This window comes from Phalaenopsis equestris, unplaced genomic scaffold, assembly GCF_001263595.1.
Source record: "Phalaenopsis equestris unplaced genomic scaffold, ASM126359v1 Scaffold000002, whole genome shotgun sequence".
In the NCBI taxonomy this organism is placed as follows: domain Eukaryota; kingdom Viridiplantae; phylum Streptophyta; class Magnoliopsida; order Asparagales; family Orchidaceae; genus Phalaenopsis; species Phalaenopsis equestris.
The window spans coordinates 51877537-51941665 of record NW_018164444.1 but is presented as its reverse complement, the minus strand read 5'-3'; the positions used below and the strand labels follow the sequence as shown (position 1 = coordinate 51941665).

Genomic DNA, 64129 nt, shown 5'->3' with positions numbered 1-64129 from the left:
TACATTGTGCTCTCAGTCGTGGTCCGTTAGTAGAGCAGTCTCTTTGAAGGTTGTAAGTCCCGTGAATTCCCCTCAGTTCACGGGTTCGATCCCCCTCTGGTCCGTTAGTAGAGCAGTCTCTTTGAAAGTTGTAAGTCCCGTGAATTCCCCTCAGTTCACGGGTTTGATCCCCCTCTGGCTAGGTAGTGAGGGCAGTCCTAGAATATTTAGACACATGAGTATATATATATATATATATACATATATACAACATGTGTGTGTGTGTGTGTGTGCACGCGGGGGCGTGTGCGTGCGTGTGTGTGCCGCATACCTGGGTCTGTTAGTTGGCTTCCTCAATGTAAGAACTTAGGTCGTTGAATCCCCTCAGGCACAGTTGGCCTTAAGGAGGTAGTAGTCGAATTGTTAAGTGCATTAGAAGTGACTGAAAGCTCGTATAATGGCATCTGACCATTTCTTTTTTAAAAAAAATATGTGTTTGTTTGCCTATATTTGTCTTTGTAAAAATTGAATTATGTAAATTATCTTATTTGGTTATCTGGTCAAATTACTATGGTGAATTGTCCTGACCACATTCTCTCACAAGCTTAATGATTTGAATGACTTCTTCCCTTGAACCAATTCTAACAACCATTCGTCATACAAGCCACTTAAAAGTGTCCTTTTCTTGAGCTTGTGAAAAGTGAACACTGCAAATCTATAACACTAACAAAATGATTTGTCCACAACCCAAATATGCTAGATCCAAGTCCTAATGTAATGCTAAATATGCTTCCTTATTATGAAACTTAAAGATTATATATATATTACAAAAATATAAATTGAAGTAGCGTAAAGAATGCTCAAGTTCTCAAAATATTAATGACTTCAGGTGTTTCTCACCTATCCATATAAATCATATTATCAGAGTATTCAATTATTAGAATATCAATATGCATATATTGCACTTTTATCTTATCTTAAGGGATTTATTAAATAGTTCTAACATTCAAGATTTGAATTAAAATAGTTGTTCCTCTTCAAATGGGTAAGGAGAATGAATGGTGCATAGATCTATATGTTTGTACATCTTCAATAAAAGATCTATGAAATGCTTGTTGAAATACTACAATCGTCTTGCACCCTTTTTCTTTTGACTATACCAATAGGACATCACTTTTTTAAGAGTAATAAGAGATGGACTAGCATCATCTACCTTCTTAATTTCTTGGTCTATAGGTTTAATGGTAAAGGTATGGTCCTTTGTCCTCCACTTTTCCTTACACTTCATGCTCCTTTCATACCTTATCTTTAACTTATTTTTTTGGATGGCTTGATCAATAATAAGCACTACCATGCTCTCCTCATTACCCACCTAGTTCTCCCTTTTTAAAAAATTATGAATAAATAGGTCAAAAGCATTCAATCTTTCCTCTAATCTTATTTAAATGTTCTATAGCCTAATTTAGCCACTCCTCATTTCATATACATTAACCAAATATTAGTCTAACCCTTTATAAGAGAGTATAATTAACTTATAACTAAATATGTTTTTATAATCTTCCCCACTTTCATTTTAAAAATGGTGGTGCTTGCTTACCAGTGTAACTCTAGCTAGGATAAACATAATAAAACTTCATACAATGAGCTAACAAAAGTCTTCCTCATTAAATTTATAGATCAACATAAATGATGAACAATCATCTATAACAAACAAATTAAGAGTTATTGATCAAAAAAATAAGTTAACTATTTTGCATAATTTGAAATAATGCAGACACCTATATCCTTATGTGTTATTAAACACAAATAATATTTGGTCGTGCACACTTTATTACTCTTTAATTCATCATCCTTGGACATTTTTCCCATTGAATCTCACATTTCTCCTCCCTAGCTCTATATAGCATCATAATGTCAGTATTAAAGTAATGTTGCATATCAAGTAACAGTGTACTAGATTAGAGCATTATTTCCAAGGAATTGACCTCTTGGTATATTAAATATTTCTTCAGCACAATTAATATTTTCTTTCATGCCAGTCTATATCATAGGTATCCAAAAAATGTCTCCTCATCTTCAATGTAGTATAGATTCTTAGCAAAAATATCATTCTATTTATCATGATTAAGAAGAAAAACATTTATAAGGAAATACAATCTATAGAGAAATCTAGCCCAATATTTTACACATCATTTACATTGTGCTCTCCATAAAACCTTTCTATATATCAATATTTTTTAGGTTCCTTGCCCAATTTATGCAACTCTTGTGCATCCCACTGCTTTTACCTAAACTTCTCAAATCAAATTTCTTTAAATCATAAGTTAGTGGTCAAGGAAAATTTAATAACGCCTAAGATGATATTCTTCCCTCTAATATTAAACCCAATGGACCATCTCTGGTTCTTACCATCATTAAAAATTCTTAAAAATATTTGATGATTCAAAGTCCCAAAGAATAATATTTTAAGAGTTTTAAGGAAATTATCAAATGAAATCTCTTAGGATTACAAGTGAGATCATAAGTCTCAAATTATTAAATCATTTTTATATCACAGATTCACAGCATCAATGTATGTGAATTAAGCACTAAAATGCTTCTCTTTTAATATAATTATAGTGAACATCTCAATATATATAGCCAAAAAAATGAAGTAAAATAAAATATGACATCTTGATTAAACCATGACCAACTAATGATTGAAACAACTTCGATCATCTTTAAATTATGATCAAATCATCTTCAAATCATCCTCAAATTATAATCAAATCATGATTAGAAAAACCATCAATCAACATTCAAAGCGCATATGGACCATGATCAAATAACCTCCAAATCATATTTGAATACGCTTTATACAATGAGCATAACTTGATTAAACCACAATTAAAAGTGATCAAATAATCATTACACTGTTTTATATTAATGATTGAATCATGAACATTCATCTCATACATTTTTTATCACGATTGAATAATGGTTCAGTCATGGTTTTGATCAAAATTCAAATATTGTTCTAATCTTGATCAAAGATATTTTGAACATCATTTGATCATGATACAATCATTTTTAAAAAAATTATACAAATATACTTAAAGATTATTTAAACATGTTTTAATAATGATTCAAAGATGAAGGCAGTTCAAAAATAATTTTAATATGTTTGCATCAAATAGTTTAATATTTAGTGGTACTTAATCACATTGGTATTGACTGGTCATAGAAATCTCAAACCCTTGACTTCAACTCTCTACGCTTAAGGATCTATGGTCGTCTATCTCCAACATAACACTCTTCCCCACCCAAACTTTTCATCTTATCCTCCTAACCTTCTTTGGTCATCCAACTGTATTTTCCTATCCAAAATTTCATCATTTTCTTAGCTTAATCAGCATTAATTTTCCTTAAATAGCTAAGTCTAAACCTAAATTTCAACATTCTATTAGAAATGAAATAATAAAGGGCAATGATGTAGTTCCAGCAAACTATTTTTTAGAATTCATACATGTCATGCATGTGAAGAAGGTGAGCCCAATTTGGCAAAAATGGCAAGTTTATTAAATACAAGAATTCGGTGGTATGTATATAAATGCCCCAAAACAACATTTCCTGGTAAAAGGCTGAATGAATATCCAATTAAGTATGTATGATTAGACTAAATGCTAAAGCCAAAAGCTTACTTTGTTCAGAAATTTTAAAATACGGCAATTTCATTGCACTTGGAGATGATGAACTAATAAAGAAAAGATGAGACAGTAATCAAAGTAGCAGTGTACCGCTGCGCAATTCCACTGGCCCTGTTATAGTGGTGTTGCGAATCCTACAAAAATGAAAGAAAATAATTAAATCTCAATCAATAAAAAGCTCCAAAAATACGAAATTAATTTTTTTTTTCTACCTTACCAAATGGAGTAACAAAAAACAAATAAAGCCTTTCGAGGGGAAAAAATTGGCATGAATAAATGTTCATATGTTTGATTTATTATGATTCTTCCCTCTTAACTTTCAAATATAAATAACTAAAGCACTATAAATCAAACTTTCTTCTTGGACATTAGAGCGAATTTAATCACAAAATATATTCAAGGACTTAAAACCGAGATCTCCTGGTTGAAAGAAAAAACTCTAGATTGGAAAAGCAAACTGAAAACTCATGAATTTAATCACATGAGCAGTCAGAGTGAGGAGAATAAAACAGAGAACTCGTGAATTTTTTTAATGCAGAATCCACTTTTTCTAGATTAGATAAGCAAGTTATATGGAATGGCCGATTGATGCAGCCAAGTGCCACCAGAGGTTCTTTTGGAAGGGGTTTAGAACTGAGATAAGGAAAATCAAGCGCATGTGTGATTCCAGTAGAAGACCCAACATGTTTCATGATAGTATATGAGCCATAGTATCAACATCAAAGCTTGGCATATGATTGTTGGCGTCAAGGTCTGATGGTTGGATCTCCCGGCTCATATTGAATGTCCTGACAAAGTTTTCCGCTACAAATTTTCGTTTAAATTTTGGTTATATATCAGGTTTGGTGGAGAGCTCAAAAGGTATTATTGTGGTCCTGTAAGAGTGTGTCCAATGCTCCACCGTGGACTAGTTACTTCTGCCTGTCAGTTGGTCTCAAATGAGGAACAATGCTGTATTGGAGCTTAGTCTCCATTGCTTTGAATAATTCTTTCCAAAATAGATTGAGAAAGGTACAATCCCGGTCAAAGATGATGGTCATTAGTGGGACTTGTAGTTTGCATACCTCTGTGATTAAAAATATCAACTTTCGAGGCGCGATGTGCTCACAAGTAGCAAAATCTGTCTATTTAGCAAGTCAATCGATAACAACCATGATTGTTAGGTGACCGTGAAATTTGGGTAGGTGGATGATGAAATCCACTAACCATCAAAATGTCATCCCCGTGCTTCTTCAGAGATTGGGAAAAGTTAAATAAGACCTATTGGTGCTAGAGGTTGATACTCAGTGATTTGGCAGACTAGAAATCATTGGAAAGATTGCTGAACATCTTGTTGGATTTTTGGCCAATAAATATGAGTAGAAATCATTTTCAGCATTCAACGACATCCAGTATGAATGCCAAGAAGGTTGGAATGGAAATCACATAGGATTTGTTGGCGTAGAGCTGTAGTAGGCAGTCTTGAATGCGACAAGCTCTATATGTATCCAACAATGCTAGTATATTTTGCTGGAGCAAAATGATCATAGGGTCTAATGTTAATTTTGCTTGGAATTGGTTTAGGAGACTAAAAAGAGGTGGAAAATTAGCAGCATTAATATAATAGACGTGTACTTTGTGGTTTCAATGGTCTGAATTTTAATTTTGTTCAAAAAAGGTGTCATCTCCTTAGGCTATCGAAAGGCTTTTTTTTTTTTTTTTTTTTTTTTTGGTGTAGGAGATTAGTTACTGGTGCATCAATATGAATAAAGTATAATATCATACAAACATGCAGTAATATTTGAAGAGCCTAAGGAAGTTATAGTGTTGCCTTTGAGATATTAGCGTTGGTGTAGGTGTAGGCCAATGCTGCACAACTTCGTGTTTGGGCTTAATGAAAGTATAGCAATCACAATGTGTTGTAAAGTAGTTGATCTTGAGACGACCAAACAAGCATGTTGATCGTTTGAGGTAGATGTCATTGTAGAGTAAGCGATAGACGTTGACAAGCACGTGGATGAGAAGGGTAGACAACGAAATGTTAAATGATAGTATGTCATCAAAGAAAACAATCACAAATTTACATAATTAAGGTTCAAGCATATTATTCACAGCACTTGGGAATGTAATGGCGGCATTTGAGAATCCAAAGAGAATGATAAGTTCAGTAGTCATTTGTGCAAAACGATTTTCAAAAGGCTAGTATCAGCCATCCGAATTTGGTAATATCCAAAATTAAGGTCCAATTTTGTGGTGGGTTGTGCTGTGGAGCTCATTGAAAAGTTCATCCACAATTGGGCTAAGAAAGTGGTTAGGAATAGTTTCCTATTTCAAGGCACTATGATAGATACAAAAATGCAACATATCATCCTTATTTATAAGTAATATTAAAGAAGAGAGAGTTTAAAGTTGGGCAACAAAGTTGTAAGAAGATACAGTGATCTTCCGGCCTTAGAGGTGGTAAGCTTTTCGGTTGTTGAAAGAGTTTAGTGAAATCTTGAAGCAAAGTTGTGAGGGCTAACAGAGTGGCATATAACTAAGGGGATGGAACCAAGCTGCGTGTGGGTAATGCAATTTAGTTCAAAAGGGAATGAAATTGGGCCAAAAGCTTGTAGTTTGATTTAATTCAATTGGACACTTCTACGGGTTAGGAATTCATACATTGTAATTCAACAAGATTATTGTTCTAGAGGATCATGGATAAAGTGTTATAGTTGTTTGGATGTGATGCTGCCAAAGAGTAGGAACCCCTTGACTCCAAACACCACATAGCAGCATGAATGAGAAGGACATAGAGGCCAAAAATCATGTCATGATTATAACCAACTTTGCCTGGTTTGCATTAGGTTTCCTAAGAGCACACAAGTATTATAGTGTCATGTTGCAAAACAAAGAAAAAAACCAGTAAGGTAACAAATTGTAATGCCAAAATTAGTTTAGTGGCACCAATATCATGAGGGTTGGACGACTAGAAAAAACCCAAGATCATAAGTAGGATAGTATTTCTTAGCCTTATTAAAATTTTCACAAAAAAAAAAGGTGGGATGGTTTTCTAGGCTAAGAAAGCCACCAACGCCAACTGTAGAGGTTTCACGAGTTATTTTAATTAGTTTGGAAAAAAAAGATAGGTGAAAGACACGAGCATTGGTTATTTTCAATAATATTAGTCTAAAGACAAATTCAATTAAATATGACAAGTAGAATGTATCTTTCTGACATCAATCAATAAAGCCTAGATCACAGGATAAGTGATATAAAATGACTTGAATTTGGCAAATGTAAGAGAAACTTCTTTAGTTGAAATGATGAACCCAGGAAAGGGAATAATAAGTTAAATAAAAGTGCACTTCCTTATATGTTTATATGGTTTTTAAAAGCATAGGGTGTCCTAAATTAGATACACAAGGATCAAATGATCAATCTTAGTGGTTTTGTAGCTCTAAGATGATATAAAAGTAGCGCAAGAAATTTGCTGAGGACAAGGGACTTAGTTCATGACTCACATAAAGATGCTTGGTGTATTGCCAAATACTTATCCAATCATTCATAATTTTTAAAAGCAATTTTCCACTAATCCTTGGTATAAATCATGATCAAGTGGTAGCTAATTTGTAAATTAAATTTACTAAAAAAAGTGGATCGGTTAGCTTGTACAACATATCAGAAAAGTATAGCATAATAGAATAACACTTCATTGAGATCTTGCTAATGGTCCCGTCTATTGATACATACATAACCAGCTCTCATACATCTTAAGAGTATGGAGGGCAAGGACGAACTTGGGGAAAATAACTTCCCTATCGACCCTTTAATAAGGCGATTCACAAACTTTTTTCTTACGTTCAAAATGCCCCTGAGGTTCTTTCTATAGCGAGAAAGGTTTGTTAACTATACATCAGAGAATAAATCAATAACATGTAGGATGTGTTGCATTAGAGGGGGATTGTTCTTCTTGATTTAAATCAAAGAAACATGCTAATAAATAAATATTAGAAGCCCATGACGAGTGTCCTTAAAGGTAAGTTGAACTTCATGGGACAACAAGGAAATAATTAAGCCAGATTAATAGAAGCTAAGAAAAAATGGCCTCAAAGAACAAAGTTTTGCCTAAGGTGTGAATCGAATAATGTTCAACATGCTCAGTTTCCTATCAATGAGATGGAAGGTAAAATATGAATGGTAAAGTTTTTGTGTTTGAAAATATTATGTGTTATGATGCCTCTAATGGGTGACATCCAAATAAAAAACTATGAACATCCTATTAGATACTAGCTACATACATAGAACATTACAATAAATGTGATCACAATAGCTGCCTAACTAGTTCAAGACAAAAAAAAATGTTTGGTGTTAAGAATGATGATTTTACTGACACAAGGGACCTTATAGAATTAGGAATATAATTCATTTGTCATTTGAGGATATGCTAATATCAAGAATGAATATAGCATTCATGGAGCTCCACCATTATATACTATTCCATAACAGGTGGCATAAGTGTGAAGATAGGCATTCGTTGCCAATCTTACCTAATATCTGAGGTGGATCATTACCAGATAAAATTTAATTAGGTGCTCGTTACCTGAATAAGGATCAATGTGCCCAATTTATAGTTTCATAATTTCAAAGACAAGGATATAGTGGGAAAGCAATGAGATAGGTGTTCTGGCTTATGAAATTTGAAGCAAAAATAGATGCTTGTTGGTTTGCATTGTATGTGCGCCAACAGGACCAAATGTACATTGTTCTGTGATGATCAGAGAAGCATTGGTAACCTTTTTAAGTGCAAGAGAAGAATTAAGTCTAGAACCCCTAAGGGTAGAAGCGTCAATTGTCTCAAAAATTATTCGATTTCCTAAAATAGTAGCCAAGTTTATCTCTCTCAACCAAAGTTGTTTTGAGGATCGCCAACTTCAAAAGCTATATTTCTAATCTGAGAATTGTTAAAGGTATCTCGGAAGTGTGAATCACCAAAGAAGAAACTGGCTCATTTAGTTTTTCCCATATGAATGCTTTGTTAACTCTTCTCTCAGGCTCAACTAGAAAAAAATTCTTCAACTTGACGACCTTAATTAATTCTTCAATTAAATTTAAAGGTGCCAACAATTCTTATTATCATGCGCATGATCTTTATAAAACACACAATAGTTTGCGAGATGCTAGGCATGAGCACCGACGAAGGCTATTAAAATTCCAACCAACAACACTCACAAATGTGAATGTGTGATATTAGCAAAATGGAGATAGTCTCGCCCCTTGTGCTACTTCAAAATACCTCACATTTTGTTCGTGCATCTCAAGGTGATAATCTCAATTTTATGGTTATTGACCATCCTACTATTGTTGTTGATGCTAGTGGTGCGGCTTCTTGATCAACTTTAGGTTTTAGGGAAGATCTAATAGTCATTAAAAAATTGCTGAAAAATTCGCATCAAATTGAAGTCTCCTAGGCGGCTTGAAGTTGAAGCGACTAGTTCACTATTTTATGTCTCAAGATTAATCAGATTGTTATTGAGTTAAAGCAACTCTATCAAATCCCACAATTGCTGCAAATGGAGTGCATAAATATTCTCACCATTAGGCCTTGAGTGAACTAGGCTTGTGCCACAACCAACTCCAACATTTACTCCTAAAATCTCACAACAAAAATTCTCGAAGACTGGTCATCCTTCTGCCTCTTTTTAATAAAGCTATTTTAAAGGCTTAACTGCACTTGAAAATTAAGTACCAAACTTCCTCTTGTGATCAAATAAGATTATACTTCAAAGCAAAAAAATGGGAGTACTGCCAAGCGGAGATGCCTTAAAGATTACAAAAAAAAAACAGCATATTTTAATATCATTGATTTTCTTCAGTGAAGTTGTAATCTAAAATCAAGTAATATAATCAGTTAAATCAATCCAATATAAAATTTTGAAATGTAAATTCATCAGTTGCAGCTAGTGCTTCTCACCCCTTTTAGATGGAGTTGTTTATGGTCTACTTTATGAAAAAAATGAGTTTATTTATTATGGGAGTTGATATCAATACTTGCGAAGTTTTATCTCGGATGATAAAATTTGAGCATTTGTCATCAAGAATTTATATCAGTGACCTTGGGAATACACACCAAAACTACTTAATCGTCTTGGTTAATCTTTCTTCCATTTGACTAAGCTACATATTGGTGAGAAAAATCTGAGTTCACCATTTCAACTGGTTTCTATTGTATTGTCATTCCAAAGTTAGCTTCAGGTCCTTACCATCTGTCCACGCTTAACACAGCTGAAAAGCTATTATATCCAAATTATTTGTGGGTAACTCTACCAGCTTCCAAAAAAGAATGGCAAGAAAATTAAGATAAAAAATAAGAGAAAAGGAATTCAGAGCGATAAGCTTTGAGATCTCACTAAATTGTTAAAAAGTAGTAGACTTTAGCGAATGATCAAATGCTTCAGGCTCACTCTACTCCCTACTTATAGAAATGAGTCAACAAAAAAATATTCTAAGAAAAGCTATATTTGAGCAATATAAATAAAATTACAAAACAAGACTTAGCAAGTGCTTGTTATAAAATGAATGAAATTAGCTAGCTAATACCTATCTGATTACATAGAGAATGCATATTAATTTCCAAGTAAAAGAGTGAAATCAAATGAAGTTGTAAGTGGATTTCAGGGAGGCTTATTGAGTTCAAGCAAGTAGCATTGGAGAGTTGGGCTAGTTTTTTTTTTTTTTAAAGCGTGGGTGACTAGCTTTGAAACTAGAAGTAGCTCAAATGTCAGCCCTTAAGCAGAGTTCATGCATCTAAAAAGCTTCAGATGATTCAAAAATTCATTATGTTTCTAGCAATTCCCATGAGTTGATCTTTCTTATCAGTCTAACTAGCCTTAAACCCAATCCAGGTTGTATTTGGGTGTTCAACATCGGTACTTAGTACTTACTATCTATATAAAGAATTACTTCAAAATAAAAAAGGGCAAAAAGTACAGCAAGAAAACTCGGTTGAGTTAGTCTTAATTTGAAATCCCAAGTCATTATAGTTCCCTCAAAAGAGTTCCTATAGCCTTCTTCTAACCATTTAACCCTTCATTGAGCGTTTATGCAAAAATAGCGAGAGAATGAATACTGATCAGCGGTAATCTAAGAATCTTTGTTGTTCCTCCATGCGAAGAGAACAAGTCAAATTTCTTCTAAAATTTTTTACATCAAAACTTAGCACGGGGGCAGCACAGACATAGGAGAATGAAAAGGAGACAAAATGAAAGCTAATGTAGGAATCACAACCCAACATGTGAACTAGCAATCCAAGAATATGGCTTGTCCCCATGCTTTTTTTTTTTCACTTGAAGCATAAATATCAACCCTACATGTGAACTAGCAAGAAAAGAAAATCAAATGTAAGTAAGGGTTCAAATTTTGCAGGCCAGTAGGCAATGTGACATGGCTTTGTGTATCAACACGGTAGGCATGTTGTTGCAAGTTCATGAGGTACTGAGATGCAAAGCAAGCATGCGCAATGGAGTTAACAAGACATGGGTTACAGCAATTGTGCGAAGAGCAACCTGTTATGAGATTGCATTTAAGAGATATGGAAGTAATTTAGTTCACAAACAAAAAGCACAATACAAAGTGTGAGACAATACGGTAGCTTTGCAAGGCTTGACCACGAGGTGGGAGTGGTATTCAAAAGCAAATATGCACATTGATTGAGCTTGCTAACACATGACGTTTGGCTAGGAAGACGATCAATATGCAAGAGCTTCAACTTTGATACCATTTGATGTGATCTAGAGATCAAGAAAAATGGGTACATAAAATCAAAAAATAGAGAGATAAGGCGAGATAAAGGGAGTAAAAGTTCCTTATAATTATTTCAATATTCACAAGATATCTTTTAAACATATAAGCATCTTCTTTTTACGAGGACAAATCAACTAAAGGAAGCACAAAAGAGAAAACTAAGAAAAGAGAAATCAAGTGGGAATCAATTTGATCTTTTATAAGGCTACACCGGTATGAAAGAGACAACTAAAATAAGAAAACTTCTTTCGAGAAGTATTTTTAGTGAAGTGTTTAGGGTTGAAGTAGTGCTTTACATAGATGGTGTGCTACATCACTTGTGATTATAAATATCAACAAAGACGTTTTAGGAGATAGGATACTAATAAATGCAGCTAAGACATAACAAATTAATTCTTAATGAAAATGATACTTTTTGGAAATGAAAACACAACATGATAGAAAAAGGAGAGGAGTTAAGGTACAAAACCCTTGATGCGGGATAGAGAATGGTAGCGCATCCCAAGGAGTCTGAGAAAAAGAGACAATGTCTCAAGCAATCATGCTTTGATTTCACTATTCTTCGTTTGATCCTAAGGAATATCTTTTCTACATATAATGGTCCTCTTTCATAAAGATTATAAGATGAAATGGGACTTAAAAAACTATCAATAAACATGAAGTAAAAGGCACAAGCATAAAATACCTATGACACAAAACCAAACGCATAAGACATACACCATGAACATTGATTTAAAGATTGGAATAAAAAAAAAAGTCAGTACATCAATACTTAGCATTTTTCCCTTAGGACACAAAAAACACTTCTCCAATGAGTTTGCAGTAGGCGACTAAGTAAAAAGAAGCGCCACGGTTGAATCAAAATAGTTTGAAGAATTGTAGATAAAGTTCAAGTAGGATCAAATGATCAGAAGGCTTTGGTTTATAGCAATATAATCATCAGAAGTATATGATAGCTCAACAAACAAGACTAATAATGGGCAAAAAGATGATTTTGGCAACACAATACAAACTTAATAAACTATAAGGTTGTTTAAAATAAACTATATCAAGGAATTAAATAAGGTACTAAAGAACATAATCATTGTGTGTTGAAATCACTGTAAAAGGAATCGCTTCCAAGGTAATTAAAAGACATAAATATTGTCGAAGAAACCTTTGCCAAAAATTCAACTAAAAGACTGTCAAAAAATATTTGTTGGCAAGTTTATTTCGGGCTCAAGTATCACAATACTATCAGACTTTGGCACGCGATGAATCTCGAGTGACATTATCAAACTCAAATATCCCATAAGAAGTAGACTCTTGATCAATCTCTAGCAATGTAGCAAACTCAAGTTATGGTGCTTCAAAATCATACTTAAAATCCAAATCATCAATAGAGGTTGGCTTGTCGTTATAGTAGAAATCATAAGACCGCTAAAAAGGGGGAATGATCATAAATTCTATCACATGCTTTTATATTTGAGGAGATCCTTAAGTGTTGGAACTTGAAAATCTGAATATTTTGATTTATGTATTATTGGTAGAAATTAATTACAACTAATTACTAGCTGCCTCATTCACTCAGGAGAATCCAGTCAGCAATGTCGCTATATTAAAGCTAATGATCATATATATTAATCAAGGTTTAAAATTACGCAAGTGAATATTGAGGTAGTTTTTTGTTCATGAGATGACGCGTAACCTCAACGACTTTTAAGTCATAAGCCTTAAATTTAAAAAATTACATTAATTAAGAACTATTATATAAACAATACTGTATAAAGTAAGAAAATAACATATTAATATTCAGACTTATAAACACATTAAAAAATAATATAGCATTCTAACTAAGTTAAAAAATAATAAATTACATAATGTTAGAAATAACACATTAAATTATCAAATAAGATAGGTTATACAAATATTAAACTATCAAAGTTAAGATGGTTAAAATAAATTATTTATATATGAAAACATAAGAATCAAAATAAATTAAATATAAGTCTTTCTCTCTCGCTGATGCTACCCCCATTTAAATAAGAATATGTCAGCCAATAACATCTGAATTTTAAATTTAAAAGTCCGTAATACTGTCACTATTAGAATCATCAGCATAATGAATTGTTTATCTTGTGCCTTATACCCAATCATACTAATATTTTCTCATTTCTCATCTTTAATCTCAATTATCAACTTTTTAATGAATAATCATAAAAAAATTATTAATTAAAATAATAACTATGTTAATAGTTCAAACTTCAACTATATGAATTTTTATTGATACATTCTTCTTTTATTTCTTGTTATTTGGTATGTGAAATGTGAGAGTTAATAGATGATGTATATTGATATTATTTTTAATTTTGTTAAAAAAAATTGTGAATAGCCTAAAAAAATGGAGGTGTTTTTTGAGGCTAGGTGAGCCTCGGCCTGGGTGAAGAGTACGCCTCACTCTAGGATAATGAGGCATAAGCCTCACTGTGATTTTTTTGTGAAAAGAATTGAGGAGGGCCACAAGACGCGCTCATATTGCATAATTTTAAGCATGGGTATTAATAGAACATGCTAAAGAGTTTGAATACCATTGAGTACAAAGACAACATACCAAAATAATTCATAGTCATAAATATATTATGAGAAAATAGATACATATTAGAAAGGAATGATAGAAAGAAGAAATAAAGCACAAACCATCCTTTTACATAAAGACCACACATTATATAGGACTAAAACAAAGAAGCTAGACATTTATAATTAAATGGTACAATGATAAAAAAAGACTCGAAAGAAAAGATATATGACATAAACTACAAAAACAAACCCAATATGAACTAAGGATAAGTTGGCCTACCAATGTTTTGCATCAAAGAGAATGCTTTATCACTATTACAAACCAATTCTCTTAGCCCAACTCACAAGAGATTTCTAGATGTTATGTGATATTTTATACTACAATTGCTAGTAATTCAACAAACCTGCATAGAAGGATGGGCTCTGTACAATCCCTACCATGAACGATTTAATTAAACGTTTTTTAAACAAACAAATCACAACTATCAATATTTCAGAAGTTAGACCATTTTGAAAAAACTAATAAAAAATACTTCAAAGCTTACACTAGATATTAAAATCTATATCAACAAATAGTAATTTTCATTGTTGCGTTCCTAATATAAATTTATAAGGAATGGAAGATAGGTAATTGAAGCAAATGATATTTAATTACATATGTTAAAAATTGCTGCAAGATAATTAAATTGTGCTACAAAATGAAAACCAAACTCGTTGTCCTGAGACAAATCCTTGCTACGAATACATTAGATCAAATGTCTCCTCTTTTTATCATTGTTCTATTGCACTCCTATCAAAAATTTGTATAAGCAGCTCCTAGCCAAAGTTCTTTTGTTTTTCAAAGGGGGCACTAATTCATATAAAATTCATTCACAATAATCAAAAGCTTTTACGAAGGCCATGTAGATGAAGGCCATGTAGATGTCACAGAAAAATAAAATCATCTCATAATTAAACCAATTTCACAATTTTAATCTAGAACTGCATTAAAATAATTAAACCAATTTCACAAGTTTAAATCTAGAACTGCATTAAATCTAGAAAAATAAAATCATCTCATAAAAAAATGAAGGATCACCTTCTGATAGCGACGCCCAGCCCCCAGGCCTCATAGAGAGCTTCGAAGTGAGCAAAGCCGAAGCAGTGGCGCTGTAAAATGGCATCAAGGACTGCATAAGACTCAGCTCCCCAGCAACCCTACACAAAACAATAAACCAAAGCTCTCAATCAAACAAACGAAACAAATACAACCCAACTTAAAATTCGCAAAGAACCTATAAAACATCAAATAAATAATTAAAACCCAAAACCCTAATCTTTTTCTTAAACTCTGCGACAAGCATATCATCAGGCAATAATATCTGAAGCAGATAATAATACAAAAAACACCATTATCATTCGTTGCCCATTGGAATTCTTAAAGGAATAAAAGTTCCATCTAGGCGTTGAGCAAATCACATCAGGAACCAAAAATAAAGAACAGCAACGTGATTTCACGATGAAGCAAAAGGCCACCTTAAAATACTTGATGGCGGTTTCCGGCGGGGTTGGCGGGCGAACGCGGAGGCCGGAATGGATGTACTAGTACGGATGCTACCCCTAGAGACGGTGGAGCAGCGGAGAAGAGTTCGACGTGCAGCGCAGGCCGCCGTCGCCGCCATCTCCTCACTCCGCCTTGTGTTAAGCAGTGGAAGAGAGACGGCGGCTACACGGAGCTCAGGGGTAACCGTATTTCCTGTCAAATGTACGGAATGGGTTTAGCGATGGTAAAAAAATAAATGAAGGACATGATACAAGCTCCTAGTCACCCTTATGTGATACAAGCTTCTAGTCACCCTTATGTGTCTAATAACTCGATCTAATACTTCAAAGCAGAGTCACTCAGGCGGGATAGAACCCATAATTTCAGGGGACTTAAGTTAGGCTACACTACCGAAGAGTCATGGCAAGCCGCACACACGTGCATATATGTTTATACAAAAATTAGTTTTACAAATGATTAATTAATTAGTAATTAAGATGTTGAGTATTTTTTATAGTCTTAATTGAGCTTTTATGGAAGTCATTTATAAATTTTAAATGATACTAGTCATGATCATAAGCAAATCAAATAATAAACTATTGAGTTTATTTGTTTATCAATCAAGTATTAATGAAATGCTCAAACATTTTTTTATAAATTAATAAGAAGTTCATGAATAAGCTCTATTGTGTTGAACAGCTGAGAACTTAGATGGATTATTAGTTCATTTATAGCCCTAGAGACTAGTTTCCAATGAATTTTGATTATAGCCATACATAAATGAATGTAATAGGAACAAAATGAATGCCTAGAAAGAAATCAAATGTTTTTTGAGTAAAAATTAATAATAAAATAAGACTAGTTATAAGAGATTCAATCAAATAGAGATGATTTATTATGAGGAAACTATTGCAATAATCCTCTAAAATGATTTATTATAAGGAAAATGGTTGACTAAATTGGAGCTACAAATAATTTAATGCGTTGATAATCCTATAAAATGATGGGTCATTAATTTGAAATGAGAATGATTGAGGAGCTAACATATTTTTAGGTTTGCAAATAAAGAGGAATACGAAACCTTTCTTTTTCAGACAAAATATATTAAACAATACACATTAAGAAATTTAACATGAATATATATGAGAGTATAAATATCCTAATGACACAATCATGATTATTTTTAATGTATAATTATATACATACTTTTAAGTATATTCGAAAGAATCTCATATGACATTAATAAGTCTCATTTTTAGATATTTAATTAGTACCCCTAAGCTTAAGAATATGGTATCATAAGAATAGCACAATCTTATAACATTATTCTAATTTAATGTAACGTAAGATTGATAAATATATATATATATATAGATATGGAATAAGACTCTTGATGGGACCCTCTTTATTTTCATGATTAAGTAAAAGCTAAACTCCATTTCTAAGCAACAATAATAACGATGGGTAACTATGTCGTTATTAGTAAGTGTAAATTCAGTAATAATTTTTGTCCCTGAAGTTATGACTATGTGTTTGTTTTTTAGATTTCTTTGCTTATTCTATGCTACTTAAAAAGGAATTTTTATGTATAATTCAAATATGTTTGTTACCTTCAACATAGAAACATTATTAACCCAATGAGCTTCAACTTATATTAAAGTATTTTGATAATCATAAACAAAAACAAATTTTAGTTAACAATATTTGGAATATTTTTTTTGCATGTTAGAGTACTATCATTTCAAAAACAAATTAGATGAGAAATTTTAATGTTAGGAACACTAGACAATTTATTGTGAATCAAAAGAAGCTTGTAGTTTAAAATTTTTAAACTAGCATGTGATTAGAAGAATTAAAGTGAAGCTAGCTTGAGGTATTTCTAGAGAGAAGATTCAAGATCTTAGATATGCCTTCTAATTGCTTTAGACATGTCTTATTACATGTTTTAGGTGTACATTAAATCAGAACGAACGTAAAATCAAGTATAAAAATGATCATGAACAACCATACCAAACAATCTCCAAAACTAAATTTCATCAAGTTTAGATCGGCTATACAATCATGAATGGTAAGGTCTGATCAATTATGATTTCAAATTATTTCGATTAATTTTTTCAAGATTGAGAGATTAAACAATGATACTTGACCTTAGAATTATATTATAGGACACTTGTTGGAATGTACATTGCAATGGATCAACTTGTATTACATAAGATAATTAAAAAGTTAAACTAATCATACTATAAAATGCATTTCATACAACGTTATTAACATGTACGTCCTAAGCCAACTAATAGTATTAAATTACCTTAATTATAAAAATCTGATCTTAATATTGTATTATATAACATGTATTGTATTATATGTTCCATTTTATATTGGTACAATAGCAACATGATTAATTTATACTCGAGAATGAAACTAATCGTACAACACATTGATTACGATAATTCAAAATTCGAACTAATCATACTATATAACATGTATTATATTTTACAAATCAATTTCAACCGATTGTATTGCACCATCTTGATCATATTATACCGAAATATATTTAAAATTTTATTTGAATATGCACTTTGATATATAAGCAATTTGAAACACCAAGTATAGAGAGGATTCTTGCTAGAAGCTCAAATGGTCACACATCCAATGCCTTGAGAAAGGGATTTTAAAGAGATCATTTTCGATCTTCTCCACTCATATTCCTCGTGGAATAAATATATGGATGTTCGAGAGCTAATGTTATGTGTGTTTGTGGGGGATCTCTAATCTCTGAAATAGTTGGGATCCTAGTTGTAATTAGCCATGGTTAGAGTACTTTCAATTTATTTTCAAAAGCACACCAATTCACTGTCCTCTTAGGTGACATATCTTTCAAAATCAAGGCATATGATAAACTCATATATTTCTTACCATTTGATGTTGATAACTACAAGGAACATGCTAAATAATAACCAAAAACTCATCATGAAAACTATAAATAGGTATTTACTTTAACTCACTTGACATTTTCCACTCTTGGAAAAAAAATAACTCTTAAAGTATTTCACACTACAACCAAAACTCCTCCCCCAAGCACAATTTTCATATCACCAAAAAATGGTACTAGACCATTAGCTACAATGATGACAATAGCATTTCCCATCAACATCTAGAGACTAAATGGTGTCCTCTGAATAGGGCCAGTCTGTGAGTTAGTCTGTGAATTTAGCTTGAAGATCATTAATGGCTCAAAAACTTCTTTGAATTTTAGCTCAAATCGACATAAACAAGCCGAGCTATGAGCCAAAACTTTGGATCAAATTTTTCTCAAGCTAATTTCGAGCCATGCACAGATCGACTCAAACTAGCTCGAGATAGGAAGATTATTTTTTATTTATAAAAATTATATATAATGCTATATAAATCAAATATAATAACCTACTAGCCAATTTTGATCTGAAACAGAACAAGTAACTCAATTTGAGGCATCTTGTTTCAATTTCTAGTTGGATCAAGCCGAGCTCGATTCGATTTCGAGCCGAGCTGGCTTGAAATCAAACATAATGATCCACACGCCTATTTCGAACCGAACTCAATCGATTCAAGCCGATTTTAAGCCAACCGGCTCTACCTCCGACTATCTTTATCTGCAATAGCGCATAAAATTTGTTAGCAACTATGAAATTTAAGCAGTTTATTATCATAGTAGAGATAAAATTAAGCTCCTTTCACATCCATGGCTGTTCTACCATCACATTACCTACTAATATCCAAAAATTTGACAAAACTACTGATTTAATTATCAACAAATGCTTTGATTCCCCGTCTTCTTAGGTGTGTCATGTCTTTCAGTTATCAAGTTCCATCTTATCATTCCAAGCTAAACAGAAATGACTAAAAAAACAAGCAGCAGCTCAATTCAAACCTGCAAATACAGTTTGCATATTATTCAAAATCATAAACCAGCATTAATTCTGCACATTATAAAACAAAAACTCCAATAAGAATTTACATGTACAAACCAGCTCTACAAATTGCACTTCTGAACACACAAGTCTTAGAAAACATGCTTAAAATATGTTAAAACTTTCTTCAATTCAGCATATGGACTGATGTTAAACTCTACAAATCCCCTCAATACAATGATTTTATTTTCAGATCCCAAAAACAGGTAAAAACAAGGTTAGAATCCTCTAAGACATATTTTTCTATGTTCTAGCAACCAAATGAGTAACTTACAAGGCCGGCATTTAGATGGAACGGTTGAAGAGGTTGTAAGCAGAGATGAGGGAGCTGACTGCAAAAGCAACAAATGCTAAAAAAGATACTGCAACCGAACCAGAGATCATATTAGGAAAGGGATCAGTCCCCCAATTTGTAACCCAGTAGTTCGTTCGTGCGGTAGCAGATGACGATGCGGAGATTAGAAGGTAAGCCAGTATCTGTCATAAAATTAAACATTTAAGGCAGATCTTTGCATCTGTTAATATAACAAAGTTTATAAAAGGTTTTAGCAAGCTTCAGCCAAGGCCCAGGTTTTTTAGTACAATCTAAAAGAAAAGGGAATAACAAACAGAAAGAATATACTTAACCTACTAAGGTTTGCTAGTATAAAAAAAATTAAGGATGCAGTAGTCTAAAGTTTATGTAGATGTGATGATAACGACATGACATTGCAATAACCTTCAAGTTTATGAGGTAACCCACCCTAGTGATACTCCAAACTTATCCTCATTACAGAAATCTTTTTAGTTCTCATTTCTTTGAATAGTTTTAATAAGGAATTTTATCCGAAAAAAACAATTACAATTCTATCTGAAAGTTTTGATTAATGATAAAAATGCATGAAGTCGGATATCAAACTATATATCGTACTGAAAAAGGAAGATCGAGATTAGGATGATTAAAAGGTTGCAGAGATTAGAAGGTAAGCGAGTATCTATCATAAAATTAAGCATTTCAAGCAGACTTTTGCCTCTGTTAATAATAATAAAGTTTCTAAAGGGTTTAAAAAAGCTTCTGCAAAGACAAAAGTTTCGATCATAAGCCAAAAAAAAGGAGAAAACAAACGGAAATAATCTCCTTTTACCTACTAAGGCCTGCCAGTATTAAAAGGCACAGTATGCCTGCAAGTTTTTGTTGTTGGGATGATATAGAGGTGGAATTGCAGTAACGTTCAAGCTTATATGGTAACCCACCAGCATCCCCTAATTATACTCCAAACCTGTCCTCATCACATAAAACTTTTTTTTTTTTTCCTTTGAATAGTTTTAATAAAGAAATTCATCTTAAAACAACTATTACACTTTGATCTAACACTTTTGAACTATAATAAAAATGCAAGATATGGGATATGAAACGATAGACCATACTGAAAAAACAGATCCAGATTAGGATGAAAGAGAATATGGAAATTTAAAGGTCATTGTTATTCAAATAGATTCTGTGATGTCAGAAATGTCAAATATGACCTCCACAAGTAAATAGATTGCAAACGGTGATAATCAAGGGTTTTAACGGGGAACAATGAGGCAAGAGTACTGAATTGGACGAATATTTTCATTTTTAAGTTAATAAAGCAATTGCATGTGAAAGCAATTTGGTGGGATATATCCTTAGTGTACAGTTCAAGGCCAGTGATCGGGGTTTGCGAGAGGGAAAGGAACGGGATGCTCAGGCTGCTATGGAGTTGGAAACCTATGGAGTTGGAAACCCAAGTAATCGCACGGGAAAGCCCCCATGCCTCTAAAGTGGATGGGGCGGTAATATGACCAGCATGGGTCAAGTTATGATGAATGTTGTTCAAGAAAAAGAAAAGGTAGTTGCTTCTTCTGCAGGTGTGCAAAATCCCCACTCTTTCGAGGATCACAAGGCTAATGTGCAGAATTGCACGCAAGGAGTTCGTGGTGTTGTTCCTGACAGTGCCAAGGCCTCCACTGAAGGTACTGCAACTCGAAGCTCCATCCCTAGTTCCAGGATAGCCCTAGTACCCTGACAAGTGTTGGGGGACCATAAGAGCATGCTGGCAAAATGATTGAAGATTCCGCTCAAGCTTCCAACAATAGGTTGGCCAATAGACGTTGGGAAAAAGGCACGGGAGCATGGCAACAACATGATCATATACCTATCAGTGACGAGTATGACTTGAAGAAAATCTCAGCGGATGGTGTTACAGTCACACTGAATGATGTTGCTATTGACAGAAATGTGAGAAAGTTAGAAAAAGCCATTGTGGTTAAACTTCTGGGGAGAAGGTGCCCTATGCCACCTTAATGAGCGAGCTTGAGCGTAAATGGGCTCAATTTGGAGAGTTTCAGCTGGCCTTAATTAGAATGGATTCTTTCTTCAGCAATTTTCTTGTAAAGAAACGGGGACGTAGTCTTGAGAGGTGGGCCTTGGACTGCTTTGGGGAGTATCTTGGCCCTTGATAAGCGGTCGCCAATTTTTTTTCAAATTCCCTAGATGGCCTATCCCCTCCAGTTTGGATATGCTTACCGCAACTTCTATTATTATATTGGGACAATGAAAATATTGTTCGCATTGCCGTGATTGTCAGAAAGCCTTTATGACTTGATGCTCAATCTTCTAACTGGAAATGCGGCATGTATGCACGTGCTTGCATCAAATTGGATTTGTCGAAAAAACTATCAACCGGGGTCTGGGTAAATGGTGGGAACGGGAAACTCTTCCAGTAGGTTGAGAACGAAAGAATTGGACAGTTTTGCTTTAACTGTGGCTTAGAGGGACATAAGCATGACAAATGCCAAACCAAATTGAATTGCCAACCTCCTCGGTGTGGAGGAAACCACGACCCCAGCTGCGCATAATGCAACCACATTGATGACAAATGTGCTTGGAGAGAGGCCCGGGAAGGGTGCCCAGCAGAAAATGCCGTTCAGTAGACTGAATGGGATCAGTTCAGCCAACCAACTGTCGGCAGTGGGGAAGGAAAGGAAGCAACAATCCCCGGTTGAGAAAACAAGCCCGAGGAATAAGGATACAGTGTGTGGATCCTGGTGACTAACCAAAAACCGAAAACCGAAACCCATAAAAGGTAATCCTGCCGCAAACACCAATTCCAACGGTCCCAAAAAAATCTTTCCGAAATAAGCAGTAGGGAGGGGAACTCTTCCCCTCCAATAGAGAAAGCGGCAATCTGCTTCGTCGGGTAATAATCCCAGCAATTCTAAAGGCAGCCACCCCAATGGGCATCCACCAAATCCCCCCTCCGCATCTCCAGAAGACATCTCGACGGCCAAATTCTAAGAGACTTGAAAAGCAAACACAAAAGGAACGCTGATGGAGTTTCTAGACCTCACTTCGACAAAGAAATTTGGCAGCTGAGCCAGATTAAACCCATTCCTCGGAAAAGGAAAATCAACCCACAAACCTTGTCGACATGTCCCCTTTGGTGTAAAAATGAGCCTGGTCCTTGCTTCGAATTGCAGGGTTGCTCGCAAAGCAACCGTGGGCAACTACCTCCAACACCTTATGACTGCTAATGATATTCATCTCGTGGGACTTCTTGAAACCAAGGTGGATAGTATGAGACGTAGTGATGTTGATAAAATTTTGGTTATCGGATGGGACTTCTTCCATCAACCTGCGGTTAACTGCTCTGGTAATATTCTTGTCTTATGTTGCAGGAATTTTGTCCAATTTCGGTTGCTTCTTGCCAACCAACAGCTCATTTTGGGGTAAACCAGCCTACCCGACAACAAAGTGTGGAACATTGCCTTTGTCTATGCAATTTTGCCTTCTAGTTGAGTAAATTTCAAGCAATTATTAAACAAAACTTGGAGTTTTGAATATAATTTTACACATCTATACCTATATTTACATGGATCAACCTATTAATTCATCATCAGAACCTAAACTGAGTTCAGCAAATCGTTGAGCATAAACTGACTTGAATTGCCTATAAGTTTCCGGTCATGAAGAAATGCCCTTGGTTGGCATCCAATTCGCAAAACATGAGTTGAATATGGCCAAGGTGGTATGGATCACCCATGAGACCAGTAGCTGTTGTCAAGGTTGCCATAACCTTTTTGGTGAAATAAAATTTTCAAGAGCCAAAAGTTGTTGAATGGGTTAGAATCTATTTAACTCGTTAGCTCAAGCAATTCATATGTGGCTTATTATTCATTTGATGATTGCAAATCAAAAATAGTGTGGCGCCTAATGTGGTTTGCCAAGTTTTCTTACATGCTACAGGTTAGTTGTAAAGTAGTAAGGATGGCGACAATCATTTATGTGCTCAACTAGCTCAAAAATATATCAACTTGGAAATAAAGCACCTTGGAGCTTTGTATAATTGGCAATGGAATAGCAAGAAGACTATAATGACAAATCAATGAATAAGTGTAAATTATAATGTAAGTGTCTGATGACTAATCTTATGATAAAGATGTTAAAAATCATATTTAAAAAACATTATCAACAAGAGATGAACACGATAAAAAAAAATATATGTTAAAATATATTTATTGTATAGAAGTTACCTTTTAGTACCAACTGTATGATATAAATAAATAAAATTATCTGACAATATTGTTAAATATTATAATTAGGCTAGTAAAATTTATTTAGAATCATGAAAACATACTTTCACATGCTATAGCCTCTAATAAATTGTAAAATAATATTTAGATCATAAAATATGATAGATATATATCATGCGTTATTAGACAGATTGTATGATACTATTAGGATCATATAGCACAACTGACAATAGTACACTAAGATTTGGGTCGAAATAGTTATTATAATGTTCAAAATTAAAATATTAAGATATATAAATAGTATAGCATGATATAAATTGTAAAATATGATATAAAAACTATAGCAAGATGCACTATGATTTGCCAAAATATATTAATTATGAATGTTTTCAAAAGTGTAATAGCTATAATACTTAACTAAGGTAATCGTAATTACTATATGTTAATTGAGCACATTTTTAACAGTGATAATGGCTACATAACCAAAAGCTTCATAGAAAATAATTAATGCAAAAATCATGAAAAAAATAAGTTTATATTATGGGATCTTTTACAGAAACCTTGAAGAAAGATTTAAAGTTTACATCAACATCTCAAAGCTACGCTTAGTTCTTTGAACGTGCTATTTATCATTCTTAGTTTATATTGTAATTAATTGCTCATATTATGTTTATCTTATTACAATCAAGGGTTATAAGGGATTGTGCAAAACATCTTTATAGGTGATAGCCATTGAATTACCTCCAAGGTTCAAGTGAGGATTGATGTGGCTTTAAAGTTAACTTTCATCACCTAATCGTTTATGCAAAAAAGTATCAACTTGAAGAAGGAATGTCGTGACCTAATAGAGAAGGCTTAACCAGCCTATTTCTTGCTTTGAAATAGAAGTTTAGAGCGTGTTTCCATTACCCATTAAGGAAGAAATTGGAGTAAAAAAAAATTTTCTGCCAACATGTGGAGTAAATGAAAGTAGTTTGTCATGACAAGCTTTAATGTGGGTTCTGATGTCGAGTTAGGCTAGGCAGAGATGTAGGACAATGATGACCAAGGCAGACCAAACCACATAAAAAATCAGCTGTCCTATTGCTGTATAATTTAGTTTACTTAGTTGTGTATTTATAATTTATATGTCATCATATTTGTATAGGGATCTACTTGATTATCTTATAGAATGTTTACTAGAGAAAGGCTGAATTGGCTTGACCATTAGAATAGACTTTGATAAGGTGGTGTGGCTGGATAGAAATAGAGATAAGAGAAGCCATTAGTTAGTGGATTAGAGCCAAAAATGAGTCCACTTGGTGGTGACTTAGGATTTGTGGGCTTGCACTGTTGTGCAAAGACAAGAATTTGTTAGTCGATGTTCGTATATGTTTCTAATCTGTACTTCGTAAAATTGTTGTGGGGACCTTATCCGATCGCACTGATGCAATTATTGAACAATTTTACATGTTCGGATATAATTTTATCAAATGAGCACCCATGTTTGCATCAGCAAGCTAATCAATTCATCATAAAAGCTAGAACCAAGTTTAAAAAGTCATTATGAATCAACATGAACTACCTATAACCGAGTTCGCTAGGCTTCTAGTCAACCAGAGCCAATTTTTTGCCCAAGCAGCTTGTTGCTTGACCAAAGGTATTTGTCCTCCCCAATCATAGTCGAGTATATAAGCTGAAACCATTTCTATAAATCTATTTAAGATCATCCCTCAGAATATCTCTCATTTAAAATTCTTTCTTAACTCAATTTGACTCATCCTTCTCAGTCTAAGGGTCAACTAGGCTCTCTATAAATCAACCCACCAAAACCTTTGTATCTCTTCCCTCTCTATTAGCCAACCTGTATATCAATATCTCTAGTAGAGTCTAGATAACATTCAACAAATAATATTTGATCCAACACCAACCCTTCTTTCACAGCCTCAAAACAAAATAACAATGAGATCAACAATCCAATATAAGGTTTGAAATCAAGATACCTATGTTCAATGAATATAACCGGCAAGAAATAAAATTTCTTGTTCAACAATATTCAGCTTCCATGGTAATGCACTGAAATTTTCATTTTGACAATAGAATGATTTCTAGCAAGGAACTATGCGTAACATAGAAAATCCAAAATACTCCCATCGTCAATCTTCTGGATAAATTGCACATTTAGAAAATTTCCATTCGATTGGGGCAAATGCAAAATAGAAGCAAATCACATGCCTCTCGAAGTACCATGCTAATTGTCTGTTTGTGCTACGATTGTAAACTTTCTGCAATTTCATGAGAAAACCAAACTGCAATTCTGCTTATTGAGAAAGATAACTTACAAGGAACAGAGTATTTTGCGCTCTTCTAAAGAGAATAAAAATAGATATAGATTGTTCTCTATCCTTTCTTGGGGAAAACTACTAAAGCAGATAAATCCTAACAGATTAGAGAACGAATGATAAAAAAAGTTGGCAGAATCAAACTAGAGGGGTTCAGGATCAATTTCAAAAAAAATATCGCAATATGCATTTGGAAATGGTTATTTGGCACTCTCAATCGATTGGCCAGCTCAATATTTCATGGTGAACAGCAGCAATGAAAGATAATCAATAATTATCAAATATACATTTACTATGCGAAACATATTTTTGGAAATGTTGATTGAATAAGCATAAATTTAATCTACCTAAAGGGTTTATATAGAAATTTATCGTCATTAATCCAATAGGAATTAGTAAATTCTGAGATGGTTAAATCATAGAAACAATTTGGTATAAGATTTATTATTCAGATAAACCCCTCTGAAATTGTTTGAAAATTTTTTTCATGATTTAAATTTGTTAATTTAGGTAGAGGTTGAATAATAATATTTGATGAATATTACAAATTTACACCAGTACAACCAAATTTCGTTTAATAAAAAATATATTATTGTAATTACCATGCCAAATTAGTCTATAATTACTATATTAGTATTCATCAAATAATTATAAACTTTTTTAAAATTAATTAATTATTAATTAGAATTATATTAAACTAAGTAAACAATAATCAACATTTTAAGGCAAACTATTCAAGCATTAATTCATTATTCATTCAATCAAATCAATTAAAAATTACTTTCACCTTAATTAAATTAAAATAAAAATGAATTTTATAAAATACCATTATTTACATTGCAAATGGGTGAAGTCCGAATTTAGTAAATTCGTGGATTTAAGAGGCTTGTTTGGTTGCAAGATGAATTTAACTTGAATTGGATTTAGAAAATGCTATAAATCTGGATTTATCAAATTCTTTGAACTACCAGATTTTACTAAATTTGAATTTATGAGCAAAAAAAAAAAAAAGAAATTCGGATTTAACCGTCGCAATTCATATATATACATTTAACCGTTTGGTTGGATTTATTTTGGTTGTTTGAATTTACGGTAAATCTATAAATCCAGAGTAGATCCTATCAGAAAGGCGGGAAAATTATTACGTCCGGATAAGCTGTATCCAGAAGGAGCCAGATTGATAGTATTTTGTGTTATTATTGGTGGCATTACTGTGTAAATAGCACCAATAATACCACAATACTCAAGTCATTCCCACAGAATCTGGATGTAATAATCACTCCTACAAAGAGCCCCTTATTTAGTTTAACCTGTCCAAAATGAATGGTTTGAAGGATTTAATTTAAATTCCCCTTAAATCTAAAATGCAATCCCAGAAGTTTGTGAAACTTATAGCACTCACTCAACAATCTTCCTAATGAATGATAACATTAACAGCAACGAGGTAGAGCCGTGAATATACCACTAACCATCTTCCAGGTTTAGAGAAAAAGGAATCAATGAGATGCAACATACCTGATCCATAGCGAAATTGAAATAATTCCCCATCGGACGGCGGATGATGTGCTTCTTGCTGCTCATATGGTGGACCTCCGCATATGCCTGGAACCCGGCGTACACGAAACCGATCACATTCACCGAAAGGCAATACCTGCACCATACACACCCGAGAGAGCTGTAGGTTAGTAGTGGATCATCCGATCTCGACAATCCGAACTAGGAAGAAACACATACCGGTATTCCTTATAGATATTGAAGGCATCAGTAGTCCAGCCCCTATCCTTGTCAGCCGCCATAACCGAGAATGAGATGAGGCAAAGCGCAGCGGCCACCATTCTCGCCGCCACATCCACCCTTCTCACAGTCACCGCCAGCCATCGCCGCCGCAGGATCCAGCTCACCACCTTCGAGTTCTCCGCTTCCGCAGCCTGCCTCACCTCCACAGGTGCACGAACCGCTGCTTTAGCCGCTACCGGCGACAACAATAAAGCCGGTGCGGGCTCTCCGCCTTCAAGCGGACGAATAACGATGGCCTTAGAGCTGGGCGGTGGATCCACCGCGTTCCGGACCGGAGATCGGAGTGGAGGGCTCATGGCCTTCTCCACCGTCTCTGTCGCCATTAGGAGAATTGTTTAAAGAAAAGCTTGCTTATGGTTACCTATTCACACACACACACACACATATGTGGAGGCTATTATTTTCTCCAATTACTTCTAATGTGTAATAATTTTCATGCCACACTGATTATCTTTTTGGCGCAGTTTGATGCAGCTGTTTATAGAAAAATAACTAGTTTTCTATACCTCAACCAAAAGTGAGGTCAACACCTTGTTTGGTAAAACTGTTTAAAAAAAGACTGTAACAGTGAAATTTTTATAACTCCATAAGCCAATTTTTTTATGTAATAAATTAGTGAAACTTGAAAGTGTTAATTATATAATAAATGTAATTGTTGGGTAATTAGTTAATAATTATTATGTAATAATACGTAAGCTCATCTTCTCACAAATGCAATAAAAGAGGAAGTTCGTATTTATGTCAAAATCAATTCAACTCCATTTTAGGAGGACGATGCTCGGGAAGATGACGGGAACAAATCTTAGAGGAACACAGGGAAAAAAAAAGTACCGTTGTTTGCAGGAACACAGGGGAGCATATCTTGGGAAGAGGAAGATCAGGGTTGCTGAAAAGAAGGAGATGGAAATCTTCGCTCAGGAAGAGAACGATGCTCGGGAGCTGAGGAGATTCGGAAAGGGGAAGATGCGCTCGTGTTTTAGGTAGAGTTGAGGGCACGAGCATAAAACCAATTTAAGACATTTGTCGTGAAGCTGGGCCACGGGTAATCTTCTGCGTTCGGCTTTCCGTTTTATTTGCGACCGCAGCTGGACGAGACGCCGCCCCAAACGCGAAATAATCACGGGGCGGTTCCGAGGAGCAGGCAGAAAGCTGCGCCAAACAGACCCTAAGGCTCACGCAGTAAGAGGGGGATTCGAACCTCCGGCAAAAGATATCAAACCAAAAGGCTGAAATATGCGACACATAAATAAATAAATAAATATACATACATACATACATACATATAATAGCTTCTTTCATTCACTTTTTTAAAAGAAATGAGGGTCGCACCTAAAAATTAAGTAAGAAGCCGTCTTGTGAGCCAACTCGAACTCAACTCGATAAGTGGTTTGTGAGTCGATGAACTAAAAAGTAAAGCTCAAACAAGTTCCAACTCGACTCATTATCTCATTAATTGACCCGCTTAAAAAATATATTAATATAAAATATAGTTAAAATATATTAAATTTGAAGATTTTACTTTAAAATATATCATCCAACACGAATCTCAATACATGACACGGATCCCGATATGATATTTTGAGCAAGAAAAGTTCAAATATTGATAAAAATTCATCCAGAGTTTTGATTTCAACAAACTTATAGTCAAGCTGACCGACTCGATGAGACAGACCTAATGATATGAAAACTAGTTTAATCCGAGTCAAATCAAGCCCAGATCAAGTCATTAAACCACCCTTAGAAGATTTTCGGACATATTTGGAGGGTCAAACAGAAATCGACACTAGTAAACTTATACTCGAATCGAGCATCTCAACAAGACAAATACAACCAGCCCAAGATCACTCAATTCTGACATCGTCAAGGCACTCAAAATGTTCATTAAATGCTACATGATCGAAGGAAACTCTCTAGATCGTCCAATCAAAATGGTTAATATTCTTGCATTAATTACAACGAGAGCACTATAAATAGAACCCCACCATTCACATGTGGAAAATACTTGAGAGCGAAATTGAGGCTTTGAGAAAGAGTTCAAGTCCAACATCATCTCTGCCATCGTCGATCGCCGTCGACCGCCACCAACTTCCGTCGACCACCGCCGATCACCGCGGACCTCCGTCGACCACTGTCAGCCCTCGTCGACCATTGTCGGCCTCTGTCGAACACCGCCAACCTCTGACGATCACCATCGACCTCCGCCAAACGTTCTCGACCACCACTAACTACCATCGATCACTACCAACCATACGTCGTCAGTCGACGTTGTAATCTGAAAAAATATAATTACTCATTCCCGTCTATGGAACAAGAGATTTTTGTAATCAGCAATTAATAGTGGATTTTTACAGTTGGGTCAGACACTATGGTTTTTACCTTACAGGTTTTCCAAGTAAAAACTTCTGGAATAATCACCGCTTGTTTCTTTTTCATCTGTGTGTGAATGCTGAACTTTCGTACAATGTTAAGACAATAGTTCGTTACCTACCGTCGTGAATTTTCTAGCAAGTATAAAAAATATTAACAATATTTAAAAATAAATATTTATATTTTTAAATTAAATGATTTATTATTAATTCATTCCAAAATAATAGAATTAATTTAGTTGTCCGTCCAACCCTGTCGAGTTGAGGACGTTGTAGTGTCGCATGCGGCGCAGGGAAGAGGTCGGTTGTGCTTATCATTTGGCCCGTACGCACGCGCACGCGCACGCGCACGGCTATGTTCTCTAGAGCTTAGAGAGAAGACTTAGCCGCAACTGTCGTCGGCGGCGAGAATGGCCACACAATCGCCGGTTCTAAAGGGCGGCGGAGCAGATGATAAACCCCTTCGCGAAGGTGAATTCTCGTTTTTTTTTCCAATAATTAAGCTCTTTTACTGGTCGTCTAGGGCACCTTTTGGCTTCTGGTTTTTGATTTTTAGTTTAGTGACATAAATTTGAAAGAGAACCTTAAAGAGAGGGTTATATTAGTATTTTAGAAAAAAATTTAATGACAAATGCTTTACAAAGAAACTTAGATTTTAAAACTTCATTTACCTTGTTGATTTTAGAAGTGCACAAGTCATCACAATTGATCTTTATGATATTTGGATTACGGTTTTTTTTTAAAGATTGTCCGTTCAAAATGATATGTCATATTTGTATGATTAGCTTATTTTGAAATTTTGAAATTTTTTTCCTATGTGAATTAGTCATATCGGTCTTTAGTAGTATCTATGAAGAAGTATATTAGAATTTCAGTATCTTCATTAGTTGCTTCATTTCATGTTTTTCATTGGAATGATTTGTATGAAGATATTCCTAAAAAATTCATGTTTAACTATTATAATTATAAGTCAATTGTTGATTTGAACATGAGATACATAGGATTTAAATTAGATGATAACATAATGCTATGCTTTAATTTAAAAAGATTTCTTTGGTGGATTTAAAGAAATTAAATGTGAAAAAGAGATGAGGTTATTTAAAATTATGCAATGCATCCAACATTGAAGTTCTAGGAAGTTTTGCATTTGCTTTGTATTCAATTTTTCAAATTTGACTTTTTTTAATAAACATACAACCAATATTATGGTTTTTTCTCCATCCTTCTATTTGTAAAGTTGTACCTAACATTGCTAGATAATTCCATTTAACTTGTTCCTGAAGCTATACTTAATGATAATATTGTGTCCACTGCTCATGGTGGATTATAAAGATTTGTTTTGGAGAGAAAACAAGAAGAGTGGAAATAAAAAAAAGATATCCATCTCGTCAGCTGTCTTTGGTGGTTAAACTAGAAAGGGCCCTAACAGAACTGAAATGTTGTAGACATTCTTAAGGCACTATGACTGTCTTTGGTGCTTGGAATCATTGTAGGCACTCACCAAAGTAAAGTAAGGAATGAAAATGAAATAATGATATCTCCAAATGAACTTATTTTCATCATTAAGAAGGCTTTTGAAGCTTAAAAAACTGATCATTACACCACACTGGGTAAATGAATTTTTAAGTTCCTTTGCATTCAAAATTTCAAATGTTGCTAAATAAGTGATCTTAAACACTGTACATGTTGAACTTTGTATTCTGGACTGTGCTTGCTATTTGGAGGCTTGCTCAGGTATCGATTTAAGGGCCATTTGGTTTGCTGCAAAAGGTTCGCACTGCATCACTTTTGTAGGAGTTTAAACATTTGGATATTTGGTCGGATGAATTTCAAATGCAGTATAAAATTACAATGCATTTGAAATTCATTATCGAGTTCATTTTAAATGTATTCAAATTCATTGGATTATGGTGAATTTCAAATATGCTACTTTATGTTAGGTATTGCTTGTTGTCGCCGAACCTTCAACCCACCGTTCCTACCACCACTCATTCCCGCCAACCATTTGCTTCCATTGTGGCCCGCTGGTGCTATTGCTCTCCCGCCACCCACTACCCACCGCCCACCACCCGATACTGCTCATAGCTTGCCACTCTTTTTGCCTCCATCCGTAGTTTGTCATTGCCACCACCGCAGCAGCTTGTCGTTATTGCCACTGCCCTCTTGCCTGCCGTTTACCAGTCGCAACTGTCGTTGCCATAGACTGTCGTCCATTACTTGTGGCCGCCGACCGACATTGTATTTTATATTGATTTTATTTTTCTTCAAATCAAACATAAAAATGTGCAATCTTGCTTTTATTTTACACTGAAAACCAAACAACTTCAATATATTCTCGATACAATACATTGTTATTATGCTACTTTTCTTTTTCACTGCATACCTTGCAGCCCGATGCACATTATTACCCTAAATTCTTGACATTACGCCGAGTCATTGTATATGTGAAGATATATTAAGATCACTTCTATGATATCGAAATGGCAAGAAGCCTTACTTGGAATAAGACATGATTTTAAAGCTTAGGTCTTGATTTATTCAATTTATCTAATTTGACTTTTTTCATAAATAGCATCAAATATTATGATTTTGTCCCTCTTTCTGCTTATAAATTCCCAACTAACACGTTACTAGACAATTCTACGTATTTTGTTCCTGAAGTTGTGCGAAATGATAATATTGTATCCACCGCTAATGGTGGATTATAAAGATTTGCCTTGGGGAAAATAAAAAAGTGATATATAAAAAGATATGCATCTTATTGATTGTCTTTGGTTCCAATGCCCAAGTTGTTTGGAACCATTATAGGCACTCCCCTAGGCAAAATAAGAAGTGAAATTATAATAATATTATCTCTAAATAAACTTATTTCTATCATCAAGAAGGCATTTGAGTAAAAATGTAATCATTATACTAAACCACATTGGGTGAGATGAAATTTTAAGTTCTATTGCATTTCAAGTTTCAAATGTTGCTGAATAGATAATCTTAAACAATGTACATGTTGACCTCTGTATTATGGACTATGCTTGTTATTTGGGGATTGCTTAAACATGGACTTTGTCTCCTCACTTTGCATTCCTCAGAGCATGACTCACATTATCATCTTCAGGTGTTGAAACAAACAAGGAGTCATTGAGTATTTTAAGATATATTAAGAGTCCATCTTTGATGTGAGAAAGATTTGAAATTTATTTCTGAATCTTGGAATTCTCTTGACCCCTTGTCAATAATTTGGGCATATCTCTCATATTTTTCATCAAAATTACATGCTTTTAATTTCTTAGATTTGTAGTTTATTTATGCGTGATCCCCATTTTGGTTGATTTAATCTCATAAGATATAAATCATTTGTAACTGATTACATATGACTATCTTCCAAATTCTATAAGACAAGTCGGCCAATTAAGTAATGTACAAATAAAAAATTTGCATAGCAATTCTACAATGAGAGTTGTCAAAATATTTCTAACAGATGAAGTTTTAGGATGCTAAATTGTTGAATCTAGTTTGAAGTGATCAATTAACAGGAACGAAGATCCTAACAATCATAAAAGTGCAGTGAACATAAATGACAATAATATAAAAGGCAGTGTGAAACTTTGAGTCATTTAGAAGTAATGAGACTTATGCTCCTGTGACATCGGTACAACTTTCTATGTTTCCTATGAGTTCCCCTACGTTATGGTTGACAATCAAAGTCATAATTCTCCATCCCCTATGTCTAGGCCATAAGAAGAGTTGAAAAATACAATTAAAAGAGATTTAAACATACAATGTTTCTCAAGTTTCTTCAGATCTCCTATCTTGGCTGCAATTTCCTAATGACAGTGTATTTATTTCATGAGACTATTGTGTGTTAACCTACTTATTCTTCTAAGTGATGGTTATAAGTTATGGATCACAAGTGATTTAACATTCCATCATGTCTGATTCGAATTAAATTAGGGCAAAAAAGTTAACACATCAACATAGAAAATTTAAAGGCACAAAAAACGTTTACGAAAAAAAGTCATTGTAAAAATAATGAGCAAAACTCTATCTTTACATCACATGAGCATGAAAGCAGATTAGCTACGAAACATGAGATAGAAAAGCATGATATATTTCATTACAAATATTGAAGATATAAATGCAAAAAGGTACATAAACTTACAACTAAGCCAAGTTTTCTCCCCATTACATCTCATCCTCTTCGTACAATGAAATGGTCTCCTCTATCTTCCTCACACCACACCACTCAATCTCTCTCTCATACACAACCTCTCAAATGTCAAAGGAAAACTAATCTTACGAGTATCTCCTCAAGGAAGGAGGAGGAGAAACCTCAAGGTTTGATAAAGAAAGCCAAACTCTTGCTGAAAGAAACCTCCAAACTGCTGCCAAACTCTCTTAGGGCGTTCAAATTCATCTTTTTATACATCACTTGTCAAATTTGGATGCAAAAAGATGCCAAAATAAGACTTCGGTTGGTCTTGGCATAGCTATGCCTGAGTCGGGCATAGTTATGTCGCAGACCGCATAGCTATGCATGATCTTGGCATAATTATGGCAATCACACAGAGAGGTTGGTGTAATTATGCTAGACACATAGAGAAACTGGTGTAATTGCGCTAATCCAGCATTTTTGCCCGCTTGTGTTTTAGCTTCGCAACACATTTTCAACTCCAATAACCTGCAAAATACCATCGAATAACCTTCCATAAGCATAAAATCATGATAAATATGAAAGAAAACATAGTATTTAAATCAAATAACTCATGTAAATTACATCGAATCGATACCCACTTGTTATTTATTTGTTTATTAAATTATTATAAATTCAGCTGTTTTCAAAGTACTTATTTAATGAAACTGCACATCATGCATTTGCGATGTTGTCAAACAAATTTTTTGTCATGTTCTCCTAATATCCATCATGTTAATAGGTTTATTCTATTTAGTTAGGGTTTTAGATTATAATAAGGAATTTCAGCTGGTTCCATAGCTGGCATACAACATAACTAACTTTAATAATATATCGTCTTTTATTTCTCTGTTGTTTTTCATACATTTAGCTATACATAAAATATTTCAATAAACTGATATGATAATAAATTCTCTTTTCTTTAAGGGCCTGAACTATCACAACCAATAGATGAAATTTCAATGAGTCAGGCTGCTGATGGATCTCAGCAAAATCTGCCATTTATAACCCCAGAACCAATAAGAGAAGAAGAAGTGCAAAATGCTGTCAAGTTTTTGTCACATCCAAAAGTGAGAGGTTCGCCTGTCATTTACAGGCGCTCTTTTCTAGAGAGGAAAGGCCTAACAAAGGATGAAATAGATGAAGCGTTTAACCGTGTGCCTGTAATCTTTTTTTTTTTTTTTAAGCTTTTATGGTTATGTTACTTTTTTTCATTTTTTAGTTTTTCCCTGTATATATTTTACCATATGCTTTAAGTATCTACAGGATCCACCTCCGAATGCTACAGCTTCTGATTCTGGAGCCACAAATCTGGGTAATAATTTAAATTATTTGACTTCGTATTGGAATGTTTCTTAATTTAATCTTCAGAGTTGCACATGTATTTTGGTTTGAAGAGGTTGGGTTTGTTAAAAACTCGGTTGTAATTTTATCAGGAGTGTTAAAGTGAAGGGGCATTTGCATACATAGCAACCAAACCTTATATATTTACATATCCAACACCTAAACCTTATTTTTATATTTATATATCTAACACCTGAACTTCAATTTTTAAATACGTACCACCTTACTTATGCAAGAAAAGGTGTATTCCACTTTTTAAGTCGTTAAATAGTGATATTTTGATGTGATATGAAAGATTGTGGTGCTATAAATGTCAAAAGCAAAGTATACATGTTAGATATGTAAATACATATTAATTGGTTGGTATTTATGTAAATGCCCTTAGCATGAATTTTGAAATTGGGGAGACTCAAATTCTAGAATCTATAAACCTATCCAAACATTCCGTCTACATGTCCTATCTTCTCTTGTCACAGTTCTTATGATTCTATTATGGCATTACAAATTTATAGAAGCTATTTTTCCTTGATGTTTAACGACTTTTGTGGTGATTTGGATGTGATAGCTACTCAGCCGAGAACAACTCTTAACCTGCAGCCCGAAGCTGCCATTCAACCTCTCCCCGTTCAAGCTGGTGTTGTTCCTTTGTCTACAACTTTCCATCAACGTAGATTCAATTGGTCCTATGCTTTATTTGCTATTGGAGTGCTTTCTGCTTCTGGAGCTGGAACTGCCGTGCTCTTTAAGGTTTGGAAGATTTACATACGTACCACTCAATTCCTATGTATTTACATGTCTTAACATCTAAACTTCAACTTTTACATATATGCCGCCTTACTATGCATGGAAAGGTGGATTTCACTTTTTAGAAATCAAAAGAGTGATATTTTTTATGTGACATAAAAGATGTGGGTGTTATAAATGTAAAAAGTAGAGTTTTGGTGTTAGATATGTAATTATATAGCAATTGAGTGGTATGTATGTAAATGCCCCTTAAGTTTTTTGTTGGTTATGTCATTTAATAGTCTCTATACTTACTGTTATATTGTACTATTTTGTGATATTGTGCCTAGACCTTGTTATGCTTGCTTTTGTTTTCATTTATTTATTTATGTTGAATCTTCTGAATTATAATAATCTCATTCAGGTTTGTTTTTTTAATCATGTGCCTCATTTCCCGCTTTCAGAAAGTGGTTCTTCCTAGATTAAAAGCATGGATTAGAAAAGTGACAGCTGAGGATGATGCTTCCGAGAAAGAAGACAAATCTAGTAAAAGCCTGGCTGAAGAAACAGCTGAAGCAGCCAAAGCAGCTGCCTCAGCTGCGGCTATAGTTGCAACAGCTAGTCAAGAATTGTTAAATTCAAAAAATGAAGGTAATTTTGTAAATTAACTATGCTGTTCTGTACCTTATTCTTCAGTTAACATTTCTCTTTTTATGATATTTAGTTGCATTGTAAATTTGTAATAAAGCTATTTTACTTTTTTCTTAGATCGAAAATATTTCGAAGCTTTTATGGGAATGATAGAAGTGCAAGTAAAGGAAATTAAAACCATGAATGAAGCTATTCGTAAATTGGAAAAGACAAGAGAGCAAGACCGGCTGATAGAAGAGTATTTCCAGTCCGCTTTGGCGAATGGTAAGCTACTCATCTCATCTGCCTTCGAACATCTGTACTTCAATATCCTATTGAAGCTTTTTCTTTCATGTTTAAGCTTTCAATAGGAATATTGTTTTCGTATGGCTGTTCTCATTTAACAGTACATTTATATCTAATTAGTTGCACTTGATATAACTTAAGAGCCATTTGGGATTTTCTTCATTTTTTTTATCATTATTATTTTTATTTACTTGAAATAAAACATATTTGATATGTTATACAATTTTAAGTTATTTTTAAAAACACTCAAAATAACTTTTAGATGTTTAGCATCTTTAAAAATAAGCTAGTTTGTTTTTGAAGAACAAACATGTAAAATAAAAGGAAAAACAAAGAAGAAATAACAAAGGGCTTGTTTGGGATCACTTTTATTTTATTTTATTTTATTTTATTATAAACACTTAAACATGTTATGCCGTATTAAACGTGTCTTATTTTAAATCAAAATATAAAAAAAACAAAATAAACATTAAAAAAATAAAAAATAAAAGTGATCTCAAGCAGCCCCAAAAGTGATCCCAAACAAGCCTTGAGTGTTTGTTTCACTACTACTGATCTTTATTCTTGTTAAACGTTCAGGGACTACAAACAACTCTTGGAATTCTTCACAGGTCCACCAAACAGATACAACACCAAATGTAAATATAGACTTGTTGGATTCATTTTTTTGCTGTCTTACTCACCTTCTAAAACTATCTTACAGCACGTTAAAGTTAATGGCACACCAAATGCTGAATATGGAAAAGGTTCATACTATTTTAATCATTTTTGATTTTTGTTTTGTTTTGTTTTGTTTTTTTTTTTTTGACCGTTTTCATGGGGAATATATTATTTTGATCGTTCATATTAAATATTATTGGGCAGCTCCTCAATCGTTAGCATCTACTTCTGCGGAGCCCATGACTGCTCCTCACCCAAAATCATATATGGAGGTAAGAGCGTAGAGAATTGCACAATATCATTATTTGTACATGCAAAGGAACTCCATTTTCTTGCTCTTTATCTTCAATTCTAAAGCAAACTTATTTGAATGGTTTATATAGGAAAGTTTGTTAGTGGTCAAATTTCTTGATTTAAATCCCCTTCCTATTTCTTCATTATGAAAATAAACTTGTTTTTCGGGACGTCATTTATTTTTTTGCAACTGCATTTTAGCATTCCCAAATCAAATTTCTATTGTTTTTCTGTTATAATTCATCGGGCAATGAAAATGAGGACATTTATTCACAGTATGATCTACTACTTCTATGTAACCATTATGTGGGCTAATAATATCTGCAATTTAACATTTTTTGTGTTTCTACTCTGCAGGCATCTAATTACATTCCAAAATAATGCTCATCTGAATTCCATATAATCATATACCTCATTTCTTATTCAGAACTATCTCTGTCTATCTCTCTTTCTCTCTTTACTTTGGTAAAATTTCAATAAAAAGCTTAAAATATTGATTTTCCAGATCATGGCTATGGTTCAAAAAGGAGAGATACCCTCAAACATAAGGGTATATAATGCTTTCCCCAACTCTTTTTCTCATGTGGGCTTGACTTGCTTCATACAACTGGATATGAAACAACTTTTAATTTACTGATACTCAGGAGATCGACGATTCACCCCCAAATCCTAATCAATCACCATCTAAACCACTCATAGCGCCAAAAAAGAAGGTCTGGAGCATGTTCTCTTATAAGATTTTTTTTTTTAAAAAAATTGTGTTAATAGTTCACTACTATCTCATTTGGGTGGATATTCTTTCAAACAGCCATGGGAATTTTCCCAACAAAGTCATGTAGAGAATGGACAATCTCAAGATGTTTCTTCGGACCCTTGGTCGAGAAACAAGTCTGTTAAGATCACAGAACTAGAGTCTGAAGATGAGGAGCCATTAAGAAAAATCCCTTACAGCACTGGTGCCAGCGTGAAGCCCTCGAGCCAACGAGTATGGGTCCCTCCCCAGCCACCTTCTGTTGCCTTACCCGAGTCTGCAGCTGCCATCAGACACCTAAAACCATCACCACCTATTCAGGAGCAGCATTCTAATGCGGAGAAGACACCCAATGATGGAATTGCTGCTGGTTCTTCAAACTCAGGTCAGGATATTGAGTCACATGGTAGTTCTTCGGTCGCTCCTCATAATAATGAGATAGCAGAAGAAGAAGAGGGAGCTTATGTTAGTTGCTGAATAAGAAAGCCCAACTCATGGTGAAATAAATGATAGTACGTTTTCTTGCTCCTTGGTTAAAACTAGAAAGAGAATTTGTGTGTAATTTCATATTTGTCTAAATGCCTGCTTTTCTTTAATTTAGGTTTTGTTAATAAGGAATAGGTGGCTATTTGGAAGCAAATAAATTGGTATTTTTAAAATATTTTGAAAATTAAAAATTGTTGGGGGTAGTTCAGAGGAAAAGTATGATCTATTTATGGTTCTGCATGAATTGAATAGCATTGAAATGTCTTTAATAGGTAAAAGTAGTGGTCAAAGGATGGCATTTATATTTCTCAAAATTTACAAGCAGTCAATATAATGCCATTCTTATATGCTTCATCTCCATTGAGAACATCTATTATTTTTTTAATGAAAACTTTAACAGGTGCTCCAAGCTCTTCTCCGATCTTGTATTTATAGATTAGGGTTGAAGGATAATATTTTAGTATAATACAAGTAAACTTATACAGAAAGATGTAAATATTTACTAGGCTCATGCTTACTCATAGGTTCAAATGTTTGGATAAATTTGGTGTAAATAGAGTTTTTTGTTGATACTAAGAAGTTAGCTTAATCTATTAAAAGTGAAGCTTGAATATTTTGTTCTCCTAATATAATGTCAATGATGCCACTAATGATTTGCACTAAGAAATTCATGGTTTAATGATTGAGGTCATCTCTATGCATAATTTTATAAGATTTTTAAGATCTAGTCAATTCTGACATGGTGATCAAATTCATTTTTTAATGGTTAATTTATCCAAGGTTAATTTCATGGAAGATAACACTTGATCTACTTTTGCATCTTTTTAGGATCTAGTGTTTTTAGTAACCAAATTGGTGGGTGCTCATTTCTCCAAAGTCATTCCTAAAGTTTTATTTCCTTGTAAGAAATAAAATGTGTTAGTTTGAATGAAACTTCTTATTTAATGCATTTTTCTTTCTTAATTTAAGGGCTTATAAATTGTTTACTAGATAGAATAATTGTTTTGCCTCTCTTAGTAAATCTTGAGAGTTTTGAATGCATCTTGTTTCTTCATTATGCTTATTTTTTTTATAATTAATTAAACATTTAAATGGAGTCTGCCTTGATAAACTAGTGAGCCACTTAAATGCCATTTAAATTTCACTATATTTATTAGAATTTCTTAAGAATAATTATAAAAATTAAATTTTAGTTTACCTTTTTTATTTTATTTTGATGTTTCATATGATTGATTGACTTATAGATGTAGTTGCCTCTTTAGGCTGGTGAAAGTGGAGGAAAATCAAAGTATCATTTTAGTGGAAGGATGACCTAGCCTCCATAAGGAGAAGACCATTAAATGTTGCTTATTACATCACTAACAAAATAAGCAATCCAATATCAACTCTACATGTCTTTTCATTTTATCAAAAAAATATTTGTAGAAGCACAACTTATATATTTTTTAAGAGATAAAAAGCAGACTCATAATAGATTTTCTTCTTCTTTTTCTTGACTTTTTTATTTTTTTAATATTTCTTTTATTTTACCTCATTTTATGTCTTAACTGATGCTCATACCCAATCAATGGTAAAGATACAAAGTTAAAACTACCATGAAAGCATGATATTGAGAACCCAATATGAAGAAAGGCTAATCATTTTTAGAAAAAAAAAATGAAGATGTATCTTATCATAATGGCTTCATGCCCACATCTTTCATTTAGTTTGATAAAAAAATAGATTCTAAGATAGAATATTATTCAAATTTGAGCTTTATGCTATAATATTAGAATAATTATGCTTAGTTATACCATCTCTTTGTTACATTCTCGCCTGGTTTTGCATTTTAGTGGTATGCAGGACATCGAAATGCTTTGTTATACTATCTCTTTAAACCTCGAGTGCTTTGTTATACTATCCTTTCCTTTCCACATAATTTTGTGACATGTTAGAAAATTATATTATAATTAAAGATTAATTAATTTTAGTAATTTCTAATTAATCCTTTAATATAGGTTTCTTTCTTGGTTAAGATTCTTTTGATTATGGTACTATATTCAATTGACATCTTAGTTGATCTAGCAATGTATTGGTAGGGTTAGTTATATATCTAATCGATCCTCTAGTTGAATGCCTAGTCATAATTCCTAGCTAGACATGACAAATTATAATATCAATTTCTAGCTATAGTTCTAGATATTTATGTTGGAATGTTTTTATATTCAAATACATTTTCTATTGTATATTATCTTATGGTGATTCTACTTTCATTAGTTATCGTAAAGCTTGACCCTTTATTATAGAGTTTATTCTACATGAAGTGGTGTGTATGATTAAATGAAGAAGAAGAATGAAATGAATAATACTATTCTTATCTTATATTTTATACTGATATTAATGAAATGAATAATACGATTCTTAAGAAGAAGAAGAAGAAGAAGAAGAAGAAGAAGAAGATACTGATATTAATGAAATGAATAATATGATTCTTAAGAAGAAGAAGAAGAAGAAGAACCTCATTACCTATGAGTGTGGAAGAGATGCATGTTCTTTTGAGTAAGTATTTATGATGCTCTAGCCTTGCCACCAAAATTTCTTGAGACTAATAAAAAAATTCCTTAAACCTAAAGTATTGCAATCTTACTTTATCAAGGAAAAAATGAAAGTTCTTTCTTGTGAGAATCTTTTGATGTGATTTAAATAATTATTTATTATTTAAGGTAATAGATCATAATGTACCCTGACACGTCACTACCTTAATATATAGTAATACTTTAAATCATATCTTGATAAACCTTGGGTTCTTTATCAATATTTTACAATTAGAACTATTAAACTTCTAACCCTAAGATAAGCATATTTGATATGAATTATTTTATGCTGAAGAAAAGTCAAATGCATTCACTTGATCTCTCCTCTAAATTTAGATTATAAATAGGTTCCTTTTCCTTTATGATTATTCTCTTTTAATAAAGGAGATGAGATGAATAACAAGGGAAGAGGTTGACATAATGCTTCTCTAAAGTGAAATGTGGATGAGAATATTTATCCTATGCCCCCTTTTGAAAAAAAAATATTGAAAATCATAGGAGGACTTGTTTAATAAACCGTGTTCACAAAATTTTATGTGCAACTTGCCTTCTTCAAATATATCTTCTATTACTACCTTAGAGATAGGGTACATGCCCCTACATAACATCATAAAACATGTAGTTTTGTTTTATAGTATACAAACACACATAAATAATGATGTACTTACATTTGAAAATGACTTATAAGACAAAATGAAATATATTCTTATTTCATGCTACTCGTATCCTTTAATTCTTAAATAATTTGAAAATTCTTTTCCAAAAATAGTTTAAATGACACTCCAAAATATGTTGAAATTGTGGCATTTTAAAAATGTATGGTTTTCATTAAAAACTTGCTTAGAAAAGATGAAAGTACACAAAATAATATTATGTATTGTTGATCAAAGCCATACTTCACAATATATTAATGAAATTAAAACTAAGGAAAAAAAATCCAATGTTCCTCTAGAACTTGAATATGGCATTCAAGTTAGAGGATGATCCTCATCTTATCTTTATAACAAATTGCTTTATCATTTGAGGTTTAAAGAACCTACAATTTTGCTTCAAATCATACTATGATGCAATGTTTCACTCCCAAAATCCTCAGTCATAAAAATATCACTATTTTATAACTTTTAAAAAGTTGAATACATTTTTTCAATGATGGATAGGATGGTATATATGTAAAAATTAAAGTTTAGGTGTTAGAAATGTAAATACATAGGAATTGAGTGGCAGGTATGCATGCAAATGTATTTCATCATAAGCAATTGATATCACAATTTAAAAATGTCTCACGACAACGTTCATTCATAAAAATATTCATCAAACAATCTATAATATTACAGGAAACAGCTACAGCTACAGGAGGTCTAATCGTGTAGCGCGGCACATTTTACCTTTACCATTACTTTGCTGACCTGCTCCTGACCCACTCATCGGCAATCTACTAATCCTTCAGTACTTTATAAGCAGCACCTGTCCAAGAATTATAAGGTGGTGAGTCCAATTCCGTATGGAAGATTTACATACATGCCATATAATTTCTATGAATTTACATAACTAAAATCCAAAATTTGTCACTTTACCTATGAAAAGTTGTATTTCATTTTTTAAATGGTAATGACACTAGTATTTTTGATGTGACATGAGTATTAGGTGGTAGATATGTAAATTCATAAGAATTGTGTTGTTTGTGTGTATATATATATATATGAGGGGGCGGGGAATCTTTGGAGGGAGTCATTTTAGTCCCAAGAGGAAACTGCGGACTAATTTGATATTTTATAGATTGGGACTAAAATGACCCCATGTAAATAGTTTGGAGACCATTTTGACACTTCACTTTATATATATATATATATATATATATATTTGTTTAAAAAAGTGGTATTTGAGAATACCGCTCCTCATATGTGTTATCCGTCCCTATAGGGATCGAACCCGGATCGGATGGGTCTTACGACTGACAGTTGTCTACTAACTTGTCACCCAAAAGCGCACGATATATATATATATATATATATAGTATAGTTAAACATGAAGCAGCATGTGCAGAGAAGTTTAGGTATTCAATACTAAATTAGGATAGAGCATGCAAAACCGTATGGAAAGTGGAACATAACATGGCATCTCATCTATGATTTGTTCAAAAGCATTGTAACTAAGTTCTAGGTGCATAGTTTTGACTTTTTAATGCATATGTGGATGATATATTGATATGCTTGATATCTAAGACTCAAAAGATCATCAATACACTAAACCTACTCAAACTAATATTAGTTTTTAATTATATATCCTAATCCTATTCATAACACATTATTATAATTAAGAAGTATGATAAAATACATTTAAAATGAGCTATAAGCAGCATTATTATCTTTAAGTAGACAACATAACATGAATGAGTTGAGGAGGCACCATGTGTTAGATCCTATTTTGCTCATGGATTATAACAAAATCTTACTAATATAGAGGAAGACAGAAGGGAAAACAGAGGTGAGTAGCTGTTCAAAAATCCACTATGATACTCAAGAAGCTATAATGCAGAAGGAATGCAGAAATTTGGCTTTCCCTGAGATCGCTTATTTTTAGGTAGGAATCCAAAAGCTATAAAAAAAGTAGTAGGATAGCCATACATCTAAAGATATAAAAAATACTCGAGGTGTACATCCGAAGTAAAAACTTGGATTGGCATTTACCATCGAAACTGGAGAAATAGCTAGATCTTCGGCTGATAGTTATTGGGTAGCTCTCCGAGCTTGGGTGGCTATCTGAATTATGTCGTTCCTGAGAGCCCGTTGATGGCATCGGGTGAGTTTTCCATGAGCTTAGTGGATGTATTCCTGTAGCCAGCTGATGAGCCTGCCTTGATCTTGGATTCGGTTAGCAAAACCACCTGGAACTTGACCTGATGAGTTCATCCTCAATCCAATTTTATGAGATCTTTGCTAGTCTCACATGCCAATTGCACCCCCTCCTCCTACCTGGGCAATTATGCCCTCAGGGTATACAACATGAATTATAAGTTAAATGATCTCCCAACAATTTAAACTTTGATATACCCCTCTGAATATGTTGATAGGCTCCAATGGACTCTATGACCAGTATAGTAAAAAATAGTTTTTTAACGGCTAGTGGAGTAATTTACGGTATTTTAGAGGTATGGGTAAAAGTTTCTTCATGCAATTTATCCCCTACTATCCATCCTATAAATGCTCAATGATTTGTGGTTGTCAGAATGTATCGGATGCTCATAAATGTTATACTCTCTTAAAACCCTAAAGTTCACTATTTAAAGATCTCTGAGCTCATAGTAATCAAAACCTGCAATACCTCTTTCAATTGAGCTCTACTGTAGATAAAGCTGAAGAAAAAGCTCTATTTTACTATTTTTAATTTCATTTTGAACTTATACTCTTGCAATAAGTTACTTAATTTTGGTCGGAAGACTCAAAGAGGGCGGACACCCTCTAAAAAGATGCTTTGTACTAATGGATTTGTACTCTTCCTTGAAGGAGAGTAAGGACATGTTATAATGATTTTTCTACTGGCTTTAAAAGCAAATGAGTAATTTTTAGTGGAATAATAAGGTTGAAAAAAAAAATAGTGAAATGTTCAAGTTGCTTATATGTGAATGTTGGCAGTTAGGCCAAACCACAAAAAACATACCTTTATGTTTTATTTGCACATTTTTCCTTGCATCAAAACGCTCTTATGTGACATTTATTTGATTTTTTTAAGCAATTATTACGCTCATAATCACACAGAAACATGTAAATCAAGGTTAATAAGAAGGGAATTGGTTTTTTGTTTAAATACGCACCATTGACCATCTAATTAGGTTCACATGATTACCTTAGAATCTATATATTAAATGGTAAAACTTCCAATAAGACAATTGGGATAAAAAAATTGGTAATAACTGAGAGGCAACACCAGGTTGGTGCTAAATGGCTAATTCTCTTTGCCTTCTACCAACCTTATCACAAAAGGAAGGTGGATAACAAAAATAAAAGCTATGAAATGCATCAAACCTCCTTAAAACTTTAGGCTCCTAGAATTTATAATAAAGAAACAACTTTTGGACTTCCTAAAACCCTATTTGCATATAAGACTAGTCAATAGGAAAGAAATCATTCAGAGCTCAAGTGCTTCAAGTGTAAGAACAGCAAGAAACTTCTAATTGATTATTCCATTATCGCTTCCTTTCTCTCCCTATCATCTCATCACTTTTTTTCTTTTTTACTTTTCATAATCCCTAACCTCTGAAATAATTATCAATGTCAAGCTCACATATAACTCTCAAAGGCGCCTCTGGATGAACAAAAACAAGATCACCAAACACTATGAAAACAATAAGGGTTGTAGAGATTTAAAGGTTCGATTTGGATGTTGTGCTTCATTCAACATGGTTAAAGCAACAAAATGTTTAGAGCAGTAACTGAATAACTAATTGCAAACAGCAAATCAACAGCATGGCTAATTGTTAAAAATATAGGCTACTTAAAGGCAATGACAAGAGAAGAACTCTGTTTGGGGCAGCTGCAGTTTATCCAGCTTATTCAGATAAACAACTTATCCTGCTTATCAGGAGCTGATCTGGATAAGCTGACTATCAGTTTGGTTTGTGCGTTTGAAAAACAGCTGATTTGCGGTTGTTTTTGAATAAATGACCATTCTGCCCCTATGCAACAATGTTGTTTAGCATAAATCAGAGAACAGTTTAGCATAAATCCAACAACATATAAGAGTGTTGTATTATGCTAGTTTAATAGTAGCTTTGTATTAATGCTCATTACTATTTTTGCTTTCACCGGATACAAACACAACACGCTAGTATGATGAGAATGAAGAACAAATTTTTAACAACCATCTTTAATGCTGGAAGCTGTAAGAATCATCCCACGATTATTTTAACATAAGGATGATTTTTTTGTCCAAAAGAATAACTCTTATTTGTTTAGGCTCGTCACAGTTTGCAGATGACTTTAATATTTGAACTCTTATAGTATATAAAAGGGCCTCTACTCACAGACCAAAAACATAAAAATAGGATGCCATGTAAAAAACCTAATGGTTTATTTGACCAAAATGAAATGTACAAGGGTTCCTAATCTTTTGCTTCAAACAAAAACTAATGGCTCTTCTATATTGCAAGACGAATTTATAACTGGGTGAATTGCATGAGATTGTTTCAAGGTCTAGCATTGACAAAGGATTCTCTTTCATGTAAGCCAAAATTCATATACAATTAATTCTATGTAACAAAGACTCAATGATTAAAAATAATCGCAAAGATAAAAAACATTGATAATTTTGCATCCCATACAAGTTAAATATTAGTTCATTCACTTAAGAGCATGATATTGGAATTTCATGCAAGCTCTTTCCCATTTACTTGCACTGCTCATTTATCCTGCAACATCTCATATGAGACATGACGTAAAATAGATAAGGAGTGGAAAATCAATGATGTTGAATCCAAAAAATGTAATTCACATAATCCAATTAAGTTTTTATGAATATAATCAACATAAAAAAATAGGAAAAAAAAGATCACCTCTTGAAGGTTCAATTTTTACAGAACAATGCTCATAGATGAATCCTTTAATTTAAAATCAAAATGCTTATTATCAATAATATAAGTTGAAATTTTATATGGGAAGATAGTGCGGCTCTGAACGTTTAATGCAGAAGTGTTATGATATCACTATGTATGATAAACAAAAAGTTATGAGGATGTTACCAGCCTTTTGGAGAGGAGGGGAACAAATACTTGGTGAGAGATTTATTACCGACAAATGACTTCTTATTGTATGGAAACAAAGCAACCCCAAATTTCACTATAGATACCTCAATTTTGTTTCAAAATTGGCAGATGACAACCTCAGTATATTCTAAACAGAAATGTCCAAATTACAGAACCCACGAGCATAAGATTTATGACTGCATTAAGAACATTGTAAGAAATCCTAGAGTCTTACCAGAATTTTCATAGAACGAGACGCTAAGAAGCAGAAATTCAAAATGACAACGCAGCTGTAGAAGAAATTTAATTGAAAGAGCAAAAATAGAACCTTTAATAAAAGCTAACTGACAGAAAAATAATATCTCATACAAATAAAATAACTTATCAGCATGAGAAATTTATTAATTAAATTACTTATCATGAAATTATTCTAGAGAAATACCAGTAGTATATAATATGAAAGAAAAGTTGGGAAGAACAATAAACAGTAAGACGTGAGTCAGATATATAAGGAATTCAATAGGAGCAGCGAAATATTTCCAATTTTTGAAGAAAAGCCTCCTTGATAAAAGAAAACAATTCCATCAAGCGCTCCAAAACATAGTAATTCGAAAAGAGACCTAAGTGTACCACTAATCATTATTATTATTATTCAACCCACACGAGATTCATTCTATAAATTATGAGACATTCAATGCATAAGCGTAATATAAACAGTCAAATATATAGGAGATATGAATGATGAAATTCCGGTAAAGAATCCCGCAAATGCTAAAAAAAACAGCAGAATACTCGCAAGGCATGAATTGAAGTCCGAGATCTAAAAGAAAAACACAACCTTAAGGAGAATCAATTGCTCGACAAGTTGATATCACCAAGAAAGGATTTCATATAAATCAAGTCTGAAGCATTGGTTTGATAAGTCAATGAGCTGCCTTGTCCTCAATTAGTTTTTGTAGTGAAGAAAATGACGAAAGAGTATAGATGCGAGGATCCAACTTTAATTTCTTGGTCATCAAGAATGGCTTCGCCTAGCTTTCGGTAGAAGAGTGGAGTAGGTTCCGTGAGCGAGCGAGGGCAGGGGGATAAAATAAGTGCAGACGAAAGCGGATTGCGGGTATAACTGCGATCGCGTTGATAAGAAATTACAGAACGCCATTTTAGGATACTCAGTTCAAACATGCGAAACAAACGGTGAGACAGCAATTCGAAAACGCCACCCGCACTTATAAGCCGCCCCAAAACAGACCCTTAATCTTTTCTAATAATGCATGGTTTGTATCATCATACAGGTACCATGTCAATTGACCAAAAATAACTAAAATGAAAGTGACGCAAACATTAACTAGAATAACTTGAAAAAAAAAAGATGATGGGAGCAATAAATTGGTGGTTATTATCTAAAATATAATGAAGAACAAAGTAGAAAGAGAAAAAGATACACAAATTGATAAGAGGGGCAAGTATACAGCAATATGAGTACAGACAAATTAATTTAAAAAGTTTAGTACTATTAGATCTTCAAATGCGCAGGAAAGAAATGAAAGATCCTGACCTCACACATCCGAAAGCAACTTGAAGTAGATAACAATGTACACAGAGAGTGATAAAAGAGCCAGGATATGCTGCCAAAATAATAGAGCTGAAACTTCCTTTACACCATAACCCCTCAAGCTTGCAATGGCTCCCAACAAGATGGCAGTCGGCATGGTATACTGCAACAGGAGAACAAATCTGTACATCTGACCTTCTTGTAACAAAAGATGCAACTTGTCTGCAGTAGCCACCACCCCTATTCCAATAAATGGCAGAATCAAAAGCCTTGCAGCAATAATACCAATTGTTGTTCTGATTCCAAGAGACGACTCGTTCGGTCCTTCGGCTAGCATTCCTCCAAGAATTAGCATCACCGAAGGAACAACTGCTCCTGCCAAGATCTCCAAACTGTCAGTGAAAAACGACAGCGGTGCATCGCTCCCGAATACAAAATTCCTAAATAGAGGAACCATCCCAACAATAATGGCCAGCAGAGACGCAATTGTAGGAGGCTGAAGAATATGTCGGATAGGAGTTTCTTCTACAACAATTCTCATCCTCCGGACAACCCTCGGTTCTGCCAAGCACCTTATAGACTTTGGACTGTTTGGAGCAGGATATATGCCTCCCACTTCAGTTAGATCTAAATCAGGGATGGTGCTTTGTGATGAACCTGACATACTAGCGAAGACCCTCGCAATGAACGGAATCTTCGAATTCACGGTTTCCTTCTCCTCCATGCCAGGCCACTCTGCTTCTTGGAGCAAAGGCCTGCTAATATTACTAGCAGCATGCTCTTCCTCAATCTCATTTTCCTCTGCCACAATCTCATAATACTCCATAGGGGGCTCCATCATATGGTATACCAAGGTGTACGCAAGAATTACCGCAACCCATTGGGCGAAAGAGACATAGGCAACGCCTGTTTGACGACATTGAGGGCCAAAGGGTTGATTTGAGCTGTGGCATACAGATCCAATAATGGCTATGGGAATATTTCCAGTGTTACCAAATCCAGTCATGATCACCGTCAATCTAAAGAACTGCGGCGGCGGCTTGCAAATGATTGCCACAACATATCCAAGAACACAACCGATTGCGGTGCTAATGAGCACATTAACCGGCACAAACCACCACTGAAGGGCCTCTTCCAAGGTGATGGATTCGCCAAGGTGGACGAATATGAGGCATGGAAGGAAGAGAGCGAAGACAAGCTTGCTTAGAAGCTTGAGGGTAGCACGGGGAACAATTCGAGTTTTGGGGTGGGCGAGTATGATGCCAATGACAGTGAGACACAAGAGCTTCAAAAGGGGCACCACAGCAGAGAGCCAATTCTCATTCCCTTGCTCCACTTTCCCGGCCATAGACAGCAATTTCCCTAGTTCCGATGAAGCTCAAATCCCAACGGATGCAATTCCAATATATTCACAGGATACAGAGCAGTCTTGACAGCTTACCGGATCAATACTTCGAATTGATACAGAAAAAAACATCAATCTGAATTATTTGCATCATTGAGGGGCTATCTGGTAAAGGAAGATGCAAACTTTCCTTCCTCCATCTGCCTCCATGGTTTCGGATAGAAGCGGTGCGGAAGGAGAAGAAAGATGGGAGTTTGGGGGGCTCTGTACGCCGCGATCCCGTCGTTGCCTTCCCAGTTAGCTCTAATGTCGACTGTATCGCGAGAGTTCGGTTACGAAGGCGATGGGCGGCGAGACCTGGAGAGGGGATCGGGATGTTGGCGAGCTTTTCGGGCAGGAGAAGGGGAGCGATACGTCGGCCAGTTCGGGCAGGTAGATAGGGTAGGAGGGAGATGGGGTTGTTTAATCAAAATTAAAGAAAACAATAAAATCGCAGAGAGGATGAAGTGTATACTTTCAAGATAGTACTTAAGAACATAATTTTGATAAGATTATTATAAATATATTTCCAAATTAATTGTTAAATTTACTAAATATACACTAATGTATAAGTGAAGTGGTTGATGTATCTCCAAATATATAATTTATAATAAAGCTGAAAAGATTGGATGAACTTACTAAGAATTGAGATTTGAGGCCCTCAGCCTAAGCTTAGAAGGCACTCGCTCTAGTTAGAGGGGTTAAGTTTGTAAGACACGTCCTTAATTTGGAGAGCTCAAACTCGAAAGGCACTTGTCTAGTTTATTTGAATTCTAATCACTGCGTCCATATGTCTATAATAAATGTATAATGCATTTACTAATTACATTAAAGTGTAGAATCTCACTACGTTTGTATGTCTATAATAAAGATATCATGCATTAACCTGTTACATTATAGTTTAGCATCCTTTGTACCACTTAAAACTTAAATATAGAGTCAAAGGGGTATTTCGAAAGGTAGAAGACAACATTCTAAATTTCTTAAGTGAAAAATAAAATCCTTGAGTCTCTCTCTCTATCTCTCTCTCTCCACCCCCACCCCCCGCCCTCTCTCCTTTTTCCTTGCATAATGCTCAACAAATGTCAGTTGTCATATAAGATGGAAAGACAGTTCATAATATTTCTCAATCTATTAAGGTTGTTATTGAAATTACTAGTACTAACATACAACCTTAGAAAGATGGGAAGAGAAAATTAATTGTTTGAGAGTTCATTGTGAATGTTAAATCTAATTATAAGGGGGGGTCAAAGTTCCTTTTGTCCAATGCATTTGATGCAAGGTAAAAATCCACACAAAAAAATGCATAACTTCACATCTTCTTAGCCATGTAAAAAAATGTAACAAGATAAAAGCAAATATTCAACAACTCCTTGACTTCTCTGTTAAAAGACAGAAGAGGTCAAACTTCTTGCTTTGTGAAGCTAATAATGACTCAGATATTCTATTTTTTGATCTAAAAAATTATGATTAGTAACTTATAATAGAGTTAATTGTCAAAATGATAATTATACATAAGTATTCATTCATGATATTTGAACATATTTTATTTAATGTATTGTTGAAAATGTTGAATCCTAACTTTGAAAGACTTTCAAGGAACATCATAAAAAATGATTGCGTAAAATTATATTGAGTGTAAGAAAGAAAAGCTTATATGTAGCCTTAAAGATTTTCATAGGTTGTCAAAAACTACATTATGTTAAGCATCTAATTAAATCATAGCATATCTATTATTAGCTAGCTATTATATCAATGAAACATGGAAGTTGAAGAATGTAATCATTAATTTTATTGAGTTAGAGCCTCCACATACGGACACTTACATGTATGATTCTATTTGTGAATGTTTGTTCAAGTAAGAACTTAAAGACAAAATCTCTACAATTACTTCAGATAGTGTAAATAGTAATGAAGTAAAAGCTAGTTCATTAAGCAAATTTTCTATTATGGGAAAAATTACACTTTAATGATATTTTTTTATGTGAGAATTTGCACATATATCTTCAATATAATGGTTCAAGCCAGGCTAAAGGAGGTTCATAAAATCATTCAAAAGATTATAGAGTCAATGAAATATTTGAAAAAATCCTCCATGATATTACATAAGTTGGTAAAGGTGGCTAAATAATTAGGAGTTCTAACTACAATATCTATATAATATTTTTTCTAGGTGGACTTAATTTTCAACATGTTGGAGTCTGCATTTGTATATGACAATGATTTCCATCACTATGCAATTAGATACAGTAATAATAAATAGTTTGTAAGCTAACTCAAATGGGTTGAAATATGAAAAAATTATAAATTTTCTTTCAATTTTTAATATTTTTGTGAAGAAAATCTCTAATACTCTCTATCTTATTGCCAACTTCACAATACTATGCTATTTTTAATATTATCTACTCCAAAAAAATTGTATTATGTAATGAACACCAATCTAGAAAATTTATTAATTAATAGAAAATGATTAACGACGTCCATGCGAGATAGATTTTATCTCTACAAAAAATCTTTTTGTGTAAATTTACGAGTCTAGGATCCAAAACAGGATGACAAATGCACTTAGCAGAAAGTTGACACTGCTATCCAAGCTATAAATTGAAATTAAAAATTTCAAAGAATTATAAAAACTATAAAACACTAATTCAAATTTCTATACTATTTAGTACCATCGCGATAATTCCCATCTAATTTCTCATTATTTCTTATGAAACAAATTTCTTTCTAAAGGCAACCAACCAAATTCATCTCTTTGTATGCAACTTATAAAAGAATTGCATGTGGGTGGACCAACAACTCACTCAAAAAGAGAGTAAATACTAAGCTAGTTGCATAATATATTCTTTTGGCCAAAATTACAACTAGTTGTTATTCATTTTGTTAAAAAAATATCCAGTATTTCAATCAAACAAAAGCAAACAACAAAATATCGATTTATATACACCATAGCTGACACCAAATCCATCTCATTGACAACTTTGGTTTGCCCATTTGTTAGTAGATGATATGTCAAACTTAGTTGCAGTGAAATGTTTAGGCGATTCCAATGCTCCTTCTAAAAATTGCTTATGAACTTCACATCACGATCGAAGGTTAGGCTTTGAAGTAAACCAAGAAATCAAATGATCTCATGGAAAAAAACATATGAGCAATATGAAGAGCATTAAAGGTATTTCAAACAACAATGAAGTGTGTCATTTTAAAAAATATGTCCACTAATATCATGACGGAGTTTGCTCATATTTTGTTTCTCAGCAAATCCAAAATAAAATATAAACTAAGGTATTCACAATGCTCAACAATATGTTAAAATATCACATAAAGGAACATTTAAAGCAATGAGAGTGTTTTTTGGTGCATTTAGAGTGCATATAATTTGATCATTAATCATTCTAGTGGCATATTTTTTACTCCCAACATCCCAATCATGCTATAGACCTTACCATCCTACATAAATGCTAAATAAATTTGCTTCTTAAATAGCTCGTGATCATATGAAACTTTCATATGAGGTACGTGCCAAACTAGACGCTTTCAACGTCCAATACAAACATCAAGAAAATACACATCTGTGATACTATATTTTAGGAAGGTGATCTAGTGATAATTTATCTTGGAAAAGAAGGATTTGCTTCTAGCACATACTCAAAACTAAGGGTCTGTTTGGGGCAGCTACAGCGTATTGAATAATCTGTTGATAAACTGATTAAAAATAATATGTCGATAAGCTAGCTGCGGTGGCTATTACAAATTTTTATTTTTTTTGGAAAAGCAGGACTGCAGCTAGAAAGTTACCACTTCACCTAGATAGGTGTGGTGCGAAAACATTGTTTTCAGCATTTTGAAAATGCATAAGCTGCCAAAACGCAGTTTACCCAAACAAGTCAGGTGTGTTTTCAAAACGTCACCACACCAAATAAGCTGCCCCAAACGGACCCTAAGTCCATGGTAGCTAGGACCTTTCCCAGTTGTATGGCTTATCAATGACAATGCATGTATTATTTGTCTACCACCATATATATATATATATATATCTACCTCATCTACTTTTAATGTTTTAAATATTGTTGAATTTAGATATATATTGTGAATCACTCCCAAGGAATAAAGCACAGGATGAGATAAATAAATAGAGAGAGAACGAGAGAAACACAGAGAGAGAGAGAGAAAAGTGCACCGTAAATGCAAGAGTTTGGGTATGACAAATCAACGACCTTTTTCATTGTAAAAACAATCCCCTATTTACAGATTTAGGGGGTACCGAGTTGACAATTACATGATTGTTAGTGTTTTAATTGGGGCGTTTCAAGTTACTTTTGGCACATTTTGGTATGCATAAATGGTTTTGACACATTTTCATATTCATAACTAATTTTGACACCTTTTTGAATTCATAACCGCCTGAATAGGGGCACCCAATGACTCAACAACCTTATCGCTCTGCCAGATGGAGGCCTTTGGTCGGCTGGAAGACATTTGGGAGGCTGAAAATTCATTAGTTGGCCCTTTTAATGGAAAATTTTGAGAAGCGACACTCCTGTTGTTGGGATAAACTATACCGCCAGGCACGGTGTACCACCGTAATCTGGTGGGCAATCTTTCTTGGACAAAAAAACCTTCTCAAAGGTTTCCTTGAGGGGTCGTTTGACCATTTTCTTAGGGGCTTCAGAACTTACATGGATAGCGGGTCCCGCATTGAGTTACTTCTATCTTTCATTCAGATATCCTCCCGTTCAGTTGGCTCAAAATTCCGACCTAAAGAAATGATGTTTATTGTTTGTCTTATGACCATCCCAATGTAATGTCATTTGATTTGTCTGTGAAACCCATTGGATTTTCTAGAGATTCATGAATATTTATCCCATTATCAACCTGATGACATCATTACACAACTCCAAAGTTTATTATCTTTATATATTTTTTTATTTTTTAACCTAAGAGAAAATGACTTAATGTACTATTTCTTTGATTATGCCTTATCAATAAAGTTTTTGTTCAAGTCAGATGGGCCACTTAACACAAGATAAATTCATGTAGAGGAAAGAGGCGTTTGATGAAATTTGCCAATTGGAATGGCGAGGTTCTGCTTGGACGAGGGCACGAGCGGGCGCAAAAGGAGGAAAAGGGGCAGCGAGGAAGACGAGAATTTGAGGAAGAAGACATGCGATCGGGGCGAAGGGGAATGTTCGGAAGCGGAGGAGGAGGAATCGTCCGATGAGGTCGGAGACGAAGTGGACGAGACGGCCGAGGACGGAGGTTTCCGTAGAGGTAATAATAATAAGAATGGAGAATTTAACTTTCGGATTGATCCAGAAGTTCTCGACTGTTCCATCTGCTTCGAGCCCCTCCGTCCTCCCATTTTTCAGGTCAGTTTTCTTGAATCAACAACCCTCGATTCCCCTGTTTCTTTGTAGAAATTGGAATTGGAAGACCTGCGCTTGTTTCTGTGTTATATATAGGAGATTCATATTTACTTACTACCAATAAACAACACGGGTATAGAATCCTAATTGTCTCAACTGCTTGAACTTTCATTGCGAATCTTCCATTCCGTCACTGCCGCAAAAACTGCTACATATAATTTGCACGATTTTTATGTTGTTGCACCGAGTTCTATTCTATGAAACAGGAAGAGGGTACGGGATTTAGGGATTTGAGACATCGTGAAAAGGAGACATGAACAGTTGAAAAAGTGCAGGATATGAATATGATCATACATAGAACTTGATATGTTTTTTGTGGAGAGAGATTCGTGCACATCGACAAACATTAGTTTATGAACTTATTAAGATCACATACGAAACGTGATAATATTTTTATAAGGTAAACCATGATTGTCACACTATCTTAGTTTTCATTATTATAAACTTGCTGGTATTATTTATGCATTTTTTAGTTAAATTTCAATTGGATATGGCATATGTGGTATCCTGCATTTGTCCTTGAGCAAATTCAAAGTTTTGAGCACTTTAAAAACTACACATTAGAATGTTCTCATTTTATCAGTTTAAATTTATTTGTCAATGGCTTCTTTGTTCCTCAGCTTTCAAATTATATAGTATTACCAATGTAATTGGAGTTTCATAAATTTATTTGATGTCTTTATAATTACTCCTATGTCCAATGTGTACAATAATAGTCCATGGTGTGCTATAAGGTGTCCAGTAAGCGTTCAATTGGTGTAAAAAATGTCAGAGTTTGTAGAGAAAGCTCAAAATAAAATACTTAAAATGACATTTCTAACACAGTTTCCAAAATTTTTAATGTCCAAATGTTCAACTTAATGCTCAACATGAAATGGCGGCATTCTTAAATGTGTTTGTGCTTTTTAGGATTTTAGATTTGATTTTTAGTAATATTATCCAATAATTGGCAATCTTAACTTCACCAAAATATCATATTATGTGCTTAGAATATATTTGACTGATTTTAAGGTTTCTATTTCTTACAAATGTTTGTCATTATTTAAAGTTCACTTTTGCTTAAGAAGTGGTTATTTATCGTAATATATCATCTGCAAATATTATTTTGTAAGGCCCCTTATGAAGCATAGACGCTGATATAAAATACAGATACAACACAACATGTACATGACACAAATATACAAAGTTGCACTTGGCACATGACTCAAATGTACAAAACCTCACTTGGCATGCCATGGACATAATGTTTTCAATGTTCAATACAAAATATGTTATTAGAACCCCTATTATCTATATTTTCTATCAAAGGGTATTATCAAATGAAATATTATAGCATATGTATCAAGCAAAAAGCTTAAGGACCAAAAAATAGTTTAATTACAAATATATTTAAATAGTTAATCAAATTTAATTATTTTCTTATCAAATGTACTTAATTTCACTAACATAACACTATCTAGGAGTGACTTTTCGATATCAACATTATACTGTCCACAAAAAGCCAAAAGAATAAAATAGTATTTAATTTTCAAAATATTTTTGAAATATATCATCACACTGATGCATTATCTACAATAAGCACTTGGTATCACAATCATCATCATGACTAACAGTAATATCTTTTTCATTAAAATATTCACCATCGTCGATAAAAATATAATATTCTAGTCTATTTTATAAAAAACTAGCACTTCATCACATTTTATGTCTCAATTGTGACGTGCTCTATTTTGATTGTGTTTGACTTCAATTATAAAAAATAAAATAAAAAAGAGCTCATGTTTGTGACATTATTTGAGCTTGTTAAACAAGTGTGTGGGAGTGTTAGAGGCATGTGTGCCTGACAAAAACATGAAAGATTTTTTGAAGCATCTGTTCTACGTAGAAGGCACGTTACTATAAATTCATTTTGTAAGAGTTCCATAATTAATATAAAAAAAACTCGTTGTTAGTGGAGTGTGTGGTGGAATTGAATTTGATGGTGCCTATCTTTTAAGGTAGTAAAAGAAGATTAGTGGAAAGGTTTCAGTGAGGATGTGGGCTATAAAAGCTAGGTTATAAGGTGGTTTTTTTTTGTTGGTCTAAAGGTGATGAACTGTCACAATATTTCGTGAATTTTTTTTGAAGGGTTGATTGGCTCAGGTTTGGAGTGTAAGCTGGTTTAACTGAGGGCACAAAGGATTTTTTGGTGTTAGAATCCCCACCAGTATATAACTTTAATGCAGATAATAAGAACTTGTTGATTCAAACCATACGTGAGCTCCGTGACATTCTCTCCTGGACAGTGATGGAAATACTAGGAATCTCAGTCGACGTTGCCTGCCACCTATTGAACATCAATCCGACCATCTAACCCATGAAACAAAAACTAGTCGTCAGCTAGGGTCTTGACCGAGCCGATCCAAGAGGGAGCGGCGAAGCTTGGAAGAGGCCGGTTACATTTAAGAGGTCTAGTACCCAACTTGGACCTTCAACATTGTGATGGTACAAAAAACCAATGACAAGTGAAGAATGTGCGTACACTAGAAATTTTTATATAGAAAATTAAAATAGAGAAAAAATCATAGGGCCTTGCCCAGTTAAAAATAATTCATTATAGCTTAATTAGTACTGGTAGTGGTCCTTATCCAACTAGCAGAAAAAGGATTTTCTTAAAGATTGTCCTATAAAGAGTGTTCTATAAAGAGACTTATTCCATATAAATGTTCTAGCTGAGTAATGGAATTTTGTTTTTGCTTTCAAATTGATCCTGATGTTCTCGATTGCAACATCTGTTTCGTGCCCCTTTGTCCGCCCATTTTTCAGGTCAGAATTCTTGAATCATCGCCCAATGATTCCCGTTTTTTCTTTGTAGAAATTGGAATTGGAAGACCTGCGATTGTTTGTGTGTTATATATAGAAGATTCATATTTATTTACTAACAATAAACAACAAGGATATAGAATTCTAATTGTATCAACTGCTTGAACTTTTCTTACGAATCTTCTATTCTGTGACTGCCGGATAAACTGCTACATTTAATTTGCACAATTTTTTTTGTTACACAGAGCTCTATTCTCTTTAACAGGAAGAGGGTAAGGGACATAGGGATATCTTGCATCATGATAAGGAAACAGGAAAAATGTTTAAAATTTGCAGGATATGAATATGGTCATACATAGAACTTGATATGTTTTTGTGGAGAGAGATTCATGCACATCCACAAGGATTAGTTTTTGAACTTATGAAGAAAACATACGAAACATGATAATACTTCTATAAGGTATGAGTGCTCATACATCCTAGTTTTCGGTATTCTAAACTTGCTGTTATTATTTATGCATTTTGTAGTAGGCATATATGATTATCCTTTATTTTAATTAAATTTCAATTTTATATGCCATATGTGGTACCCTGCATTTGTCCTCGAGGAACAGTTTTGAGCACTTTAAAACTACACATTATAACTTATCAAGAACCCATAGCGGCCCTTTTAATGTGTGTGCTTTTTGGATTTTTGTTTAGTTGATTTCTTAGTAATATTAACCAATAATCGGCAATCTGAACTTCACCAAATCATCATATTATATGCTCAGAATATATTATACAGATCATAAGGTTTTAATTTCTTACAAATGTTCATCATTCTTTAAAGGTCACTTTTGTTTATGAAGTGGTCATTTATCGTAATTTAAATTTCTCTGTAAAATTTATGCTTCTATGTAAAATTTCAGTCTCATGAATTTAACAAATTGTTTCGCTTGATTTTCCAGTGCAGAAACGGACATATTGCATGCTATATTTGTTGTCCGAAGCTCTTAAATAAATGTCACGTATGTTCTCAACCTATCGGTAACCGGCGGTGCATCGCACTCGAGAAAGTCATCGAATCCATGTTGAGCCCATGCAAATATGCCAATTTAGGATGCAGAGCTGTTCTATCCTTTGCTGTGAAAGCTGATCATGAAGAATGTTGCGGTCATGCCGCTCTCTTCTGCCCAATCAGCAACTGCACATTCTCTGGCTCAAGAAATCTTCTCTTCGCACATGCCAAAAGGAAGCATGGTAACATTTCGATGAATTTCTCTTACAATCTATCTTTCATGATTGCTTTGGAAAAGCATCAACGTTGTATGATTCTGCTTGGGGAGGATGGTCATTTCTTTCTCCTCATGAACTGTCATGAGACCTTTCTCGGGAATATTCTATCTGTGATCTGCATGGCTTCGAGCAGTCCCGAGTCTGACGAGTTCTCATACGAGCTCAGAGTGGATGGCGGGGGAAGTTCGCTTCGTTTTAGGGCCTCGGCACAGAATATGAGGAAGTGGAATGGTGTTCAGTCTTCCAAGACTTTGCTTGTTGTTCCAGATGACTTCTTTGCCTCTAGTTCTCAATTGGTTATAAGTGCTCGCATCTATAAATCTATAGGTGTTGTCAAGTAATGTAAGTCTTCTTTGACTTTTTGTTGCTCATTATACTTAGAAGCATCTGTAACTGATAGATAAATGAGTTTTATAATGATCTAAGCAATGGAAACATGATGAATTGGTACTTCTTCTTTTTTTCCCCTTAATTTTCTATCTTTAACTTAAAATGTAAATATTAAGATGCACAATAGTATTTTGTTGTAAAAAAAAAAAAAAAAACGATCTAATACCTTATATTTTAATTTTTCTGTAGTTTTGGCAGGCTGGTCACCATATGCTTTCATTGTTGTAGGTGACTTGTGATTGACATCCTTCAATTACTTTATGCATGTTCAGTATGATAAAAGTTTTTGCAATATTTTAGTTTAGAAAATCATTGTGAAAAGCACAGAATATGCTTTATTTTATTGACTTTAGCCAATATTGATGTTGTACCTTGAGGTGTAAACGTGTTGAGCTTGAGCGAGCTCAAGATTTGTTCTTGTTCTGCTCGTTTTATTTTGTTATTGTTTTTTTCTGTGAAATGTCTTTTTGTGTTCGACTGGAGTAAGGGTCCGTTTGGGACAGCTTATAAGTGTGGGCGGCGTTTTCAAAACAACGTCATCGTACCGTTTGATTCGCGTTTTTCACTAGCTTATCCGAAACTGCGTTTGGATTTTTACACTAAACGCGGGCCACGGGTCAACCCTTATGGCCGGCCGAAATTGAGGATAAGCAGCTTATCCTAAAATGCACAAGCTCCCCCAAACGATCCCTTAGTTTTTTTATTCAAATTAAGCTGTGTTTGGTTTTTATTTGAGCTCAACAATAACTTTGATGAGGCCAGACCACTTGATTTGTGCTCGAAAGCGGTATTTCTTACATTTAAAGACTCCTGAAGCTGTAATTGAACTCCTCCCACATATGTGGGACTAAGACAAGACGGCGGCTTTCTATTTTGGCATTTACATGCATCCATGTATTTACATATCCAACACCTAAACACAGATTGTTGGTGGCTTAGGCTTTATTATTATTATTTTTAATCATTTACAAGCATAATAGCCAATCCCCGTGTATTTACATATCTAACACCTAAATTTTAATTTTTACATTTTTATCACCCAAAATTTTATATGCGTTTTTTAAAATACATTATAACTAATTAATATAAAAAATAAATAAATATTATTACGTAATTAATTTTTCTATTTCAACTTAAAATGAGCCGAACATGAACAAACAAATATTTAAGCATTTTTTTTGCTCATTTATAAATTGTGCTAAAAAAAAATTATTTGTGTTTGACTTGATTGCTTAATGAACAAATCTGACACGAGCTACTTAATAAGCCAAACATGAGCTGTTCGCAAACAACGAGTTGTTTTTACGCGGTTACGCCCTTAGTTGTACTTGCACTTTGTAAATCTCTTCCTCAAATAAAATAATTTTATTAAACCATTGGAACCAAAATAAAATAATTTTTATGTACCTACATATCTAATACTTTTAATTTTATCATTCACATAAATTACTCTAAAAAATGTAGCTTCATATAAAAAATTTAACTAATTTTAAATATTAAACATGTAACCACAAAAGAATTAAGTGAAAAGTAATATCCTCTAATGATTAATATGTATCATGCATTTTCTCATATCTACTTTTATTAAAAATATTATTAAAATTATTCATCTCTTACATTTAGCAATTTCTTGATATATTGTACTTTTCAGCATCAGTTCGTTGAATCACATGTTGAATTTTGGATGCAATCTACAACTAAATTCATTTCCAATGAATGGCCAATTACTATTTCAAACCGTTCAAGGAGTACTCGTGTCTCGTTCTCTCTTGCTCGTGGCTTGTGATTCGTGACTCGTCTCTGTGAACTTCTTTCTATTCTGAAATTTGAATCTATTTTTTCATTGAGTGATAGTTCATAGCTCAGTCTCTCTCTTATCTCTTATTTTTATTATTTGAAAAGATATTATCACTATTTGGGGCTAAGATGCAAGTATGATTGTTTTATTCTCTAGTTAGGGTTTGGTACTTCGAAGTACCGACGACAAAAACTCATACTATTTGGGTTTATAACCGTGATGTTATTGTTTTTGGATATTTGATTTAGTTTGACTCTTTAGTTTGTGGCTTAATTTTCATTCTCTCATATTGGTTGAGTATTAATATGGATCACAGTTTATTTGACTGAGTGATAGTGTTAAGTGCGAGTCACATTTTATATCAATATGGATCACAGTTGTTGTTTAAATAATATCTATAAATTTAGGACATGCTGACAATATTATTATGTTGGAGTTTATTTACATTTTATTGAACTAAAATTTTGTCGAGACAACTATAAGCATGCTACATTTGGCCATCATTTGAAATCGTAAATGTGTTTCATAGTTTTTTTGTGCTGGTTCATTTGGATTCAGAATTTAGTTCAGAACGCTTATGATATTTATCGGTTTGTTTTATTGAGATGCTTAGTTCAACTGCATATTTATAACAATTTCAGTTTGGAAGATTTTATATTTAATCAATTTTTGTGTTTTGTTTGGCTAAGATTAGTTCGCTTTTATATGCAAGCAATTAGTGTTAATGTCTTGATAGTTGTCTTCTTTGATCTATTTTAAACTTAGAAGCCATGCATATAACATTTTAACATATATGCATATAATTGCTCGTGGATTTCTCTCATTGAGATGTTTCATCACAGTTTGTATTTGCATAAATATCTTTTAATTTTATTTAGAAATGCAAAGACATTTTTTATTATGTATTTAACTATATGTGAACTTGACATTAAATAAGTTTATGATTTTTAATGTGAAGCTTAGGCAAATGCATGAATGAGATCTCATGTAATATTTTATTTTTATGTTTAGTTGTTTGCAATGTCAATATTTGAACAATCTCAATCTACATCAACTAGTGAACAAATGTCAGTTTTCATACAAGATAGTCATGATATTTCTCATAATATTTCTCAATCTTTTGAAGTTGTTATTTGAAGTAATAATACCGACATACAAGCTAAGAAAGGTAGAAAGAGAAAATTCATTGTGTGAGAGTTCTTTGTGGATGTTAAATCTAATTCTGGGTCCTTTTTGTCCAATGCATTTGATGCAGGGTAAAAATCCACACAAAAAATAGGCACAACTTCACGGCTTCTTAGGCACATTAAGGAATGTAACAAGATAAAAGCAAAT

General features: G+C 33.6%; 5 protein-coding genes across 10 annotated transcripts; 2 read left to right on the top strand and 3 right to left on the bottom strand.

The window, feature by feature from the left end:
* Positions 1-3541: 3541 nt before the first annotated feature.
* On the bottom strand, positions 3542-15649 carry LOC110036885 (protein NUCLEAR FUSION DEFECTIVE 6, chloroplastic/mitochondrial-like). Its single transcript, XM_020741440.1, has 3 exons — positions 15498-15649; positions 15061-15179; positions 3542-3799 (listed from the first exon to the last, which is right to left on the bottom strand). The coding sequence occupies exons 1-3, from the start codon at positions 15641-15643 to the stop codon at positions 3780-3782; spliced, it is 285 nt and encodes a 94-aa protein (XP_020597099.1). The 5' UTR covers positions 15644-15649; the 3' UTR covers positions 3542-3779.
* Positions 15650-19733: 4084 nt separating this feature from the next.
* On the bottom strand, positions 19734-28481 carry LOC110033679 (CASP-like protein 4A1). Its single transcript, XM_020737737.1, has 3 exons — positions 28046-28481; positions 27827-27962; positions 19734-19931 (listed from the first exon to the last, which is right to left on the bottom strand). The coding sequence occupies exons 1-3, from the start codon at positions 28429-28431 to the stop codon at positions 19740-19742; spliced, it is 714 nt and encodes a 237-aa protein (XP_020593396.1). The 5' UTR covers positions 28432-28481; the 3' UTR covers positions 19734-19739.
* Positions 28482-30725: 2244 nt separating this feature from the next.
* LOC110039536 (peroxisomal membrane protein PEX14-like) lies at positions 30726-39964 on the top strand. 3 transcript variants are annotated; one of them, XM_020744637.1, is made up of 12 exons: positions 30726-30945; positions 35588-35823; positions 35927-35975; positions 36570-36751; positions 37192-37378; positions 37496-37642; positions 38243-38274; positions 38367-38409; positions 38528-38595; positions 39123-39167; positions 39262-39330; positions 39426-39964. In XM_020744637.1, the coding sequence occupies exons 1-12, from the start codon at positions 30885-30887 to the stop codon at positions 39843-39845; spliced, it is 1539 nt and encodes a 512-aa protein (XP_020600296.1). In that variant the 5' UTR covers positions 30726-30884; the 3' UTR covers positions 39846-39964. The 3 variants fall into 3 exon arrangements, with proteins under 3 accessions (XP_020600296.1, XP_020600295.1, XP_020600294.1); XM_020744636.1 differs by having other exon boundaries at positions 38243-38301; positions 39262-39327; XM_020744635.1 differs by having other exon boundaries at positions 38243-38301.
* A 3889-nt stretch (positions 39965-43853) lies between these two features.
* On the bottom strand, positions 43854-51546 carry LOC110035157 (protein PIN-LIKES 2). Of its 2 annotated transcripts, none has more exons than XM_020739400.1 (2): positions 49720-51546; positions 43854-43891 (listed from the first exon to the last, which is right to left on the bottom strand). In XM_020739400.1, the coding sequence occupies exon 1, from the start codon at positions 51062-51064 to the stop codon at positions 49721-49723; it is 1344 nt and encodes a 447-aa protein (XP_020595059.1). In that variant the 5' UTR covers positions 51065-51546; the 3' UTR covers positions 43854-43891; position 49720. The 2 variants fall into 2 exon arrangements, with proteins under 2 accessions (XP_020595059.1, XP_020595067.1); XM_020739408.1 differs by lacking the exon at positions 43854-43891 and adding an exon at positions 45125-45311.
* Positions 51547-56102: 4556 nt separating this feature from the next.
* LOC110030274 (putative E3 ubiquitin-protein ligase SINA-like 6) lies at positions 56103-61275 on the top strand. 3 transcript variants are annotated; one of them, XM_020732921.1, is made up of 3 exons: positions 56103-56469; positions 60279-60948; positions 61186-61275. In XM_020732921.1, the coding sequence occupies exons 1-2, from the start codon at positions 56176-56178 to the stop codon at positions 60945-60947; spliced, it is 963 nt and encodes a 320-aa protein (XP_020588580.1). In that variant the 5' UTR covers positions 56103-56175; the 3' UTR covers position 60948; positions 61186-61275. The 3 variants fall into 3 exon arrangements, with proteins under 3 accessions (XP_020588580.1, XP_020588589.1, XP_020588571.1); XM_020732930.1 differs by having other exon boundaries at positions 61225-61253; XM_020732912.1 differs by lacking the exon at positions 61186-61275 and having other exon boundaries at positions 60279-61065.
* Positions 61276-64129: the final 2854 nt, after the last annotated feature.

What these genes read in the sequence shown, in the direction of transcription:
- LOC110036885 (XM_020741440.1), bottom strand. Translation starts at nt 15,643, where the DNA reads ATGGCGGCGACGGCGGCCTGCGCTGCACGTCGAACTCTTCTCCGCTGC. An exon ending in CCGCCATCAAGTATTTTAAG is followed by an intron (nt 15,180 to 15,497) that starts GTGGCCTTTTGC and finishes TGTTTTGTGTAG; the next exon opens with GGTTGCTGGGGAGCTGAGTC. An exon ending in CTGGGCGTCGCTATCAGAAG is followed by an intron (nt 3,800 to 15,060) that starts GTGATCCTTCAT and finishes TCATTTTTGTAG; the next exon opens with GATTCGCAACACCACTATAA.
- LOC110033679 (XM_020737737.1), bottom strand. Translation starts at nt 28,431, where the DNA reads ATGGCGACAGAGACGGTGGAGAAGGCCATGAGCCCTCCACTCCGATCT. An exon ending in AATATCTATAAGGAATACCG is followed by an intron (nt 27,963 to 28,045) that starts GTATGTGTTTCT and finishes TGTATGGTGCAG; the next exon opens with GTATTGCCTTTCGGTGAATG. An exon ending in TCAATTTCGCTATGGATCAG is followed by an intron (nt 19,932 to 27,826) that starts GTATGTTGCATC and finishes ATTTTATGACAG; the next exon opens with ATACTGGCTTACCTTCTAAT.
- LOC110039536 (XM_020744635.1), top strand. Translation starts at nt 30,885, where the DNA reads ATGGCCACACAATCGCCGGTTCTAAAGGGCGGCGGAGCAGATGATAAA. An exon ending in TTCTGGAGCCACAAATCTGG is followed by an intron (nt 35,976 to 36,569) that starts GTAATAATTTAA and finishes TGGATGTGATAG; the next exon opens with CTACTCAGCCGAGAACAACT. An exon ending in AGATACCCTCAAACATAAGG is followed by an intron (nt 39,168 to 39,261) that starts GTATATAATGCT and finishes ACTGATACTCAG; the next exon opens with GAGATCGACGATTCACCCCC.
- LOC110035157 (XM_020739400.1), bottom strand. Translation starts at nt 51,064, where the DNA reads ATGGCCGGGAAAGTGGAGCAAGGGAATGAGAATTGGCTCTCTGCTGTG.
- LOC110030274 (XM_020732921.1), top strand. Translation starts at nt 56,176, where the DNA reads ATGGCGAGGTTCTGCTTGGACGAGGGCACGAGCGGGCGCAAAAGGAGG. An exon ending in TCCGTCCTCCCATTTTTCAG is followed by an intron (nt 56,470 to 60,278) that starts GTCAGTTTTCTT and finishes TTGATTTTCCAG; the next exon opens with TGCAGAAACGGACATATTGC.